The following is a 71,860-nucleotide window of genomic DNA, read 5'->3' on the forward strand; positions in this document are numbered from 1 at the left end:
AATCCATGGAGCTCTTGTGCTTGATCTGGCTCATCTGGGACTTGCACAGGGTTGAGTCCTAAATAGTCAGTTTAATTAAGGCAGCCATCTTGGTGGCTGGTGGTACCCCAAGCTAAAAGCAGGTTTCGGCTGGGGTAAATATTAGATTTTGTTAATACGCTTGGGGCGTCAGACTTTTGTAGCCCCAAAAACTCTTAACTCTTCTTAATTTATTGCTATTAAAATGTTAATTGTGGTTATTTGTTAATAAAATAGCTGCTATGGATAATTTAATCCAAAACCTGGCATTAGGTCTTTATTAGAGATGAGCGAGCATACTCGCTAAGGCAAACTACTCGAGCAAGTAGTGCCTTATGCGAGTACCTGCCCGCTCGTCTCAAAAGATTCAGGTGCCGGCGGGGGAGAGCGGGGAGGAACGGGGGGGAAGATCTCTCTCTCACTCTCTTCCCCCCGCTCCTCCCTGCTCACTCCCACAACTCACCACTCTCCCGCGCCGCACCCGAATCTTTTGAGATGAGCGGGCAGGTACTCGCATAAGGCACTACTCGCTCGATTAGTTTGCCTTAGCAAGTACGCTCGCTCATCTCTAGTCTTTTTTCATTTTTAAGGGTTTATTTGGGGGAGGTTTGTTTTAGTACTGGGGAACCTGACTTGTCAAATATATAAACTCTCCATTAATTACACTAAAGGGGTTGTGGCATGAGCAAAACCTCTGTTTTTCAGAGCATATCCCTGTCATAGTGGTCTCTCACCCGGAACTCCACTCTATGAACCAGAATGGGCAGATGCTCTGTAAGAGGAGCTCCCATTCTGGTGGCCATTGTGTTCCTCACTATTACAGGACAGCCATTCATCTGATCGGCCATGCTATAATACTACATTTCCTGTGCATACAATCACTGGAAACGGCCATATACTCACTGAAACAGGAGGGCAAACATGTGCACCAACCTCAGCATGCAGGCAGCCATACTGCCAAATGAGGGAGCCAATTACACCTGTGGAGGACACCGATGAGACAGCCACTCACACAGCCTCCTGTATATTTAGTGTGACTCCTGAACTCCCTCCCCCTTTTCTCCTCCTCTCCGCCCCTTGCCGGCTATTTGCAATAAGAAGGTTAGGGCGGGGCTAGTGTGCTAAGCTCCCGCCTTCTCTCCACCCCCTTGCTGCCGCCAGCAATGGGAAGGGGTAGCATGGGGCAGGAGCTTAGCAACTAGCTCCGTCCGGCCCCTCCCCCCATTGCAAACAGCAGGCAAGGGGCGGAGAGGAGGAGAGAAGGGGGCGGGAGTTTAGCAGTCACACTGCTAAACTCTCTCCCACCTCCCTTTTCCGGCTGCTGTCATAGGCTCCCATAGGAGTCTATGCAGCTGCCGCTGCATTCTAGCCAGAAAGATACTTCATTAAAGCACCCAGCACAATATTGGCCTCGCGCTTTTACGCTGCGAAAATACGCCTGTGTGATCTGATGCATTGGAATCCAATGCATCAGATGGTAGCATATATCGGCCGGCCGCGAAAACAGAAGCCGATATACACTTATGTGAATAAAGCCTCAAGAAGGAAGATACAGGACACTTCTCCAACGCACATCACAGACTTGAAGAGGTAAGTTTAAGGTCTTTATTTACAGGATCCAAGTTCATGCAATCAATATAGCCATCGTTCTTGGCCAACTCTCTTACGAAGGCCTTTCGTTCCCGATTACTTAGTTTGGTGGGTTGGCCAGCTCTAGGAAGAGTCCTGGTTGTTCCAAACTTATTCCAGTTAAGAATTATGGAGGCAGCTGGGCTCTTGGGAGCTTTCAGTGCAGTAAAATTTTTGTAGCTTTTTCCAGATCTATGCACCACACAATCCTATCTTTGGATGATCGTTTGGTGCAAAAGGGTCACACAGGGATTGAACCTGCAACCTTCAGAAGCGAGAGCTTAGTACTGCAGCTCTGCTGAATTAACACTCTGTGCCACACAAGGCTCCTAGGCACAGTCTAGGTGAGTGAAATTCATCCAGTTTCAATTTCCATCTCCCAACGCTTGCCAGGGGCCCTCTGTGCCAACCACACAGTTATACAGCCTCACTGTGCCCTTTGCAGCCTCGTTGTTCTGCACATACTTTTAGTAGCTGTCTGATTAAAGAGCACCATGGCTCCTGGCATAGTCAAAGTCCCAACTCCTCCCCTATATCATATACATATTGTACTAAGTGCAGGATACATGAAGGAGTCTGGACTCGGGCTATGCATAGATCTTCAGGGTGCTTTAATGAAGCAGCCGCTTAAAGACTTTGTCACGACTCCATACAACTTGAATGTTATACATATTTTTTTTAAGAATTGGTAAAAGTTTTTAAAACTTATTTTTACTTTTTTTTTAGCCCCCCCCCCCTTCCCCCCTAGGCATTTAGCTATGACAGCCCTGGGGCCTTTCAAAAGGCCCCCGGCTGCCATAACATCCGCGAGGAAACCGCAATCTCATCATGGGGGGGCTGTATGGGACCTCGGAACATCGGTCAATAGCTTCAATAAGCGGCGTGGCTTATCAGAGCTGTTGTGGGCGGGTTTTGGCTGTAAGAAACAGCCGTCAGCCGCGATGTATGGAGTGTGATCTCCCCGCGATCTCTCTTCATACATACCCTAAAGCTGCAGGACTTAACTGTACGTCCTGCAGCGTTAAGGGGTTAAATCAGGGTGGTCAGATTCCCCCGCCCGTGTGAATGATCAGTGACTACACAACTGCGCTCCATATTTGCATAGGCACAAGCGCTAAATGCACTCACTTACTGCGCAAAAAAATTGAGCAGGAGCGAGTGTATTGTGTAACATGCTCGTGTGTTTAACCTTTTCCAATCCACTGTCTGACGTCTAAAGACATTCTGATTGAAGGCTGTACAGCTCTGATGTCGGAAGACTTCCGGCAGGGTATTCTTACTGTAGATTACTGGCTGCTCTGTTGTCAGGGGCCTCTCCAGCATGTCCTACACCGCAGTACTGGCTCTAGCCAGCAGATGGCGCCATTGTATAATGGCAGAAAGAAAAAGCCCCCTTGGAAACACTGAATCCAAAATTGGATTGCAATGGGTTAAGCCCTAAATATGAAAATATGTTTTTTCAGGTGCTTTTTAGAGGGTGCATGTTTATGCCTCATTTACACAGAACGAGCTGTCGGGCAAACGATGCCAGGCAGCTCGTCCCAGTGCTGCTGGCATCAAGGCGGACTGGGCCATGCAGCCTTCCTCCCACTCCGCCTCCATTTATTGCAAGCAGACAGTCGTTCAAAAGTGAATGACTGCTGCTTACACTGAATGGTGTGTCATTCAGATTCCTGCATGCAGAAACTAAAATAACTGAGCAATTCTTGTTCGGTCATTGCATGCATTTACACGGGATGACTATCATTCAAATTTCCGCGGGAAAGTGGGAATTAGAACGAATCTGAGCGATATTCATCCAGTGTACAAGGGCCATAAGTGTAGGGTTTATGATATTTTAACCAATTTTATATAGTAAATAATAGTATATAAACACAAATGTATGGTACAAACATTGGCGCGGTGCTGGGTGTGGCCTCCTTCATATTTCAGGCCCAGATATATTGCACTCCACTTTATGATTTTTTTAAATTGTTTTCCCCAGTGTAATGTGAATAAAATTCATATGAAATTAAAAAGTTAGCGAGAATAAAATTTTATTTACGCAATAAAATACAAGATACGGTAATTCTCATAGATCTCTGGGCAGGAGGCCGGGTGCGCGATCAGCCGGTCACTCTGATTGTCTTTTTTCTTTACATAAAATTAGTTACACAAACAAACAGAAAAGCAAAAATCGAACTAACAGAAAAGATGGGTCCTCTCCTTCATGCTGATAGTCCGATCTCCTGATCGCCTCAGTATTCATTTGCTTTAAATCTAAAATATTTTCTTTGCAGTGACAAAATCCATACCAGATCCTTATTTTAATAACCAGATCCTTCATCATGTCCGATCATAACGGATCCTCCATCTTGACCAAACACACCGGATCCTCCATCTTGACCAAACACACCGGATCCTCCATCTTGACCAAACACACCAGACCCTCCATCTTGACCAAACACCCCAGATCCTCCATCTTGACCGAACACCCCGGATCCTCCATCTTGACCGAACACACCGGATCCTCCATCTTGACCGAACACACCGGATCCTCCATCTTGACCGAACACACCGGATCCTCCATCTTGACCGAACACACCGGATCCTCCATCTTGACCGAACACACCGGATCCTCCATCTTGACCGAACACACCGGATCCTCCATCTTGACCGAACACACCAGATCCTTCATCTTGACCAAACACGCCAGATCCCTCAGCTTGACCAAACACACCAGATCCTTCATTGTGTGCAGATCCTTCATCTTGACCAAACACACCAGATCCTTCATCTTGACCAATCACTCCAGATCCTTCATCTTGACCATGTACACCAGATCCCCATTCCTGCACTAAAAGAATAAGAAGTTAGCAGCCATCAGCATAATTGATAACCTCCATAAAAATTGACTACACAAAGGACTAAGCACAATTAAAATATAGAATAGAGCAAAGGGGGAAACGTACTAAAAGTGTCATAGAGTGCATGGATATACTAATTTGTGAAAATGGTACAATCTGCAGAGAATTTATCAGAATGGCAGACATGGGCTTGCAAATTTTCTGCAACTTGGTAGGCCTGTGAGGTATCATTGTAATTCTTATTCCACCTCTTAGGCAGTATAGATTACATTTTTCATATCTAAGCACACAGCATGAGGTCAGAATCTATAACAGAATTATATTTAATTTATGTTGTAAGTGAACCATCCGAACAAAAGCCCATCTCCTTGAGAAGACCACCCCTCATACAGACCAGATTTCTCATGACAGATATTCAGTTACAGCATAGATTATGCATACTGATGATCTTTGAAAAGACCACTTCCTAGAAGACCATTTTTCTACGTAAGTTTGGATGATCCTCTCAAAGATGTTTCACTGAATATATTTTCTTACACGATTTCAGAAATGCTAAATACTTTTGTATAAAAAAAGACAAAAGTTTTACAGAGGTGATACCTTTATTGGCCAACCAGAAGAAGTATTATATATGGGAGCTTTCGAGGTTGTTTAATGCTCCTTCATCAAAACTAATCCGACAATCCTGAAGAGGGAGCCTAAAAAAATAATGTGATTTGTAACTCGCCTATAGGAAAAAGTTTTGTGCAGAATCAGAAAAATAGGACCTGCTGCAGTTTTACTATCTTGGGGCATCACTGTTAGGTCTCCTTCACACATGTAAATAGACCCAAATAAATGCTGTATTCCCACATGTTTTGTGTATCTCACAATGCACAAAGCTCACATGAGAAAAACGCCCATGTAAATAAGCCCTAGGGCTCCTTCACAAGGGCGTATCTTACATCAGTAATTTGTAAGCCAAAACCAGAAGTGGAGAGAAACTATAATGGAAAGATTCACATTTCTTGCATAGGAAAACAAGCAAGTGCCGCGGGACTGCTGGAGAAGACGTGCGGCGGAGCGGACAGCGCCTGTTAGGTAATGTATTGTGCTTATTGTTTTATTTAATGCATCCAGGGCTTATTTTAGAGACAAACAATAGGACCTCCTACTGTAAAAGTTGCATCGCACGGCACGAAAACCGCGATTTTGTGCGATATGATGCAACAAGAAGGCTCCATTGGGAAACATGGGCTACAAAACATCGCTAATCGTGGCAAAATTCCGCTTGCCGCGATTTTCTTTTCTCGCAATGTTGCAGCCTACAAAACATTGCTAATGTGAAGGAACCCACAGGAAAGCATGGGCTTCACATACATGTGATTTGTAGCACTGTCACATCGCGAGAAAATCGCACAATTTTGTCGCCAGTGTGAAAGCGGCCCTAAGCCACAGGCATGGCTTCATAGGCCACCTGCAATGGCAGCCTTCAGAAGGCTGCCGGCTGCCATCGCAACTGAAGCTCCCCCCTTGTACGGTCTCATCACGGGAGGGTCGTTTGGGATCACTGAACTCTGATGGGGGCATTTAAATGTCGCTACCAGCACTGATGGTGCCTCAGTGACCCCCGTTCCTGTGGGGAGTCCCAGGAGTCAGACCCTCACTAATCAGATGGTTAGCGCACTCTCACCTATCAAATAGCCCTCTGATCTGTGAGAATCCAATCACCGAGACCCTCAATGATCACAGGAACAGGGGGGCTCTCCGGAATGAAGAAGGGGCTAAAAGTAGGTGCTGCTGATTAATACATGTCAATGAGGCTGCCAGGAGATAGTCGAGCTCTTGCACATGAAACAAGTGACAAGGCAATGCACACGCTCCATCAATACCCTATTTGGGACGCTCATTCTCATGATTTGCCTGTACGGACACAATGATACTAAATATGTTTTAGTTTTTTTTAAATGCTAATGTGAGAAAAAGCATAAAAATAGGGGTTTTTTTTTTCATTTTTATTCTTTTTACATTATTTTGATCTTTTTTTACACTATTTTTGTCCCTCTAGGGGACTTACACTGTAGTCCCATGGTTTGCTACGATAAGGCATTGCAGGACTCCTCTCCTGCAATGCCTTATCGCTTATTACAGCGATTACAGGCACAGGTAATACAGGACGCCGGTATCTGGTGTCCTGTTGCCATGGCAACGAGCCGGGCTCTCCGCGATAACATCGCGAGAGACGTCTGAAGTCACAAAGGGAGCATGCTCCCTCTATGAACCCTTTCCCTGCCGCGATCTACTTTGATCACAGCAGAGAAGAGGTTAACAGTGGGGGCGCATCTCCGATTGCTGACAATTAGTGACAGCCGGCTTCCACAGCCGGATAGCGCGAGATCTGTCATGATCTTGCGCTATCCCTATGACGTAAGGGTACGTTATTTTGCGGGAAGTACCACCCTGCCATGACGTACCCTTACGTCATGGGGAGGGAAGGGGTTAAATATATTTAATTTTTGTCAATTATTTTCTGTGCAAAATAACCTTTTTATTTTTCCGTCAACATAGCTTATTTAGTGTGGGACATCCTGTCGTTTCCATTTGAACCATTTCTGAATACATACAACTTTTTGATCACTTTTTAATACATTTTTTCTTGATGACAGGTTGTCTAAAAAAAGCGCATTAATGGCGTTCTTTACATTTTTTTTAAGATGACGTTCACCGTGCGGGGTAAATAATGTATTGCTTTATCACTTAGATTTTTTATTGTAAATATGGCGAAAGAGTTTTTTTTTGGAACTTTGATGACCTTTTTTATTTGTTTTACATTATCTTTTAGTCCCTGGGGGGGAGGGGTGGGAGCACAACATGCGATGCTTTGATCACCCTTACAGTATGATATAATGCTATAGCATTGCATCATACTGCTATCTAGCAGGTAGTCTATCTAGCCACCCAGGTATTACTATGACAGCCCTGGGACCTTTCAGAAGGCTATCTCATTGCGGGGAAACCATACGGATACCCAAACATCAGGGGATTAAAATGCCACTGTCAGAATTTTTTAAGGTATAAAGAAAAACAAGGTAACTGACTTTCAAATTTTTTTTTCTTGCAGTGGAAGAGCTGAAAAGGAAGTAGAGGAGTTGTAGGGATCAATTTAAAAAGGAGATCTCACGCCAACAAAAGAGTGGAGATGGCGCGTCTCGAAAAAAACCTTACTACTTAACACAGAGGCTGATGTTTCTACGACCTCTTCAGGATCTTCGTCCGTATGTATATGCTTTGTGGATGCGATTTCCTTGCCCATTCAGTTTATGTGTCTATGTGTTGCTCCCCATCACTTCCTCCAAGGGCTTCCCGCTGTCAACGCTTCCCGGCATCTGGTTCTCTGCATCCTGTAGTGGCCTCACCTGACCAGCAGCACTGCACCTGAGCTAGTCGCTGGTAACCAGAAGCCGGGGAGCGCTGACAGTGGTATGCTCCCACGTGGCTCCAGTAGAAATAGTGACCCCTTCAGCAACCCTAGTAGTAATATCCCCCCACCCCATACACTTATAGAGTCAGCGCTGCTCCTCATCTTCTTGGTGCTGATCATGGGTGCACACTGCCGTCACTGTGTGAGCCTGGAATGTTTCCTCCCTGTCCTTTCCTGCAGAACTAAGGAGGAGAGTACTCAGAGGAGGAGGATCAGTGCTGCCAGCAGCACCGCTATGTGGTTATCAGCCGGGAAGCTAAGACACTCCAGCCGTAATCACTACTGTGGTGAGCAGCTCTCAGTGGTTTGTGCCTGTACAGAGGGCTCTGCGTGCCGCCTCTGGCACCATAACCATAGGGTTGCCACCACTTTTCTAGAGTGTGCCCCTTTTAGTTCTGAGAATTAGCCCCGCCCCCGCCTCTCCCCATTGCAAATAGTGCAGAGGGGCGGAGAGGAGGCAGAGAGGGGGCAGGAGCTCAGTTCCTGCTCCTGGCTCTTCCATCCTCCCCCCCTGCACACGAAGACAACGTATATCGGCTCAGCGTAAAAACCGAGCCAATATACGTTCGTGGAAATGCACCCTGAAACTGATCCACGGAAAACTTGTCAGGTGATTTTCTGCTGCACTTCGGGGTCACGAGGATAATTTCCTTACAGGACAGCTCAATTGTTAAAGGGCCAGTGTCTTTAATAAAGTGGCCAGCGTATACACAGCTAATAAACTGTAGCCAAAACCTCAAATAGCAACTCCATAACTCAGGACTCGGCAGTTACACATTTTCTCCACAACTGTTAAATGTCCTAAACTGCAATTATATGGCAATATATAAACAAGCAATTTTCCACATCTCACCCCCAAAACTTCAGATTTCAGTGAAATACTTCCAGGAGTTCCATGAATACTGAGCGTGTCTGGCGTCATTCTAGTGAAGAACTTGCCACGTGACTCCACAAAGTAAGTTCATGATGCTCAGTCACACGGGATACGTTTACAGTGAAGACTACTGGACCAAAAATACAGGATTGTTTCACATACTTGAGAATTGGTCGATGTGCCGAGCTCTCACAGTCAATGTGTCCCAGATAATAATGGCCGGAGGGTCGTCCTTCGTGTCCATAAGAGGGCTAAATGTAACAAGACACCTACAACAAAACAAAGATGGGAAATGGTTGCTTGTAAACACTATAAAGAAACAATGACCGCTATATATACCTGCGCATAGAGGACACAATCATTTAAGGAGTATTCCAAACATGGACGTTTCTTGTATATATAAGGAAATAACAAATGTCTTATAGATGCCGGGGGGGCGACTTGTGGACAACAATGGACCCCCAACCATTTCACTTTCATGGGGGTTAGCCGGGCAAATATGCTTCGCTGTCTCCTTAACTCATTCTAAAGTGAATGCAGAGAACCAGGAACATGTGCAGCCACCTCGCCTGGTGGGTCGGAGGCCCCCTATTCTCTGGATATATCATACATGACTATGTCTAGAATACCCCTTTAAGCCAGCGATGCAATGTCATGTCATAAGAGCGCTGCAAAAACTCCCACTTTACCTAAAACCCTTATATTGTGGCTGCAATAAGTCTAAAGCAAAACTGTGGATAACAGGACAACATACATGAGCGTCACAGGGACTGCTGAGAGCTGCCCACTGATACTGAGGCAGCACAGGAGCCCACTACTGCCCCCTGGTGAACTAACAGGTGTATTACAATATCAGCAAATAAAAGCTCTATAGCTTTTATTTGCTATAGAGTACATTCTGTATCACTTCCTCACGGCCTTCAAGATCTGTTTGTGGTCATTAACTAGCGAGCTACAAATTAAACTAATCCAAAACATGCATATATACTTTTCACATGGAGGAAAGTCACTGAGTTGTTCTCCTCCTTGATGGCTGAACCTCTGGATCTGCTTGAATTATTCCCCACCCCAAAGAGCAATTCCCCTCTGATGGAAAGTGGCCAAGTAAGTACCTCTTGTAGACCAGCGCAGGTATGTTTCAGTCCATCACTAAAACAAAATGGCATTTCAACATCAAGCTCCATTTTTACCTTAAAGCCCCCCATGTAGGTGACTGAACGGGAGCTGTGCAAGTCAGAAAGGAAATGTTCCAATAATTTAAACAGCGGCCTGTGACCTAAAAACAAGCAACACTCTCGTCTCTTCTCCCTTCAGTAAAGCAGCACAACAGCTCCCGCAGCGCTTTGTACAAGGGAAGTGAAGGGACTCTTGCAGCACCTCTTAGACTAAGGGTGAATGTCCACGGATGGATTTGAACTGCGTTTCCTGTGGCGGAAATCCGCGCGTGAATTCTGGAGTGGCAAGGTTCTATTGAAACTAATAGCTTTCTGCCTGCCAAAGGGGATTTCCACCTCAGATTTCCACGAGTGGGTAAAAAATTGCGGCATGTTCTATTTTACCACGGATTTACGCTGTGAGAGGGCTTCATTAATATCAAGGACTGGAGACCGTGAAAATCCATGTGGACAAACGCGAGCGCTCGCTGGCACTTTTTTGTTTTGAATTGCGGTACTCCCGCGGGGTAAATCCGTGGGCGTATTCCACATCGCTCGTGGGCATGAGCCCTAACTTGCACTCACTTACTGCAAACATTAAAATAAAGCATGCTCAGATAACAAGCTCACAACACAAAATGATACATTTCCAGACCGAGACAGCTCATTTGCATTAAAGGGGTTGTCTCGCGAAATCAAGTGGGGGTATACACTTCTGTATGGCCATATTAATGCACTTTGTAATGTACATCGTGCATTAATTATGAGCCATACAGAAGTTATTCACTGAATGCCGCCAGCTGATTAAGGAGGCGGCACATGACTGGGAACAGGCACAGTAGGGGTTAAGCAGAGCGAGCAAAAGGGGGTGGAGTTTAGACAGGAAAAGAAGGGGGGAGCGGAAGGAGCTTCAGTCATGAGACAAGAGGAGAAGCGAGAAGAACGGAGAAGAGACACCCGCCCACCCGCCCGTAAGGGTAGGGAGGGAGAGGAGGTGGGACGATTAGGAAGGACAGTCGTCGGAAGTCGTCACAGCTGGTTTTTGGCCCGGATTTTGTCCATGCTGTTAGGAATTAGAGGAAGGTTTGCAAGCCGAAGGAACGGGGCTTACAAACTTCCTCAGTGGACTGTTTACGGACTTTAAAGATTTAGCACACGGACAGCATGGACAGTGATCGCTCGTTGAATAAGTTATCGTTGATATTCGTTAATAAATATAGCTGTGGCCTACCCCACAATTTCAGCAAGAAGTTGTAAGACATTGGTTATTTATTAGGTAAGTGAGCGGGTAAGTGATTGAGTGTTCCCAGTCCTTACCTGCTCCGTTGCTAGCGTCCTCGTCTCCTTGGTTCCGTCTAAATTCGCTGGCAGCTTGCTTTTTTAGACGCCCTTGCGCAGTCCGGTCTTCTCCTTTCAGCACGAGCCGCTTCAGTGTGCTCCCCGCTACAGCTCTTCTGCGCATGCGCAGACGAGCTGTCACTGCTCGGGAGCGCGCTGGAGCGGCCATTCTGTACCATCCTCTGTTAGAGGAAGGTGCAGAGCCGCCCAACTGTCCCGAGAAGCCGCCCAGCCGTCCCGCCGTCCTGCCGCCCAGGTAAGTGATGGGCCGGGGGGGCTGCCGCTGTGCCGGGGGGGGGCTGCCGCTGTGATGAGGGGCTGTCGCTGTGCCGGGGGGGGGGCTGCCGCTGTGATGAGGGGCTGTCGCTGTGCCGGGGGGGGGGCTGCCGCTGTGATGGGGGGGCTGTCGCTGTGCCGGGGGGGGCTGCCGCTGTGATGGGGGGGCTGCCGCTGTGCCGGGGGGGCTGTCGCTGTGCCGGGGGGGCTGCGCCGGGGGGGGGGCTGTGTCGGGGGGGCTGCCGCTGTGTTGGGGGGGGGGGCTGTCGCTGTGCCGGGGGGGGGCTGTCGCTGTGATGGGGGGGCTGTCGCTGTGCCGGGGGGGCTGTCGCTGTGCCGGGGGGGCTGCCGCTGTGATGGGGGGGCTGTCGCTGTGCCGGGGGGGGGGCTGCCGCTGTGATGGGGGGGGGGCTGCGCCGGTTACCTGCTGCCTGGCGGTGGGTGACTGTGTGCCGTGGTCGGCCGCGTTCAATACAGGGGTCCGGTCAGCGGCTGCGGGGCATCTGGTTGTCAGGGAGACACAGCTGGTAGCGTCTCGGGAGCGCGTACGTCAGGCTACAGCAAGCGATGGGAAAAGAGCTGGCCGCCCTCTTGGGAAACTTTTTATAAGTTGCTGAAACGCTTGAACTGTAAGTAGAAACCGGCTAGAAAAGTCATTTACAGGGGGGCTTAGTAATGTATGCTTAATTAGGGGGACTGGGCAAAAAAAAATTCACTGCTTCCTCGAGACAACCCCTTTAACCCATTCATTCCTGCAAACACCAATACACATTTTGCTAAAGCAGGTGAAGGTCTATGCGGGCATTAGGTTAGCTGTTCGTCCAGCAGGTGAAGGTGTACGAGCGCCATTAGGCTCACTGTTCGTCCAGCGGGGGAAGATGGATGGGCGCCATTAGGCTCACTGTTCGTCCAGCAGGTGAAGGTGTATGAGCGCCATTAGGCTCACTGTTCGTCCAGCAGGTGAAGGTGTATGGGCGCCATTAGGCTTGCTGTTCGTCCAGCGGGTGAAGGTGTATGGGCGCCATTAGGCTTGCTGTTCGTCCAGCAGGTGAAGGTGTACGGGCGCCATTAGGTTCGCTGTTCGTTCTGCAGGTGAAGGTGTATGGGTGGCATTAGGCTCACTGTTCGGCCAGCAGGTGAAGGTGTATGGGTGGCATTTGGCTCACTGTTCATCCAGCAGGTGAAGGTGTATGGGCAGCATTAGGCTCGCTGTTCATCCAGCAGGTGAAGGTGTATGGGGGCATGAGGCTCGCTGTTCGTGCAGCAGGTGAAGGTGTATGGGCGGCATTAGACTCGCTGTTTGTGCAGCAGGTGAAGGTGTATGGGGCGGCATTATGCTCGCTGTTCGTGCAGCAGGTGAAGGTGTATGGGCGGCATTAGACTCGCTGTTTGTGCAGCAGGTGGTGTATGGGCGGCATTAAGCTCACTGTTCGTCCAGCAGGTGAAGGTATATGGGGGCATGAGGCTCGCTGTTCGTCCAGCAGGTGAAGGTGTATGGGGCGGCATTATGCTCGCTGTTCTTGCAGCAGGTGAAGGTGTATGGGCGGCATTAGACTCGCTGTTCGTCCAGCAGGTGAAGGTGTATGGGGTGGCATTATGCTCGCTGTTCGTCCAGCAGGTGAAGGTGTATGGGGTGGCATTATGCTCGCTGTTCTTGCAGCAGGTGAAGGTGTATGGTCGGCATTAGACTCGCTGTTTGTGCAGCAGGTGGTGTATGGGCGGCATTAAGCTCACTGTTCGTCCAGCAGGTGAAGGTGTATGGGTGGCATTAGGCTTGCTGCTTTAGCAAGAGACTCAAAGCTCTCTGTAATACTAAACAACATTGTTTTCTCCGTCTACATGGAAACTACAGAAGACCATCTCATCTCTCCCGCTACAGGAGTGCAGGACAGAGTTTTCATTCACTCTCCTGTAAAGAACATCTACATTTAGTGGATTCTTCCAGACCACCACCATTTATACCATTTACTGATACACACCTTTAGGGCGCATTCAGACGATCGTATATCGGCTGGGGTTTCACGCCCAGCCGATATACGGCGTCCAGAGGCGTAATTTGAAGCTCCTGGGCCCCAATGCAAAACCTGGAACGGTGCCCCAACTATAATGCTTTATTCATAGTACCGAACTTCCTATATGGAGAAGAGAGGCCTTATGGGGCCCCCATATGGGCGACCGCATCCCCTGCATCCTCTATAGTTACGCCCCTGACGGCGTCCCTCTCTGCAGGGGGAGGAAACTGGAAGAGCCGGGAGCAGTGCACTAAGCTCCCGCCTCCTCTCCACCCCCTGTCCGCCCCTCGCCACTATTTGCATTGGCACGAGGCGGAGCTACGCCTGGAAACTTAGCTCCACCTAGTCCCACCTCCTCCAATTGCAAATAGTGGCGAGGGGCGGAGAGGGGGTTGAGAGGAGGCGGGAGCTCAGTGCACTGCTCCCGGCTCTTCCAGCTTCCTCCCCCTGCAGAGAGGGACGCCGTATATCGGCGAGGCGTGAAAACCCAGCCGATGTACAATCGTCTGAATGCACCCTTAGATGTCTCCTTGACTTCTGAATAAAACTTATTTTTAATTTTCCTAAACATGGAAAAGGTGTATTTTTGTTACTTTTATATTTAATAAAGTTTTCTTAACACATTTTTACATATTTTTTTTAGTCCCCATGAGGGACTTGAACTTTCAATTGTTTGATCGCTTCTTAAGTATCACGTTACACTGCTATCTGACAGGCAGTCGATTAGGCCTCCTTCACACGGGCAACAGCGATATCATTGTGAGAAAATTGCAGCTGTGTTTTGTGCGATATTGTTACGTTTTCTCATGACGATGTTGCGATTTTGTGGCGCTACAAAGTCATTTGACTTTGTAGCGCTCTTCTGCTTTGATCTTCGGGGGGGGGGGGGGGCTTGAAATATAAGCCTTACCCTGAAAATAAGCCCTGGCTGCATAAAAAAAATGAAACAATACATTACCTAACAGGCACTGTCCGCTCCACTTCTCTGGCAGTTCTGCGGCACTTGCTTGGCTGTGATTGGTTCATTGATCGCTACAGTGATTGGCTGAACTACAGCGCTCGAGAATCAATCAGAGCTTGTGCTTCTTGGAAGCAGGATTTTTGAACCCCATGAACAGAAAACACTGGCTGAGGAAAACAAGCAAGTGCCGCGGGACTGCTGGAGAAGACGTGCGGCGGAGCGGACAGCGCCTGTTAGGTAATGTATTGTGCTTATTGTTTTATTTAATGCATCCAGGGCTTATTTTAGAGACAAACAATAGGACCTCCTACTGTAAAAGTTGCATCGCACGGCATGAAAACCGCGATTTTGTGCGATATGATGCAACATGAAGGCTCCATTGGGAAACATGGGCTACAAAACATCGCTAATCATGGCAAAATTCAGCTTGCCGCGATTTTCTTTTCTCGCAATGTTGCAGCCTACAAAACATTGCTAATGTGAAGGAACCCACAGGAAAGCATGGGCTTCACATACATGTGATTTGTAGCACTGTCACATCGCGAGAAAATCGTACGATTTTGTCGCCAGTGTGAAAGCGGCCCTAAGCCACAGGCATGGCTTCATAGGCCACCTGCAATGGTAGCCTTCAGCGCTGAGCCAATCAGGGGGCAGGTCTGACTCACACCCCCTTCACACCCACTGCAGGCCGGCCGCAGGGAACTCCGACTGCCGGGAGCAGGTGAGTATGTTTATATTTTTTATTTTAACACTTTTCTGGATGAATTGCAGGGAAGGGCTTATATATTTAAGCCCTTCCCGACAATTCATCCCACACTCGCCCGCAGCGCATTGCTTTCAATGGAGCCGTTGTATTGCCGGCTCCATTGAATGCAATGCGCTGTACGGCTCCGGCCCGTTTCTAATGAAACGTGGCTAGGAGCAGATTTTCGGGCGATTTTCGGGCACCGGTCACGCGATTTGCGGATGCGCATCCGTCATGCGATCCGCAAATCGCGCGAAAAAACACCCGTCTGACTAAGGCCTTAGAGAGATACCGTCCGGTAATTGGACAACCGCTTTAAAAGCAACCAGCCGTCCCCTATAAGCACTATGAAGTTTTGATGCACATAGGATGGGTCCGGAAGAGTCCAGGATGTGTTCTGCTTACCTCCCCAGCTCCGTGTTCCTGAGCTGCCCCCCCTGGAAGTCAACATGTGGTCTCTGATTCTAAAGCCAGTGTGCGCACATACTGTTCTCTAAGGGTATGCGCCTGCGCTGACTGAAAAGTCCCACTCACATCCCCGGACTCCTCCGACCTGAACTATGGGCACCATGGGTGATACAATGGGTGATACAATCACGCAACATTTGTGCGTTTTGAGACGTACAAATCTGAACCACATTCTTCTGAATGGAGTCATACACATGAGCGATGCAATGCGGGAAACAAATCAGCTGCGTGATCTCGCATCGCAGCGTCCATTGTTTTCAATTGGGCCGGCGGAAGCAATGGGGGAGAAAAGCGAGTTTCTCCCACTCTGTGACAGCCGTGGCAGAGGATTGGGTACATTTCCCAGAAACCTGAAAAACGCAGGTTTACAGCTGCAATTTTCTCTGACTTATATTGCACTGGCCCGGGTAAATACAGTGTAAGGCCTTAGTCACTCGGGCGTTTTTTTGCGCGATTTGCTCATGCGTCCGGCGATTTTTTGAAACCATTGCTTTGCAATGGTATCGGACACATGAGCGCTTTTTATGCGCTCGTCTGATAAATTATAGAACAGAAATCGCAGATCGCACCTATCTGCGATCTGCGATTCTTGTTCTCTTCTCTATATGCGCTCAATGGGGCCAGCGGCAGCAGCACCGACCCCATTGAGAACATATAGAAGACAAATCATTCTTCTCTTCCACAGCTGTAACAGCTGTGGCAGAGAAGAACGATGTTTGCCCATTGAATTCAATGGAGCCGGCAATACAGCCGGCTCCATTGAAAGCAATGGGCTGCCGGACAGCGCTGGATGAATTGTCGGGAAGGGCTTAAATATATAAGCCCTTCCCTGCAATTCATCCAGAAAAGTGTTAAAATAAAAAATATATATATACTCACCTGCTCCCGGCAGCCGGACATCCGCGCGGCCGGCCTGCAGTGGGTGTGAAGGGGTGTGACTCAGACTTGCCCCTGATTGTCTCAGCCTGAGCCAATCAGAGGCAGGTCCCACTCACACCCATTCATGAATTCACGTGGGACGTTTGTCAGCATTATCTACTAATATACTCAAGTGCTAGTAGGACTGACGAACAGCGATCCACTATCAGACTGACAACGGGGAAGGATGTATAGCAAGCGAATGATATCCTGAGTTCTGAGTGTAGAACTCTTTCTTAGACCTACTTGCCTACCACATCGCTTTATCTCTGATACGACCTACTAGTACCCTCCTTTGTATATCAGGAAAAGGCAAACACTATAGGCAGCAAGTGGTAGTAAGTCTCTCTTTTGAGACTTGTACACCTCTACAAAATGTGGAGGTCTATGTGTAGGGCCCTATTTGTGTTTTATATGTGTTTTAAAAAAATTATCTCATAAAAAGATTCGTTTTTATAAATTTCTGTCTAAACTGTGAAGGACTTTTCATTCACCGTTCATTTTATGCAAGCATAGAAGTCACTGTTGGCTCGTTCACCAACTGTTCGGTTTAAATGCCGATCGTTCAGTCGCTTCCATCTGCTGTACAGTGAATGAATGACGGCTCGTTTAAACAAGCGCCCCCCATAGACCCCAATACTTACATGCGGATCCGGCGTCTTCCGTTCCGCATGACGCTTCGGCGCGCATGCGCAATAGAGCGCATGACGCGCCGGCCGCGTCATATGACACGCCCACAGCATCACATGATGCGGCTGGCCGTGGGCAGGGAAGCGGTTTCACGCTATCTTTCACTGTGCTATAGTGGAAAATAGCGTGACGGACGGCTTCCATTGACTGCAATGGAAGCCGTCCGCACGTACACCCGCGGCAAATAGAGCATGCCGCGGGTGAGGACGCGTGATTTCACGGTGCGGAATTCGGCAATGGAATTCTGCACCGTGAGCATTGAGCTATTAGGTTCAATAGAACCTAATAGCTGTGGGCAACATGGCGGATTTTCGCCGCGTTCTACGCTGCGGAAATCCGTCCGTGGGAAGGAGCCCTTAAAATGTGGACAACCTAATTTTAAATCAATGTCTTATTGAAATAGTTGTCCGATTACACTCGGTCATTGGTTCTCCATACCATAGTACAATTGTATTGTCAGATGTTCATCAGTTGGCTGTTGTTCTCTTATACCCTTCTGACTCAGAGACATTTTAATGTGATGTGTATATGGACATTCTTAGCAAAAGGTAGAATTGTAGGCACTACAACAACATCAATAGTCCAGGTGGAACAGGAGATACATGCAAACCCGGGGGGATTCTGCAGCAACAATAGTCCAATATGAAATAGCAAGAAATTAGAAGGAAATAGCTGCACTCTTTGGGGTCTCTGGAAATTGCAAGTTTTTAATCTAAGATTAAAGGGGTTGTCTCGCGGCAGCAAGTGGGGTTATACACTTCTATATGGCCATATTAATGCACTTTGTAATGTACATCATGCATTAAATATGAGCCATACAGAAGTTATTCCCTTACCTGCTCCGTTGCTGGCGTCCCCGTCGCCATGGATCCGTCTAATTCTGATGTCTTCTTGCTTTTTTAGACGCGCTTGCGCTGTGCGGTCTTCCTCCTGGTGAATGGGGCCGCTCGTGCCAGAGAGCTGGTCCTCGTAGCTCCGCCCCGTCACGTGTGCCGATTCCAGCCAATCAGGAGGCTGGAATCGGCAATGGACCGCACAGAGCCCACGGTGCACCATGGGAAAAGACCCGCGGTGCACCGTGGGTGATGATCCCGGCTGCGATCTTGGTGAAGGAAGAAGGAAGACGTCGCAGAGCGGGGATTCGGGTAAATAATTATTTTTTTTTTTAACACATCCTTTGGGGTTGTCCTGCGCCGAACGGGGGGCCTATGGAAAAAAAAAAAAAATGTTTCGGCGCGAGACAACCCCTTTAAGGATACAATATAGCAGGTGGGTGAAAGTGCACAGAACAGGCACCAACTATTATGCCTACTAACACACTCCACCTGGTCTGGCACTTGAGGATATTCTCATTTATTTAGTGTATTTCCTATTACTTCCAGAGCGCCAGCATATTCTGCAGCCCGGTGAATGTATGCAGACTAGAGGTAACTATACGGTCAGATAACACTAATGGTTTCCTTGGTTTGGCTTCTGGAATTGTACAATATTTTTGCACTTTGTGTTTCATTGTACTTTGGGAATAATGCAAGAAGACAATGATATTTTAAGGGCAATTTCCTCAAAATAAAGCAAAGTGATATAAGAATATGGGAGCTCACATGATTTTACAATGTATGGCTATCTGCACTAGTTCCATAGAAATGAATAAAGCAGCAGCGCACAGGCTTGATGACCCCCACCTTTCATATAGGTGATAAGGGGCCCCTGTTCTCGTGATTAGCGGGGATCCCACCGGTTGGGCCCACATCAATCACTTATTTCCTATCCTATTGATAGGGAATATCTTTAGAACTTGACATAATCCCTTTAAAGGAAATCTGTCATCTTGGACATGTGGTCCGAACTGCAGACATCATGTTATAGAGCAGGAGGAGCTGAGCGGATTGTATATAGTTTTATGGGGAAAGATTCAGAAGAACTTGTATTTTATTTATTTATACTTATGCATTTTCTAAGCTGAACAGTCCGATGGGCGGAGCTATCAGTGATTGACAGCTCCCCCCTGTACTGTCATACACAGCTCCCCCTGTATGTACTGTCATACACAGCGCCCCCTTTATGTACTGTCATACACTGCTCCCCCTGTATGCACTGTCATCCACAGCTCCCCCTGTATGTACTGTCATACACAGCTCCCCCTGTATGTACTGTCATACACAGCTCCCCCTGTATGTACTGTCATACACAGCACCCCCTGTATGTACTGTCATACACTGCTCCCCCTGTATGCACTGTCATCCACAGCTCCCCCTGTATGTACTGTCACACACAGCTCCCCCTGTATGTACTGTCATACACTGCTCCCCTGTATGTACTGTCATACACTGCTCCCCCTGTATGTAGTGTCATACACAGCTCCCCCTGTATGTAGTCATACACTGCTCCCCCTGTATATACTGTCATGCACAGCACCCCCTGTATGTACTGTCATACACAGCACCCCCTGTATGTACTGTCATACACAGCGCCCCCTGTATGTACCGTCATAAACAGCTCCCCCTGTATGTACAGTCATACACAGCTCCCACTGTATGTACTGTCATACACAGCACCCCCTGTATGTAGTCATACACTGCTCCCCCTGTATATACTGTCATGCACAGCACCCCCTGTATGTACTGTCATACACAGCACCCCCTGTATGTACTGTCATACACAGCGCCCCCTGTATGTACCGTCATAAACAGCTCCCCCTGTATGTACAGTCATACACAGCTCCCACTGTATGTACTGTCATACACAGCTATCCCTGTATGTACTGTCATAAACAGCACCCCCTGTATGTACAGTCATACACAGCACCCCCTGTATGTACTGTCATACGCAGCTCCCCCTGTATGTACAGTCATACACAGCTCCCCCTGTATATACTGTCATACACTGCTCCCCCTGTATGTACAGTCATACACAGCTCCCCCTGTATGTACTGTCATACACTGCTCCCCACTTATGTACTGTCATACGCAGCTCCCCCTGCATGTACTGTCATACGCAGCTCCCCCTGTATGTACAGTCATACACAGCTCCCCCTGTATATACTGTCATACACTGCTCCCCCTGTATGTACAGTCATACACTGCTCCCCCTGTATGTACAGTCATACACAGCTCCCCCTGTATGTACTGTCATACACTGCTCCCCCCGTATGTACTGTCATACACAACGGCCCCTGTATGTACTGTCATACACAGCTCCCCCTGTATGTACTGTCATACACAGCACCCCCTGTATGTACTGTCATACACTGCTCCCCCTGTATGTACTGTCATACACAGCTCCCCCTATATATACTGTCATACACAGCTCCCCTGTATGTACTCTCATACACTGCTCCCCCTTTATGTACTGTCATACACAGCTCCCCCTATATATACTGTCATACATAGCTCCCCCTGTATGTACTGTCATACACAGCTCCCCCTGTATGTACTGTCATACACAGCTCCCCCTGTATGTACTGTCATACACAGCACCCCCTGTATGTACTGTCATACATAGCTCCACCTATATATACTGTCATACACAGCTCCCCCTGTATGTACTCTCATACACTGCTCCCCCTGTATGTACTGTCATACACAGCTCCCCCTATATATACTGTCATACATAGCTCCCCCTATATGTAATGTCATACACAACTCCCCTTGTATGTAATGTCATACACAGCGCCCCCTGTATGTACTGTCATACACTGCTCCCCCTGTATGTACTGTCATACACAGCGCCCCCTGTATGTACTGTCATGCACTGCTCCCCCTGTATGTACTGTCATACACAGCTCCCCCTGTATGTACTGTCATACACAGCTCCCCCTATATATACTGTCATACACTGCTCCCCCTGTATGTGCAGTCATACATAGCTCCCCCTGTATGTACAGTCATACACTGCTCCCCCTGTATGTACTGTCATACACAGCTCCCCCTGTATGTACAGTCATGCACAGCTTCCCCTGTATGTACTGTCATACACAGCTCCCCCTGTATGTACTGTCATACACAGCGCCCCCTGTATGTACAGTCATGCACAGCTCCCCCTGTATGTACTGTCATACACAGCTCCCCCTGTATGTACTGTCATACACAGCGCCCCCTGTATGTACTGTCATACACAGCTCCCCCTGTATGTACTGTCATACACAGCTCCCCCTATATGTACAGTCATGCACAGCTCCCCCTGTATGTACTGTCATACACAGCTCCCCCTGTATGTACTGTCATACACTGCTCCCCCTGTATGTACAGTCATACACTGCTCCCCCTGTATGTACAGTCATACACTGCTCCCCCTGTATGTACAGTCATACACAGCTCCCCCTGTATGTACTGTCATACACTGCTCCCCCCGTATGTACTGTCATACACAGCGGCCCCTGTATGTACTGTCATACACAGCGGCCCCAGTATGTACTGTCATACACAGCTCCCCCTGTATGTACTGTCATACACAGCACCCCCTGTATGTACTGTCATACACTGCTCCCCCTGTATGTACTGTCATACACAGCTCCCCCTATATATACTGTCATACACAGCTCCCCTGTATGTACTCTCATACACAGCTCCCCCTGTATGTACTGTCATACACAGCTCCCCCTATATATACTGTCATACATAGCTCCCACTGTATGTACTGTCATACACTGCTCCCCCTGTATGTACTGTCATACACTGCTCCCCCCGTATGTACTGTCATACGCAGCTCCCCCTGTATGTACTGTCATACGCAGCTCCCCCTGTATGTACAGTCATACACAGCTCCCCCTGTATATACTGTCATACACTGCTCCCCCTGTATGTACAGTCATACATTGCTCCCCCTGTATGTACAGTCATACACAGCTCCCCCTGTATGTACTGTCATACACTGCTCCCCCCGTATGTACTGTCATACACAGCGGCCCCTGTATGTACTGTCATACACTGCGGCCCCAGTATGTACTGTCATACACAGCTCCCCCTGTATGTACTGTCATACACAGCACCCCCTGTATGTACTATCATACACTGCTCCCCCTGTATGTACTGTCATACACAGCTCCCCCTATATATACTGTCATACACAGCTCCCCTGTATGTACTCTCATACACAGCTCCCCCTGTATGTACTGTCATACACAGCTCCCCCTATATATACTGTCATACATAGCTCCCCCTGTATGTACTGTCATTCACAGCTCCCCCTGTATGTACTGTCATACACAGCACCCCCTGTATGTACTGTCATACATAGCTCCCCCTATATATACTGTCATACACAGCTCCCCCTGTATGTACTCTCATACACTGCTCCCCCTGTATGTACTGTCATACACAGCTCCCCCTATATATACTGTCATACATAGCTCCCACTATATGTAATGTCATACACAGCTCCCCTTGTATGTACTGTCATACACAGCGCCCCCTGTATGTACTGTCATACACTGCTCCCCCTGTATGTACTGTCATACACAGCGCCCCCTGTATGTACTGTCATGCACTGCTCCCCCTGTATGTACTGTCATACACAGCTCCCCCTGTATGTACTGTCATACACAGCTCCCCCTATATATACTGTCATACACTGCTCCCCCTGTATGTGCAGTCATACATAGCTCCCCCTGTATGTACAGTCATACACAGCTCCCCCTGTATGTACTGTCATACACAGCTCCCCCTGTATGTACAGTCATGCACAGCTCCCCCTGTATGTACTGTCATACACAGCTCCCCCTGTATGTACTGTCATACACAGCGCCCCCTGTATGTACTGTCATACACAGCTCCCCCTGTATGTACTGTCATACACAGCTCCCCCTGTATGTACAGTCATGCACAGCTCCCCCTGTATGTATTGTCATACACAGCTTCCCCTGTATGTACTGTCATACACAGCGCCCCCTGTATGTACTGTCATACACAGCTCCCCCTGTATGTACTGTCATACACAGCTCCCCCTATATGTACAGTCATGCACAGCTCCCCCTGTATGTACTGTCATACACAGCTCCCCCTGTATGTACTGTCATACACAGCTCCCCCTGTATGTACTGTCATACTCTGCTCCCCCTGTATGTACTGTCATACACAGCTCCCCCTGTATGTACTATCATACACTGCTCCCCCCGTATGTACTGTCATACGCAGCTCCCCCTGTATGTACTGTCATACGCAGCTCCCCCTGTATGTACAGTCATACACAGCTCCCCCTGTATGTACTCTCATACACTGCTCCCCCTGTATGTACTGTCATGCACAGCTCCCCCTGTATGTACTGTCATACATAGCTCCCCCTATATGTACAGTCATACACAGCGGCCCCTGTATGTACTGTCATACACTGCTCCCCCTGTATGTACTGTCATACACTGCTCCCCCTGTATGTACTGTCATACACAGCTCCCCCTGTATGTACTGTCATACACAGCACCCCCTGTATGTACTGTCATACACTGCTCCCCCTGTATGTACTGTCATACACTGCTCCCCCTGTATGTACAGTCATACACAGCTCCCCCTGTATGTACTGTCATACACAGCGCCCCCTGTATGTACTGTCATACACAGCTCCCCCTGTATGTACTGTCATACACTGCTCCCCCTGCATGTACTGTCATACACAGCTCCCCCTGTATGTACTGTCATACACAGCTCCCCCTGTATGTACAGTCATGCACTGCATCCTCATAAAACAATATATCTAGCTGCTCAGCTCCTGCAACTCTGCACGTATTTTGTGAGCATTTGCGTCCCTCCCATAGACTTCTGTGGGGACCTTCAGTTTGCAAAAATACGGCATATTGTGTGTGACCGATTAATGCGAAAACTACAGAGACAACCAGTGGAAATAAAGGCACGGACACAAAGATATAAGGGGAGAAAGAACATTTTATTTTTAGTTATAGGCAATGGTGAATTTTAGGTTGGGGAATTTTGAGGCTGAGTTGATCTAGAGAAATGCAAAAACCCCTCGAGGTACGAGCCAAAGGTCTGTTCACACATAGCGGAAAGATTCCTCACCCGGAAACCACTACTGAGCACCGCTGCCGCTGGTCAGGTGATGTAGAAGTGGGCGCATCACCTGACCAGCAGCAGCGGTGGCCACGGGCTCAGTAGCGGTGGCCGGGTGAAGGACGTGCGCTGCAGTATTTCACAGTATTTCTACTACCTGTCAACGTACCCAAGGGGATAAAAAATACCTTCCTGGTGCCAAATATGGCAATCAGAGCAAGTCCCAGGATCAAAGCCGAGATTAAATCTATCTTACTTTATAAAGCATATTGTTTTGTATAGATAGCAGCAAAGCTTACTGGCGAAGATGCTGAGGACTGGAGGGGAGGGGTCAGGAAGAAAGGAAGTGACCAGGGGTTAGGGGTGGAGTTAGCAGGGTTAGAGGAAGAAGAAGGAAGAGGAAGATCATTCTGGACCGGGAGAAGAAGAGTGAAGACGGACCCAGAACAGCTGAAGAATGGAGGAGCTAATGCGGATGATCAAGGACGTGGTGGCCAGCCAGGGCACAAGCTGGCTCGTGAAGATGGCTGAAGACCTTTCGGGGACGACAGCGGCGGAAGAAGGAGCGAGCACCAGCCAGCCGGTTTTGCCCAGCAGCGAGGAGCCACGTGGAAGACCAACCCGGAGAAGAAACCCGCCAGCGCGACTGAGCCCCAGCCCGGTGGCGAAGAGAGGCGGACGTAACAGCAGCCCAAGACCGGAGCGACTCGGAGGGAACAGCGCCGTGCGGTCTCAGCGCGGTAGGGAGGAGGCGGAACCAGCAGAACGCATGGGAGTCGGTGAGCCAGAGGTAGCGGAGAGGACAACACTTACCCGTGGAGGTACGGCAGCGTCCAGGTCGGGTAAGTCCAGCACGGGAGGAGGTATCCCCGCGGCTGACGGCAGTACAAGGAGCGAGGTCCCAAGGAGCGAGGTCCCGGAGCGCTCGCCACGTGCAGCAGCAGGCGCGTGTAGGGTTCCGCGCACAGGATATAGATCCGGCCGCGGAGATGCAGCGACCGTTAGGAGGGAGATGCCAGAGAGTGCATCTCCCTCATCGTGCGCCGCGAGTAGCGGGGGGGAGAGTGGGGGGGGAGGGAGGGGAACCGAAAAAGGCCAGTCAAACAGAGGGCAGAATATTCGCCACCAGCACTTAGGGGGGATAGGGGGGGGGGCAGCGACCAGAATAGAGGAGGTGGACGATTTTCGCGCTACAGCGCGGAAGGGGCGTTCATTTCATCGCTCAAAAGCAGCGACAGTCCGCACCACAGCGCGGTATGGGGCAGGCGCCGGGAGCGGAAAATCAGCGTATTTTCGCCCACCAGCGCGGAGCAGGCCGGCAGACAGCGAAGAAGAGGCGGCGAATTTTCGCGCCATAGCGCGGGGGGGCCGGGGGCCTCCAACTGTGTCTTCAGCTAGGCGCAGGGAGTTCAGGGTTTCATCCAGCAGCAGTGTAGAGAGGGACTCCCCGGAGCATTGCGCAGCGCGCAATAGCTTAAGCCGCCCCCATCATAGCAGCGGTAGAGTTATAGGGCAGGATAGGTGCAGGCAGTTAGAGGGGGCAAGGAGCAGGCGTACAGCTAGGGCGCGCGAGGAGCGCAGCTGCTCATCATCTTCAGCAGGACGAGAGGAGACGAGGAGGAGCAGATTCGTACGGGGTGATCAGGCAGAAGCGGTGACTTGGAGGGAAGGGCAGAGCAACCGAGAGGTGGAGATGCAGGTCATGAGGAATTTGTTTTCACGGTCACCAGCTTCTTCTGCAGATATCAGACAAGGAGAGCGCGGGAGCAGACCGGGTAACAGGATGTCAGCCTGCGGGGCTACAATGTCAAGGAGCCCGAGGAGCCGGCGTGTCCCCCAAGAAAGTGGCACGGCACGATACGCACGGGAGTACCAACAAACATCACTGCCCGCCCCTAACGTTCCCTTGGCTATGCCGGAGGTCAACGAGGCGGGTGAGTCGTTTCAGTTAAATAAAGTTTGGGATAATGTGTCCGGCACGAGCCGGAAGGATGAATTTATGGTGGCTCTCAGAGCCTTGGTGGATAAATATGATATGGATAAAGGGCTTCTAGTGTCCTATGATAAACCGGGGAGGGCGGCCTCGCCCGAGGTTGGTGGTCCAGCACAAGGACAAAGGTGCCTGCCCTCGGTGGCAGGGGTGAGCGAGGGTCTGAAATTAGCAGACTCGCTGTTTTGTGGAGTAGCCCCGTTGGATGCGGGGCTGGAGAACGAAGTGGTATCAAAAATTATAAATGGTAACTATGTGGATATATGGTCGCTGTTATCAGTCGAACACGTGTCAGTTGACAGGGAAAGGTTCACTGAACGTGGGAGCGAGAAAAAACCCAAAGTAGCCAAAACATTTGGGAATTGGCTACAGGCCTTTTTGATTTTGGCACATGTAGTGTGCAAGCAGCAGCCGCAGAAGGGCCCGGAATTGCTCGTGTACATCAACACGATCCACAGTGCATATAAGTTGCACGGGGGATCGGCTTGGTGGCGATACGACGAAGATTTTCGTCGCAGAATTTCGGGTTCACAGCAGATCAGTTGGGCGTCAAAGGCGACAGACGTTTGGATCCAGTTGATCCTGGCGCAGAAACCCGTAAAACATAGCTTTCAAGGATCGGCCGCAGGAGCCAGCGGACAGCAGGCTGCTGCGGCCCCAAAACCGTCCGGTTCTTGCTGGGCCTTCAACGAAGGCCACTGCCGTTTTTACGCATCGTGCAAATTTCGGCACGAATGTTCGGTCTGCGGAGGTTCGCACACGGCGTTGCGTTGTTTCCGACGCCAACGAGCGACGGGAGTTCCCGGCACAGGGGCGAACGCCGGTGAGCGTCCAGTACCTGGAGCCGTGGCTCGACCGGTACCCACGGAGACTGGAAGCAAACCTGCTTAGAGCGGGGTTTGCTGAAGGTTTCTTTATCCCGCATTCCCCAGTTTCGTCGGCGTCTTTTTGCCAGAATTTAAAGTCCGCTCGCGATAATAAGCAGTTGGTGATGGAGAAGTTGCTGAAGGAGGTAGAATTGGGTCGAATGGCGGGCCCATTTCGGGAACCGCCTTTCGTGAACTTGCGGGTTTCCCCTTTGGGACTGGTACCGAAGAAGGAAGCTGGCAAGTTCAGACTTATCCATCACCTATCCTATCCGTCGGGTGAATCAGTCAACGACGGAATATCAAAAGAGCAAGCGGCGGTGTCATATGCGTCTTTCGACTGCGCGGTTGCATTAGTTAGACAGGCAGGTAAAGGCGCTTGGTTGGCAAAGGCCGATATTGAATCGGCCTTCCGGCTCCTGCCGGTGCATCCGCAGTGTTTTCATCTGCTGGGATGCAGCATCGAGGACCAGTTTTTTGTGGACATGTGCCTGCCGATGGGTTGCTCTATCTCCTGTTATTATTTTGAGGTTTTTAGTTCATTCTTGGAATGGATGTTAAGAGTGGAGACGGGCATCTCATCGGTATCGCATTATTTGGATGATTTTCTTTTTGTTGGTCAGGCAAATTCGACGGCCTGCGAGTTTTTACTTTCGTCGTTTCGTAGTTTGATGAGAAAAGCCGGGGTCCCCTTGTCGGATGAAAAGACGGTTGGCCCCGCATCGAGGCTCGGTTTTTTAGGCATAGAAATCGACACGGAGGAAATGACTTTCCACTTGCCGGATGATAAAAAGTGGCGCGTTTGCGCCAAGTCGTGGAGTTGGTGGGCAGTTCTCGGAAGGTTACACTGCACCAACTTCAAGTATTGTTAGGGTTGTTGAATTTCGCGTGCAGGGTCATTCCGATGGGGCGAGCTTTTTCCCGGCGGTTGTCACTAGCAACGAAAGGGGTAAAGGAACCCCATCATTTTGTCAGGGTGACAAAAGGGATGAGATCAGACCTGCACATATGGAGAGTTTTTCTGAGTTCATTTAACGGTCAAGTAATATGTCTGGAGGAGGAGAAGCAGAATGAAGAGATCGGCTTGGTATCGGATGCAGCTGGTTCTTATGGATTCGGAGTAATATTGGGTGATCAATGGTGTTGTGCTGCATGGCCGGATACATGGATTGAAAGAAAATGGATAAAGAACACAGCGTTATTGGAGATTTTCCCTTTGGTGGTGGCAATGGAAATATGGGGCCAGAGGTTGGCCAACGGTAATATTTGCTTTTGGTCAGATAATCAATCGGTGGTGCAAATGGTCAACAAGCAATCGTCATCCTCAACGTTGGTGCTGGCAGCATTACGCCATTTGATCTTACGGTGTTTACAGCACAATGTTAAGTTTAAAGCGAGACATGTACCAGGATATTTGAATGCTACTGCTGATGCTCTTTCTCGTTTTCAGATGTCACATTTCAGGGAGCTGCACCCGACGGCGGAGGTCGAGGGGGTATGTTGCCCTGCTTTCTTGTGGGAAGTGATAGAGGAGAGCTGTTAGCTCTCGTTAAAACGTCAGTAACAAGTACCACATGGAACCGATATAACAAAGTATGGAAAGAATGGTTAGCAGCGGCGGGTGGAATTTTTCCAACAGAAGAAAGAGCAAGGGCGGTGACATTAGATGTCCTGTCCGCGATGCGTAAAAGCGGGTCTTCAGCGGATGCGGCGAAAAAACGACTATCGGCCATAGCATTTTTGTTGCGCTTACACGGGACAAGAGACGTGACGAAGGACTTCGTTTTTGGGCAAATAATAAAAGGGTGGAAGAAGGACAGGGTGACCAAGGACGGCAGGCGCCCTATCACGTTCGAGTTATTAAATGCTATTCTCAACGTGGTGGAGTCGGTCTGCACGGATGCTTCCGAAGCAGAGCTTTTTCGCGCGGCTTTTTCCATCGCCTTTTTTGCCGCATTACGCATCGGGGAGTTAGTATCGGCGTGCAAGTCAAAGCCCGGGGGGCTGTTTTTCTCAGACGTGGTAATTGACAAAGACTGTATTAAGATAGGTGTCAGAAGATCAAAGACAGACATATACGGGATGGGAGAATGGATTAGAGTGGGAAAATTGGGGACAAAGTGGTGCCCGGTGTTACTGGTAAAGGAGTTCGCCAAGAGACACTGTGGGACTGGTCCGTTTTTGTGCCATGCGTCGGGTTTTCCCCTAACTAAATACCAATTTACGGCGGTCATGCGGAATAGCATTAGAATGCTAGGCCTTAACCCCTCGGAATTCGGATCACATTCGTTTAGGATCGGAGCTGCGACGTCCGCTTTTGCGTGTGGCATGGGTATCGAGGGGGTTAAGAAGGTGGGTCGTTGGAAATCAGATGCTTATCGGTCATATGTTCGGCCAAATCTGAGAGTTCTATAATATTGTTTATGGTGTTGCGATTTCTGCTTTGGTTTTGTTCTTTTATTTTATCCACAGTGTCGGATTGGACAGTATGGGTGGTGGGCCACTCCTATGTATACTGGGCGGAAAAGAGAGCCAGAAATAGGCCCATTGGCGTGAATTTAGGCCTTAATGTGCAAGTGCGTTGGCTTGGTATTAGAGGATTACAATGGCCCAGGCTGCTCCAGGAGGTTTTAAAAATCAGCAGCTGGAAGAATGACAGAGTGATATTAGTTATTCACGCTGGTGGAAATGACCTTGGGAAGATAAAGGTGGCGGAGTTGATAGCATTGATGAAAGCGGACATTTTTCGTTTCAAGGAATTTTTTAAGAGGGTCATAATTGTTTGGTCAGACATCGTGGCCAGAAGAATTTGGAGAGAGGCAAGAGATAATGAAGCCATCGAGAGAGTAAGGAAGACTGTCAATTTTAGGATATCAAAGCATGTGCGAGCGTTAGGTGGGATAGCAATACGTCATTGGGAGCTGGAGAGAAGAGAGCGCGGGATGATGCGAGGTGACGGAGTGCATCTTAGCGACATAGGGCTAGATACCTTTTTATCTAGGTTGCAGGATGGGGTAGAGTCGGCTCTTTTGCTGGCATGTGGGGGGCGGAGTGCAGCATAGTAATATGCTGCATCCTTCGTGGCGGAATTTGAGGACTTCCATGCCAGCAAGAAATGGAAGGGCTTTTTCAGGCCGAGAGGGGCCTTCTTACGCCTCAGTTTTACGACGTTAGAATCGGACAATTTTATTTTTTGGCATGGAAGGAGAAAAATAGAGGATTCGTTAAAAGGTTTTATACAGTTTAATAAAGGCTGTGGCCTACCCACAATATGCCAGCATATAGTCGTATGGTGTCTTTGTTTAATGGGGAACGGGGGTTAATGGGTAAGTCCCTCCAGTCTAGATAGCAGCAAAGCTTACTGGCGAAGATGCTGAGGACTGGAGGGGAGGGGTCAGGAAGAAAGGAAGTGACCAGGGGTTAGGGGTGGAGTTAGCAGGGTTAGAGGAAGAAGAAGGAAGAGGAAGATCATTCTGGACCGGGAGAAGAAGAGTGAAGACGCCCGCCCACCCGCCCTCTGAGCTGAGGGGGGGGGATGAAGAGAATTATTAGAGGGGTGATGGGATTAATGTTACAGGAAGTTGTCACAGCCGGTAGGCGGAATTTGAGGACTTCCATGCCAGCAAGAAATGGAAGGGCTTTTTCAGGCCGAGAGGGGCCTTCTTACGCCTCAGTTTTACGACGTTAGAATCGGACAATTTTATTTTTTGGCATGGAAGGAGAAAAATAGAGGATTCGTTAAAAGGTTTTATACAGTTTAATAAAGGCTGTGGCCTACCCACAATATGCCAGCATATAGTCGTATGGTGTCTTTGTTTAATGGGGAACGGGGGTTAATGGGTAAGTCCCTCCAGTCTTCATAAATCTGGATATATAATCAGTTATTACTATTTACTGCATGTGTGAAATATAAAGTGTATCAAACTAAACCTGTTTATAGACTGTGTTGATCCAGAGGAAGGCGAAAACCCCCTTGAGGAAAGAGCCAATTATCCTGTTTTAAGGGGGGAAAATTCCTTCCTGACCCCAAATATGGCGACCAGAATAAATCTCAGGATCAAACGCCAGCAGCTCACCTCCCTGGTGTATGTGATGTCAGCTAGAAACCCTACAAAGCTAAAGGTTTCTATATATGTATTTATATTGTATTATTTATGTGGCTACTTCTCTATAAATAAAACCTAACCCTATTTAAGGCTGTGAGCTGATCCAGAGGAAGGCAAAAACCTCCTTGAGGTACGAGCCAATTGTCCTCAAGTTGGAAAAATTCCTTCCTGACCCCAAATATGGCGGTCGGAACAAGTCCCAGAATCAAAGCCGAAATCTACACCTATCAGTGTGTGTACTTGTGTCTATGTATGTGTTAGTGTCTACACTTGTGTCTATCTTAATGTATGAGGTGCATGCTACTTACCTGGCCTGTGCCGAGGTCTTACTGGTAACCAGGAGTTCAGGGATAATAGTCACTCGGGCTATTTTTCCTGAACTCGCCAGCTGCCAATCAAGCACAGGCCGCTCCTGGGGGCGAAGAGGGTCTTCAACAGAGGATGATGCCCGAAGTCAGCCAATTATTACAGCAGATGATGTCAGGGTTGAGGGAAGCGTGGTGGAAATATGCAGCAGAGTTGATGGAGAGGATGTTTTAGGCAAGCCGAAGTCTTCTACAGCAGCAGAGTCGTGGGTTGTGGAGATAGTCGGCACGGGTTGAGCCTGCAAGACATAAGAGAGAAAATGTTTTTAAAATAAACTTTTTAAGACATGTGAAGATTTGTTACAATATATGCATATAATGGTAGGTGTCCTGTGTGTATAAGTGTATATAGGTGTACAGATATGTATGTGTAGGTGTATATAGAGGGTACTTACCAGATGCTTGTGGCTTCCTTCACTATCGGATTCTTCTCGTCATCCTAAGAAGAAGCAGAGACAGTAATTACAGGAGCAACAATAATGAAGCCAAATAGGCAGAAGACTGCGGACCTGACATGGTGACATGAAGCAGGATTACTATATGACCTCCTGTCTGACACCAGAGGAACAATGATGGTGAACACAGAGGCCAGACTGAAGAACATCATCCCTAGTGGAGGAAAATCCTACCGGGTCCAGCTTGGTGAAGTGAAATCGAATCCGTCCACGGGGTGAAGGGGTGTCCCATCCTCCGGCCACTGCAGGTTTTTATTCTCCAAAAGTCTCCTGAATGGCTTGAATGGCGGCCGTGATCTTTTTAATTCCAGTTCCTCCCAATCTATGGTGGTAAAGAAAGGGTGACCTCGGATATTCTTGTAGACACCCAGCCTCTTCTCAGGATTCTTGCGCAGCAGTCTCTCCAGAAGATGTTTTAAGTTGGCATCAAGCCAAGATGGAAATTTTGGCTGCTCTGTGGTGATGGATTCGATGACCTTTTCCTTCTTGGTGCCATGGTAGAAAGGGGACTGTCCTGCCGCCATCCTGGATACAACAATCCCCAGGCTCCACCAGTCCACTGCTGTGTCATACTCCTTTTCAAGAAGCACTTCTGGGGCCATATATTTAACTGTGCCCGTCCTTCCACAAATCTTATTAGACGAGGTGACTCCGTCTTGGGCCAGCCCCAGGTCGATCAGGCGGATGTGTCCATCTCTGTCCACCATGATGTTGTCCAGCTTTATGTCTCTGCAATGAAAAGAGAAAAGACAAATGCAAATCAGTGCAGATACAGAAGACTTGGGGATGTAGGACAGCAAACCGGGCCTAATTCAGGACTCTGGGAAAGCTGGGACACTATTACAAGGAAGCAGAGAAGTGTGGGAAATTCTGCTCACCGGTGGACGATGTTGCGTTGGTGCAGAAACTGGAGGCCGCATACAATCTCCGCTGTGTAGAATCTGACAGAGAGAAGAGTGTAGTATCAATGACATGAAATCAGTCCCCTAACATCATGTCATCATCAATGTGTCTGTCACCACCTGAAGAGAGGAGGCGCTGTTTATGGCAGCCTGTATGTCCTCCATTCTTGTACATCTGACCAGTTATGTACCCCCCCATGTCCGTCCGTCTGTCTCCTGATTAGTCATTTACTCACCTCACACTGCTGATGTCCAGGCGGCCACACATCCTGATCATTGCCCTCAGGCTTCCTCCAGACAGATACTCCATGATGAAGTAGGCTTTGTTGGCAGACTGCTGTGCGGCATATAGATGGCATATGAAGGGGCAGTCTTGGGCCTTCAGGAGTATCCGTCGCTCTCTCAATATCATATCTGCTCCGCTTCCTCTGTCCACAATCTTGATGGCTGTGAAAATGTTTCTGTCAGGGAATGAGGCCAGGACCACCTTAAGAAAACAAGTAGGAAATGATCACTGACAGCGGCCAGGGGGGACAATCATATACATTTATTACATGGGAGATTTATCAGTAGGGGTTTTAGGCTATTCTGCTGCCTACGGCCGGGTCCATGCACAGCGAATCTGCATCACATCTACAGGAAACACACAAACCCTCATGTGAAAACTAGAATTTGTGTTAAAAATCTGCAATAAAATGTAACAAGCTGCAGATTTACAATCCGCACCGCAGGACAACGTGCGCAGGAGATTTGGGGTCTCTGGGGGGCGCCAGGTCTGATTACGCTGCAAGATTTCTCAGTTGGAATCCGAATCGGCCGAGGGCATGAGGCCTTACTTGGCAGCCGCATCAGCGGCACGTTCACTTCAATCCAACAGACAGTTGTAGAACCTTACAATACAGGTGCAAACATTTTAGCAATATTGACAATGTTCTATGGCAGCAGTGCTTCAGTGTGAGGAGTAAGTGTCATATCTATCTATCTATCTACCTATCTATCTATCATCTATCTATCTATCTAATATCTATCTATCTATCTATCTATCTATCTATCTATCTATCTATCTATCTATCTCATATCTATCCATCTATCTATCTATCTACAGTATCTATCTATCTCATATCTATCTAATATCTATCTATCTATCTATCTATCTATCTATCTATCTATCTATCTATCTATCTATCTATCTATCTATCTGCCTACCTGTCTGTCTGTCTGTCCACAATGGTCCCATATAATACTGCCATATTATGGTAACTAATGCCATCATACATGCATAATATCCAGCACTATCCATTGCTCAAATAAAATTTACCACACATTTTTCCAATCCTACCATTATTACACCCAAAGATATCATCATACTGTATATTGATGAAATAATACCTCAGCCATATAGTATTGCCATTCTATAACCCAGTACGGCTGATTTCAGATGACATTTTGGGAGATCCACTTTCGAAATACTTTTTTTTTCAAAGTCAAATGAGAACGGACAGGAAAGTGGGAAAAATAGATCTTACAAAAATGATATTAAACAGACCAACCCCCCACCAAAATGCTGCCCAGGTGAATACATGCTACTACATACCCTGTCTGAGTAATACTGCCATACCACCCCTAAAGACAACCTATAGACATCCATTCTTATATACAGGATTTTGATGCTACATGTGAATGTATCCTAAACCTCTTATGTGGATGAAATGGCTGATAACAGAAGACACTAGTTTGCATTCAGTTACATAGCAAATAGAAATACAATATAATTAGGGTTACTGCGCCTTTACCAGAAAATGGGAAGTTACAAAACTTACCTCTCCGAAGCCTCCTTTACCCAATGTCTGTAGGCGGGTGAAGCGACTGATGTGAAATCCGGAGTCTGATGGTCCGGGGTCCTGGCTGGTGCCCGGCGTTGGCTCCTCATGCTCTGTTATTATGTTATTCTCTCCGCTCCTCTTCCTCTTTATATTCGTGAGTCCGCTCACGCTCTCCTCTTCTCTCTTGCGCTTCTCATGTCCATTGGACGCCATTTTTTACAATCCAGTATCCGTCAATGCAATCGCTGCAGTTGACAGTTGGAAGTAAATGGCAGTTGGCCGAGTGGAGTTCAAAGGTCAGTGAAGCTGATGCTGGCATGCGCTTGCCAGTACCTGTTCTGCCATATACACAGTACTGTGGGCACCATGAGTGATGGTCTAATGCCCACAGACATTGAGAAATACATGACTGGTTCTTCTAGTGCCACATTATTAGTAGATGGGAAAGGAATGGCACTTCATGTCTGGGTTGGCAGCGGTGCCCCTAGTTCATCAGAAATTGTGTGGTAATTGAAATGAGCCCAGTGGAGGAATAAACCATAAATTGTACTAAGGTCCGGAATAATAAAGCCTTGTGAGGGGTCATTATCTGCTCCATTCAATAAGTGTCCATCCAGATACATGATGTGTATCTCCATAGGTTACAATGGGCAGCGCCCTCGCCAGTGCACAGCTGGGGGTACCAGGCAGAGATGCTTCTATGGAGGTCACTGAGGGATTCATCCACAATGATGGATTATTCGGAGGTGTAAAATGCTAGAAAAGGGTCATTATAAATAAGCGGTCCTGGTGTGAGTTATTGTTGGGGGCTGTAAATTGGCGCAGTAATGTATATACGCCATTATAAGGCCTGAGAAGCAGTAAGACTTTATTTATTACACTGAGCCCCATAAATACTTTATCAAACAAATTTAACAGTGTCCAATCTGAAGTCGGGGGATGAGCGGTTGTGTACAAGATATTGCCAGGTTTATAGTTGGGGTTTCTCAGGGCTGCATTAACCATATGGCAAACTGCAGCTGCAGCGCTCACTGGTATCCATTCTCCGGAGACAGAACTTATAGCTGCTGGACCCCAATCCAAAACCTGCCACAGGGCTCCCTAACTCTAACACTTCATTTATAGTACTGGTCGCCTCTTATTGAGGAGAGAGACCTTATGGCCCCTAAGGCTCTAGGGCCCGGGTGCAAACGCACTCTCTGTGCTTCTATAGTTATGCCCCTGGTCGAGTGGCATCCAGCAGGTCGGGGTGAGGTGACGAAGAGTACAGTGCATAACAATGGATGTCAACCACTCTCCATATGCCCTATTGACATTTTTGAATGTTTTTTGTATGCATTGTAACCAGAGCCGAAAAAGATAGGTCCTGCCCTATGTTTTGGCTATGATCAGCCGGCAGCTCCTATAGAGGCCTATGGGAGCTGCCAGCAAGGGGAAGGCGAGCACTGCTACACTCCCTCCCCCTCACTTTGCCAGCAGCTCCCATAGGCATCTATGGGATCTTCTATTGCCACGATCAGGGACCTTAGCAGCGCTAGCCTCTCCCAAATTAGGCCAGCTGACATGGAATGACCGCATTGTATTTCAGTGGTCGAATTCTGCAGCATAAATAGACATGCTGCGGATTTAGACTCCAGAGTGTTTTCCATAAACCCTGCCAATTCGTTTTCTCTGCACCCTGTGGAGTTTACACTTGTTTTACATAGAGAACTTGCCGTGGATTTCAGCTTTACACTATATAAAATCTGCAGCATTTCCACAACAGGAGGAGCGGCCGGCAGATATAACCCCCCTGCGTGCGCTCATTCTTGTGCCCCGTGTGGATGGGGCTGTGAAGACCCGGTTTCCCTCATATTGTAAATTGCTGCAGTTTTGTAATGTGGAATTCACGCTGCAAATGTGCTGCATGTGGGTTTGTCCTCATCCTGAGGGCTTTTACCCGCTAGCGTTTATTTTAACGCTGCGATATCGCTGCCTTTTTTTCAATGGGACTTTCTAATGTTAAAATCACATCGCACAAAAATCGCAAGTTTGTGCTTTTGCGATTTTTGTGAGATGCGATTTTAACATTAGAAAGTCCCATGGAAAAAAAATGCAGCGATATCGCAGCGTTAAAAAAGACGCTAGCGGGTAAAAGCCCTAATAGGGTGTTTTTCTAAAACCTGCGAGGGGAAGGGCAGAGGGTGTAATATATGGTGAGACGCGCGCCAAAGTCTGTTATTTTGTATGATACAAATGTTTTACAGGCCCTACATAACTTAATATGTGGTTACTGAATCTGCGCAGCCGCGGGCACCAGACAATGAATACCTACATTCAGTATTATAGCAGACAAGGGTAGTCTGGGCTCTAAGGACTTGTTAACGCTCGGCGTTTTTAGCGTGTTTCTGGGCTGCAGAAAAAAAATGTACACAAATTTTAAAAAACTTTTTTTTTATATTGTTTTTCTTTTGCTGCGGTTCAGAAATGCTTAAAAAAAGGTATGAATGCGATCTCTGGGCAGGCCATTCATTGTATCATTACTGTGTCTACTTTGCATCGGTCAGGTATTAGAATTTCTGTCCACGTGGCCTCATAAAAGCCTGACGGACTACATCTCCCAGCAAGCAACTGTGCTCACTGCTGCTAATAAGTATTGATCAGAGGTTGGTACTAATCTAGAAAATGCTGCAAGATGAGTGGCCCAAAATACAGGCAAGGGCCGTGAAGGTCTGAAATGTGCAGGAGATTCTGGAGGTGCTGCCGACCAGAGGACGCACCACCTAAGTGGGCGCGAGTGTATGGTGGGGTGCAAAAACAGAAAACTGGTGGCTCGGCGCAGCGCTCCAAAAATTATTGGAATAATCAGAACGACTAGATGGAAATTTCTCCTTTAATTGATAAAACAGACCAGAAGCATTGAGAATTAAAGGAGGAATTTCCATCTAGTCATTCTGATAATTCAGGTATCTGCTGCAGCGCTGCACCGAGCCACCAGTTTACTGTTTTTGCAGTCCTTCCTTTTAGACGTGAGCGCAGGGCAGAGAAGCTGCATCATGGTTATATGCCGATACTAAACATGGTCTGTTCTTAGTGATGGATATTCTGCAGGGAATATACAGCCCCAATTCCAAAATAGTTGGACGGTGTGTAAAATGTTAATGTGAGCAAATGTTAAGAAAAAAAGAATACAATGAAATCGGTTGAAATCTCATATTTTATTCGCAATAGAACAAAGAAGACATCAGGAGGGGGAAGGGAGACATTTCTCTCTTTTATAAAAAAAAAAATAACTCATTTAGAAATTGATGGCAGCAACACATCTCAAGAAAAGTTGGGACAGGGTAACAAAAGGCTGGAAAAGTAAGTGGAACTAATGAAAACCAGCTGGAGGGTCAGTTTTCTACTAAGTCACATGACTGTATAAAAAGAGAATATTAGAGAGGCAGAGTCTTTCAGGAGCAAAGATGGTCGGAGGTTCACCTGTGGAAAAATGCATCTTAAATTGTGAAACAATTTCATAAAAATGCTCAACATAAAATTGCGAAGAATTTGAATTTATCACCATCTACAATGAAAAATATCAAAAGATTCAGAGTATCTGAAGAAATTCATGTGTACACGGGACAAGGCCGATGGTCAATATTGGATGCTCCAGATCTAATGGCCCTCAGGCATCACTGCATTAAAGACAGGCATGATTCTGTAATGCAAACCACTGCACAGGCTTAGTAATACTTCCAGAAATCATTGTCTGTGAACACAGTTTGCCGTGCAATCTACAAATACTAGTTAAAGCTGTATGCTTCAAAGAAGAAGCCATATATCAATATAATCCAGAAATTCTGGCATCTTCCCTGGGCTAAAGCTCATTTATAACGGACCGAGGCAGAGTAGAAAACAATTGTGTGGTCCGATGGATCAAAATTTGAAAATCTTTTTGGAAACCACGGACGCCATGTCCTGCGGACTCAAGAGGGAACATTCAGCTTGTTATAAGCACACAGTTAAAAAGCCTGCTTCTCAGATGGTATGGGGTGGCATTAGTGCCTATGGCATCGGCAGCTTACACATCTTGAAAGGCACATTCAATGCTGACTAGTATATAGAGGTCTTAGAACAACATGCTCCCATGCAGTGTCTCTTTCAGGGAAGGACTTGCATATTTCAACAAGACAATGTTAAACCTCATACTGCATCAATCACAACAGCATGGCTTTGCAGGAATAGAGTCCGGGTGCTGAGCTGGCCACCGTCAGTCCAGAGTTTCTATAAGAGGAGTCCCACAGTGGAAAGGGGGGTTCCATCACTGCAGGAGATGGGGGGGGGGGGGGGGGTCTTACCTCAAGGGCCAGCTGCAGACACTTGAGGTCGGCTGCATGCTCCTCAGCTACCATACCCATGGGTCCCATAATACCGTCGATCGCTGGCCTGTAATAATTGAATTTATTAAACTAAAATAGTCACTTATTTCCTGTGTAGTTGGTTCAAGATACAATACCAAGAGAGTCTCTGGAGCGCTCGCTAAGCGGGAGTACAGTCTATAGAAGGAATACTGTTGCACAACTATTCACAGTTCTGTTCGTGGGATGGAAGATGAATCGCGTTAATGGTAGCCTCCATGGCAAGGTTCAAAGTTATGGCTACTTACTCCAGCAGGTAGGTGCAGTTGCTGCTCCGGAAATGGGGGGTTGTAATGATGGTCTCCCAGGACGCCCGAGCACAGACACAATCTGGGAACAGGTAGTAGGCCACATATTCTGGGGGGGGGGGGGGGCGTCACGTGTACGCCTGAGGCAAATAGAGCGTGCCGCGGGTGATTATGGGTGATTTCATGGGGCGGAATTCCGCACCGTGAGCATTGCACTATTAGGTTCAATAGAACCTAATAGCTGCGGGGCAACGTTGCGGATTTTCGCTGCGCGGTACGCAGCGGAAATCCGCCCAATTGCATTAGGCATAAGGAGGGAGTCTGAGCAGGTGAGACCATGCCCACCCAACTCCCCAAAAACACTTTCCAACGACTCCAAGGACCCCCCACCCGCCAAGCTGCCATGACAAGAAAAACCTCTCCCTCACCTAACCAACTATCATTTGTCTTTTTTTAATAAAGATGGCGCTGATTGCGACCCCCTTTCGTTGAATAACCCACCCGCCTACTTCTCTCCCCTCCAATCACTATACTATCGCCCCCCTCCTTCCAGAAAAATCCCAAACATCCCTCAACTTCAACCCTTCCCTACCTGCTTCCCCGGTTATCTATCCCCCGTGTCATGATGGGCTTCCACTTAAAGGGGGCCCACGTTCCCCCCGCTACAGCCCTATCCTTTTTCTCCAGGGAAGATCTTTGGGATGAGTCCCATAGTCCATGCGTTACTTTCCACTTTCTGAAGACATTATCACCTACTTGCACGTTCAGTTTAGCATCCTGCCATTTTCTCCATCCTTGAAGAATAGTAAAGTACTCTTTCTTCCATCTATCCCAGAAACAGACAGATGTTTAACATGTTTCCATCGTTTACGATATACATTGCCGGAGGTAGGATCTTAGGCCGGTCTCATATGATTGGTTTTCTATTGTGGAATCCGTGGCCGGCGTACACACGGAGGATCCGCAGCAAACATCATGCATTGAAAGGTATATACTTTCCCTTTTCTCTTCACATGAATTTCCACGAGCAGAGGAAAAATCACACATGCTCTATTTTGATGGCAGCCTTCTCACAGACGGCCTCCTTTGAAGTCAATGGAGACCGTCTGACCCGCAGCTAATCTGCAATGTCAGATGGTACCCCTTGTCATCGCCTAGTAATGGTGTGGAAAATACAAATATATATTTTAAAATCTGCACTGCACATGACCGGCAGCGAGTGTCCGCGGTCATCTGCAGTGCAGGAAAATAAGGTACGCGGGGTCATCGGCCGGGGTCAGAGCCGGATTCCGTTGAAAACTCCAACATGTGGAATCCGACTCGTTTTTGTGAGAGCGGCCTTCAGGTGGACTAAGAACAGTTCCAAGCTTCTGAGTGAGAAGACTTGCTGGAGTGAGAATGGCCGGGATTCTGGATTGATGGATACAGGAACAAGAGACCTTGAGTTGACAATAGCAGACATCTCAGCTAAGAAGGTGGTTAAGGTCTCATAGGTAAACCTTGAGAAATGTGAAACCATGAGCATAGAATCCACTATCTTACAAGTGACGCCTATCATCCTTTCCTATGAACCATCCAAATGAGAAGCATGAGGAGGGTTAAAGACCAACGTAAAACCATTGTCGACTAAGTAGTCCTTGACTGCTTTTGAGTTTATCTGCAATTCTTGACAAGCACCTGTGAAGTTTGTTCCATGGTCAAACCTCAATAACTTTACTGGTTCCCTGATTGTGATAGTTCATCTTAAGGCGTTAATGAATCTAGAATGGAGATGAGCGAGCACCAAAATGCTCGGGTGCTCGTTACTCGGGACGAAATTATCGCGATGCTCGAGGGTTCGTTTCGAGTAACGAACCCCATTGAAGTCAATGGGCGACTCGAGCATTTTTGTATATCTCCGATGCTCGCTAAGGTTTCCATTTTTGAAAATCTGGGCAATTCAAGAAAGTGATGGGAACGACACAGCAACGGATAGGGCAGGCGAGGGGCTACATGTTGGGCTGCATCTCAAGTTCCCAGGTCCCACTATTAAGTCACAATAGTGGCAAGAGTGGGCCCCCCCCCTCCCAACAACTTTTACTTCTGAAAAGCCCTCATTAGCAATGCATACCTTAGCTAAGCACCACACTACCTCCAACAAAGCACAATCACTGCCTGCATGACACTCCGCTGCCACTTCTCCTGGGTTACATGCTGCCCAACCCCCCCCCCCCCGCACGACCCAGTGTCCACAGCGCACACCAAACTGTCCCTGCCCAGCCTTCAGCTGCCCTCATGCCACGCCACACTCATGTCTATTTATAAGTGCGTCTGCCATGAGGAGGAACCGCAGGCACACACTGCAGAGGGTTGGCACGGCTAGGCAGCGACCCTCTTCAAAAGGGGCGGGGCGATAGCCCACAATGCTGTACAGAAGCAATGAGAAATCCAATCCTTTGCCACCTCCATCAGGAGCTGCACACGTGGGCATAGCAATGGGGAACCTATATGCCACACACTATTCATTCTGTCAAGGTGTCTGCATGCCCCAGTCAGACCGCGGTTTTTTATAAATAGTCACAGCCAGGTACAACTCCGCAATGGGAATTCCGTGTGCACCCACAGCATGGGTGGCTTCTTGGAACCCACCGGCGGTACATAAATATATCCCATTGCATTGCCCATCACAGCTGAGGTAATGTCGTGCTTAATGCAGGTGGGCTTCGGCCCACACTGCATGCCCCAGTCAGACTGGGGTTCTTTAGAAGTGGAAACAGATGCAGTTACAACTCCGTGTGGACCCACGGCATGGGTGGCTCCCTGGAACCCACCGGCTGTACATAAATATATCCCATTGCATTGCCCAACACAGCTGACGTAACATCAGCTTTAATGCAGGTGGGCAAAAAATTAATTGGATTACACTGTAGGCGAGGGCCCCAAAAAATTGGTGTACCAACAGTACTAATGTACGTCAGAAAAATTGCCCCTGCCCAACCAAGAGGGCAGGTGAAACCCATTAATCGCTTTGGTTAATGTGGCTTAATTTGTAACTAGGCCTGGAGGCAGCCCAGTTAAAATAAAAATTGGTTGAGGTGAAAGTTTCAACGCTTTAATGAGCATTGAAACGTATAAAAATTGTTTACAAAAATTATATGACTGAGCCTTGTGGGCCTAAGAAAAATTGCCCGTTCGGCGTGATTACGTCAGGTTTCAGGAGGAGGAGCAGGAGGAGGAGGATGAATATTATACACAGATTGATGAAGCTAAAAGGTCCACGTTTTTGATGGTGAAAGAGAACGATGCTTCCATCCGCGGGTGCAGCCTACGTATTGTTTATGTATCGCTGCTGTCCACTGGTGGAGAAGAGAAGTCTGGGGAAATCCAGGCTTTGTTCATCTTGATGAGTGTAAGCCTGTCGGCACTGTCGGTTGACAGGCGGGTACGCTTATCTGTGATGATTCCCCCAGCCGCACTAAACACCCTCTCTGACAAGATGCTAGCCGCAGGACAAGCAAGCACCTCCAGGGCATACAGCGCGAGTTCAGACCACGTGTCCAGCTTCGACACCCAGTAGTTGTAGGGGGCAGAGGCGTCACGGAGGACGGTCGTGCGATCGGCTACGTACTCCCTCACCATCCTTTTACAGTGCTTCCGCCGACTCAGCCTTGACTGGGGAGCGGTGACACAGTCTTGCGGGGGAGCCAGAAAGCTGTCAAAGGCCTTAGAGAGTGTTCCCCTGCCTGTGCTGTACATGCTGCCTGATCTCTGCGCCTCCCCTGCTACCTGGCCCTCGGAACTGCGCCTTCGGCCACTAGCGCTGTCGGATGGGAATTTTACCCTCAGTTTGTCCGCCAGGGTCCTGTGGTATAGCATGACTCTCGAACCCCTTTCCTCTTCGGGTATGAGAGTGGAAAGGTTCTCCTTATACCGTGGGTCGAGCAGTGTGTACACCCAGTAATCCGTAATGGCCAGAATGCGTGTAACGGGAGGGTCACGAGAAAGGCATCCTAACATGAAGTCAGCCATGTGTGCCAGGGTACCTGTACGCAACACATGGCTGTCCTCACTAGGAAGATCACATTCAGGATCCTCCTCCTCCTCCGCCTCCTCCTCCGGCCATACACGCTGAAAGGATGACAGGCAAGCAGCATGTGTACCCTCAGCAGTGGGCCAAGCTGTCTCTTCCCCCTCCTCCTCATCCTCCTCATGCTCCTCCTCCTCCTCCTCAACGTGCTGAGATATAGACAGGAGAGTGCTCTGACTATCCAGCGACATACTGTCTTCCCCCGGCTCTGTTTCCGAGCGCAAAGCGTCTGCCTTTATGCTTTGCAGGGAACTTCTCAAGAGGCATAGCAGAGGAATGGTGACGCTAATGATTGCAGCATCGCCGCTCACCATCTGGGTAGACTCCTCAAAGTTTCCAAGGACCTGGCAGATGTCTGCCAGCCAGGCCCACTCTTCTGTAAAGAATTGAGAAGGCTGACTCCCACTGCGCCGCCCATGTTGGAGTTGGTATTCCACTATAGCTCTACGCTGCTCATAGAGCCTGGCCAACATGTGGAGCGTAGAGTTCCACCGTGTGGGCACGTCGCACAGCAGTCGGTGCACTGGCAGATGAAACTGATGTTGCAGGGTGCGCAGGGTGGCAGCGTCTGTGTGGGACTTGCGGAAATGTGCGCAGAGCCGGTGCACCTTTCCGAGCAGGTCTGACAAGCGTGGGTAGCTTTTCAGAAAGCGCTGAACCACCAAATTAAAGACGTGGGCCAGGCATGGCACGTGCGTGAGGCTGCCGAGCTGCAGAGCCGCCACCAGGTTACGGCCGTTGTCACACACGACCATGCCCGGTTGGAGGCTCAGCGGCGCAAGCCAGCGGTCGGTCTGCTCTGTCAGACCCTGCAGCAGTTCGTGGGCCGTGTGCCTCTTATCTCCTAAGCTGAGTAGTTTCAGCACGGCCTGCTGATGCTTGCCCACCGCTGTGCTGGCATGCCGCGCGACACCGACTGCTGGCAACTTGCTGCTGCTGACACATCTTGATTGCGATACAGAGGTTGCGTAGGAGGAGGAGGAGGAGGGTGGTTTAGTGGAGGAAGCATACACCGCCGCAGATACCACCACCGAGCTGGGGCCCGCAATTCTGGGGGTGGGTAGGACGTGAGCGGTCCCAGGCTCTGACTCTGTCCCAGCCTCCACTAAATTCACCCAATGTGCCGTCAGGGAGATATAGTGGCCCTGCCCGCCTGTGCTTGTCCACGTGTCTGTTGTTAAGTGGACTTTGGCAGTAACCGCGTTGGTGAGGGCGCGTACAATGTTGCGGGAGACGTGGTCGTGCAGGGCTGGGACGGCACATCGGGAAAAGTAGTGGCGACTGGGAACTGGCCGCCGCCATCATACTTTTGAAAGCCTCCGTTTCCACAACCCTATACGGCAGCATCTCCAGGCTGATCAATTTGGCTATGTGCACATTTAATGCTTGAGCGTGCGGGTGCGTAGCGGTGTACTTGCGCTTGCGCTCCAACACTTGCGCTAGCGACGGATGGACGGTGCGCTGACAGACATTGGTGGATGGGGCCGAGGACAGCGGAGGTGAGGGTGTGGGTGCTGGCCAGGAGACGGTAGTGCCTGTGTCCTGAGAGGGGTGTTGGATCTCAGTGGCAGGTTGGGGCACAGGGGGAGAGGCAGCGGTGCAAACCGGAGGCGGTGAACGGCCTTCGTCCCACCTTGTGGGGTGCTTGGCCATCATATGTCTGCGCATGCTGGTGGTGGTGAGGCTGGTGGTGGTGGGAAACAGTTTGGGAAACAGTTGATGGATTATTCGGTCTGGCCCTGCCTCTACCCCTGGACACCGCACTGCCTCTTGCAACCTGCCCTGCTGCTGCCCTTGCCTCCCCCTCTGAAGACCTGTCCTCAGTAGGCGTAGCAAACCAGGTGGGGTCAGTCACCTCATCGTCCTGCTGCTCTTCCTCCGAATCCTCTGTGCGCTCCTCCCTCGGACTTACTGCCCTTACTACTACTTCACTGATAGACAACTGTGTCTCATCGTCATCGGCCTCCTCACCCACTGAAAGGTCTTGAGACAGTTGCCGGAAGTCCCCAGCCTCATCCCCCGGACCCCGGGAACTTTCCAAAGGTTGGGCATCAGTCACGATAAACTCCTCTGGTGGGAGAGGAACCATTGCTGCCCAATCTGAGCAGGGGCCCGAGAACAGTTCCTGGGAGTCTGCCCGCTCCTCAGAATGTGTCATTGTAATGGAGTGAGGAGGCTGGGAGGAAGGAGGAGCAGCAGCCAGAGGATTCAGAGTTGCAGCAGTGGACGGCGCAGAACTCTGGGTGGACGATAGATTGCTGGATGCACTTTCTGCCATCCACGACAGGACCTGCTCACACTGCTCATTTTCTAATAATGGTCTACCGCGTGGACCCATTAATTGTGAGATGAATGTGGGGATGCCAGAAACGTGCCTCTCTCCTAATCCCGCAGCAGTTGGCTGCGATACACCTGGATCAGGAGCTCGGCCTGTGCCCACACCCTGACTTGAGCCTCCGCGTCCTCGCCCGCGTCCACATCCTCTTGGCCTACCCCTACCCCTCAGCATGCTGTATTACCAGTAATGCAGAAACAGAACGCTGTAATTAAATGTGCCGCTTATTGGCCTGTGGTTGGAGGCTGACTTCGCTTACGGAACGCCAGGAAGTAATTTTGCGCAAGCCTGCTGTAACACTTAGCTGGCTGCGTATGAATTAGGAGGACAACTACACCCAGCACAGACCCAGAACACTGAGGACAGTCACAGGCAGCCCAAATAGATTTTTTTCCCCAAATGTTTTTGGAAAGGCCCACTGCCTATATACACTGTATATGTCTTCTCTCTCTGCGTCACCACTACTGGCCCTGGAGTATGTCAAATAACTGCAGACTGTTGCACTGTGGACTGGAATACAGCGGTGATTTAAACAAAATCACCGTAGCAGGACGAACACCTGATGATAAGTTCAAACTATTCACTGTAGGGTTCGAGAAGAAAACTAAAATATAACTTTTAATAAATAATATATTAAAAAGGAACTTGAATCTCTAGTTTCCAAAGGGACACACAAAAAAAAAACATAAACCAGTTGCTTCTTCAGTAGGTAATCCCCACAAGGCCAGTATAATGAGGGATACCGTATCACCTGAAGAGCAGAAAAGAGGGCTCATATCAAGTAAAAGACCATTTTGCGGCTTGGACGATAGTCAGAGGCTACCCTGTAATGAATATAGTGTAACCACTGCCTTTTACTGAAAGGGTCAACCCCACTTATATATTCAAGATTTAGTCAGAGGTTTCCTTGGTCTACTGATGGAGATTTTGATCATGAGTGTGCTTGGGAAGAAAAAAGTTTCACCTAACTAGCACATTTTTTAGAGACCAAACGGAAATTACTCCTAAGAGGAATAACACCCTAGCAGGAGAAAGTGCCTGGGATGTAAATAAATCCCCGTATTGCGCACAATCTAACCAATCAAAAAAGAAAATTAGGGTGGATTCCTTTCAAAAAAGGATGGTATCGGCAGACCAATACTAGCAAAAAAACAGCCTGGGGCTGTAAATAGAGGATAAAGACGTAGCTTTTTTTTCAGTAAATTACGCAGTTCAACACGTTTCTGCCGCAATCAATGTGGCGTCATCAGGAACCTATTTCTTAGCACAGCGTCTAATAGAGTAGTAGAAATATCCTCACTTGCTAGATAGTAGCGCTAGCTAAACTATAGCAAAGGATAGCGATAGGAGAGATAGATGATGCTATCACTAAGAAGGATTCAATATTCCCCCAAAGATTCCCCTTTAAAATAAAAAAGATCAGAGTGGTAGCAGCACCAGCCCTTGTGGTAGGCTGGCGGCTAAATACAGAGCCAGGAAATAATTTTGCGCAAGCCTGCTGTAACACCTAGCTGGCTGCGTATGAATTAGGAGGACAACTACACCCAGCACAGACCCAGAACACTGAGGACAGTCACAGGCAGCCCAAATAGATTTTTTTCCCCAAATGTTTTTGCAAAGGCCCACTGCCTATATTCAATAAATATGTCTTCTGTCCCTGCCTCACAATATATGTCTTCTGTCCCTGCCTCACAATATATGTCTTCTGTCCCTGCCTAACCACCACTTCTGGCCCTGGAGTATGAATAATTACTGCAGGGCGCAATGCTCTGCACAGCCGATATACAAAAAAAAAAAATGTGCAACACTGCAAAAAGCAGCCTCCACAGTACTGCACACGGTTAGATGTGGCCCTAAGAAGGACCGTTGGGGTTCTTGAAGCCTAAAATACTCCTAACACTCTCCCTATAGCAGCTCCGGCACCAACAGCACTTTCTCTCCTCTATGTCAGAATGCATCTGTGGCGAGCCGCGGGAGGGGCCGATTTTTATACTCGGGTGACACCTCATCTCGCCAGCCACTCACTGCAGGGGGGTGGTATAGGGCTTGAACGTCGCAGGGGGAAGTTGTAATGCCTTCCCTGTCTTTCCATTGGCCAGAAAAGCGCGCTAACGTCTCAGAGATGAAAGTGAAAGTAACTCGAACATCGCGTGGTACTCGTCACGAGTAACGAGCATCTCGAACACGCTAATACTCGAACGAGTATCAAGCTCGGACGAGTACGTTCGCTCATCTCTAATCTCGAGGTATCCATAGATTATGAATCTAGAAGTATCCATAGATTATGAATCTAGAAGTATCCATAGATTATGAATCTAGAAGTATCCATAGCGTATAGCATATACACTCATGCATGTAAACAATACTGCCCGTTGTTTGCTGTTCATATAGCCACCTCTGGTTCTATGGGCAGTGACTTCCTAAAACATCCAAACTAACATAAGTAGAAGTTGGCTCAGCACGGTCCTGTATAGCTAGTAGATCAATATTTGCTGCTGTTGTGATTTTCCCTTTGATTTGAGACACTGAACACATTGGTGAGTTGGGTGGTTAATCTGTCTTTATGCTCCTGTACTGTCCCAGAACGTTATCCTGGTCCCCTCCATAATTGTCATACATGTATTGTCTCATGTGGATGCACTGTGCGAAACTGTCATGTCTATTTTCTGTATGTGTGTTGCACAGCTGCAGCATCTGAAGGGTTAACTGTGCTAAAATCATTTGCTGCTGAATGTATCTATTCTGCTCTGTCATGTGGTACAAGTCAGGTTATAAATGTGAGTGTCTGGGAGCAGGAAAGGAGTTCTGGAGGACTGGGAACACTCAATCACTTACCCGCTCACTTACCTAATAAATAACCAATGTCTTACAACTTCTTGCTGAAATTGTGGGGTAGGCCACAGCTTTATTTATTAAACGGTCTCAACGATAACTTAATTTAACGATCGATCACTATCCATGCTGTCCGTGTTAATTCTTACAGTTCGTAAACCGTCCACTGAGGACGTTTGTAAGCCCCGTTCCTTCGGCTTGCAAACCTTCCTCTATTCCTTAACAGCATGGACAAATTCCGGGCCACACGGGATGTGCCGCGTTACTGCGGCTCATTCCGTCCCCACCCCACCAACCCGAGCTAGAGCTTTCTCGACCCCATCCTGCAAGCCGGATAGGAACGTATCCAACCCCACCTCGTTGAGGTGAAACACCGTCCCTCCTCAATGTCTCCTTCTCTTCCAACTCCCAATGGCGAACCGCCACCCCTCCAATAGACTGAACAAGCTGTGATATTTTCATGTTCACCAGCCTCCTGGCTCTATCCACCGCTTCCCGGTTTCTTGCTCCATTCCAGTGTCTCCGTGCCACTATGTCCGACCAAACGATGATGCATCCATTAAAACATTCCCGAAAACGCCACAAATCCTGTTTCATAATGACCAACAGGTCGCGAGTCTTTACTTTCCCGAGATCGTTCCCCCCGGCGTGAACAACCAAAACCACTCTCCGGGGGGTACTTCTGGCAATGTCCACCACCAACTTCCACATGTCGGGCCATATCAGCCCCCGGACTCCATGCCAGGTTACGGATGTTCCGGTCAGGCCTAGCTCCGATCCTAAAGGCCGAACGGCTGCCCTCCTTTCCGCCCAGTAAATGTAGGAGTGACCGATTATATGCACTTTCCACGGCTCCGCTGCTGCGAACAAATGAAAACCAAACGAGGGCAAAAACTTGAAAACACATGAGCCTACCGCTAAAACAGAAACCGGGATACCGGGTGCTAACTTAAATCTCCCACAGTTAGATCGGGTCGCACATATGACTTATATGTTTGTGACTTCCATCTCCCAAGCCGTTTTACACCATCTTCGTTCATCCCTCCCGCATCTGCCGACGTTGCCGCTCCAATTCTAAAAGAATGGGTCCCGAATTCCTTCGGGTCGAGGCCCATAGTCCTCAAAGACGATTTTCACCCCGCCGAAACTGGAAAACGAGTGAGGGGGAGGCCGGACGCGTGGACCAAAAATTGCTCCCCTGCCGGCCTTGATGCCATGTAACTGGCTGCCGTATCTACTGGGCACCATCCTGAGCCTAATCGAGTGATCGGCACCCACTCACCCCTGCCGTATACGTCGGTTTTTTTTTTGTTTTGTTTTTTTTTTTTTTAATCCTGACGCGTAAACCGTCATCCACCGCTACCACGTCGTCAACCATTAATCCTCCCGGCATAACAACTTGCTCTTCGGCACTAACTCGCCGATCCTGAGCGCCGCAAAAAACGCCAGTAAGAATGCCGTCCTGAACAGCAACGCCTCGTAGTCGTTGTAACATGTGACTTGTAAAGAGTCCAATAATTTACACAACAACTGATACGAAATTGGGCGACGGGAATCTGAACCGACCTTTTTTTTCTTCCACCCGCGCACTATCTGGCGAAAAACGAACTCTGTTGTAACGTCCTTAAAACCGTGCAACTTTAATAAAAATGCCACGCCCGCGAGGTGCTTTTTGCCAAATCTACCGACGCCCGTCTCACCCGCAGAGACGCCAACATATCCAGGGTCGCTGAACGGACCTTCTCGCCCCCAGCCACAGAACCGTCCACAAAAAACAACCATTTTTGCCACACCGCGTTATAATTTTCCAGGTTCCCCACCGCTACGGATGACTCGACAAGCTTCAGCAGCTCTGCTCTACCAGTTACCACAAGAAATGCGGGCAGCGTACCCCCAATGCATCCGCCTGTGGGTGCCGCTCTCTGAACCGCTCCATCTGCGAACGAGAGAGCGCGTCAGCTGCCACGTTTTTATAACCCGGTACATGTTTTGCCAGTAAATATATATTAAGCTGTAAACATCTCAGAACCACATGTCTCACAAGCGCCAACACCGGTGGGAAGATGATGACGGCCGGTTAATAAATTGCACCACTGAAGCATTATCGAACCCAAAAAACACACCTTGTGGTCTTGTAACTCCTTGCCACCACCAACGGGAAAAAACTCCAACAGAGTAATGTTTTGATTCCATCGTTTCTCCAACCAGGATACCGGCCAGGGTTCCCTGCACCAGTGATTCCGGAAAATTACACCAAAAACTTGTTGATCCCGCTGCGTCCGCGGACAGGCTAAGACCTGTATCCGACCACTCCTCTTTGAGGCACACCACCTGTCCATTAAAGGCTTCCAAGAAGATTTTCCATATGTGTAAAACCCCTCGTATCCCTGGTGTGACTCTAATGAAGTAATGTGGCTCCTTTATAGAGACAATCTTCTAGAAAAACGTGACCCATGAGCCTGCATGTGACGCAACGTAACTTTTTTACATTGCACGACATCGTTTACCGTCTGCTGAAGGCGGGCAATTTTTTCTATCGGTAATCTAAAAACCATTTCCTCGGAGTCTATCTCGATCCCTAGGAAAATCAGCCTAGTCACCGGGCCCATCGTTTTTTTCTCTGACAATGGGACCCCCGCCTCATGCATCAGCGACCGGAAAGTATGCAACAAAAAACCCCAGGTGCCCGATGATACCGTACCGATAAACAGGAAATCATCCAGGTAATGGGTCACCGATGTGATGCCCGTTTCAAACCTGAGCCTCCATTCCCGGAAGGAACTGAAAAGCTCGAAGTAATAGCATGAAATCGAACAGCCCATCGGCAGGCACATGTCGTAGAAGAACTGGTTATCTACCTTGCATCCCAACAAGTGGAAACCCTCAGGATGAATCGGCAGCCGCCTAAAAAACCGAACTCAATGTCGGCTTTAGCTAAATGTGCCCGCTTACCTGCTGCTCTAACCAGAGCGACCGCTTGGTCAAAGGACGCATAAACCACCGATGCTTGTTCTTTTGTAATGCCATCATCTACCGACCCCCCTTTTGGGAAGGATAGATGATGTATCAGTCGAAACTTGCCTGTCTCCTTCTTAGGGACTAACCCCAATGGGGAGACCCGCAAATTCACAAATGGTGGTTCGTCGAAAGGGGCCGGCCGCCACTTCTTTATTAACCTTTTCTTTCACTAGTTCTATATATTTTTTTTTTTTTTTTTTTAAACCGATTTTAAATTTGCGCACATAATGGAAGCTGCCTGAAAGGAAAACGGGATTAAAAAACCGTAGGTAAAACCCTGTCTAAGGATTCTTGCTTCCTCACCCTTGAAAAGTAGGTTTTGAGGGCGTTGCGCTAAGATGAGTTTTAACCATACGCCGAAACGCGCCGACGAAAGCCCTCGTCATAGCGCCACCACACGACCCACAGGCGAGTCCCGAGGAATCTGAAACCGTAAACCATCCTTGACCGACTCTTCGCTTCTCCCGCTCGCCACCGCTGACGAGTCCCGGGCGCGTGAGTTAAATTACCAACCACGGGAAAATTACCAACCACGGGCGAGCCTCGGCTCCCCGCCACTAAAAAATTGGATCAGAAATCGTAAACCATCTTTTACCGCCTCTTCGCTTTTCCCGCTCGCCACCGCTGACGAGTCCCGGGCGCGTGAGTTAAATTACCAACCACGGGAAAATTACCAACCACGGGCGAGCCTCGGCTCCCCGCCACCAAAAATTGGATCAGAAATCGTAAACCATCTTTTACCGACTCTTCGCTTTTCCCGCTCGCCACCGCTGACGAGTCCCGGGAGCGTGAGCCACATTACCAACCACGGGTGAGTCTCGTCTCCCCGGATGACCATAAGACACTTTTTTTTTTTTTTTTTGTTTATACGAGTCAACATCACCCCCGGCTGCTAAGCCACCATCCTCCTGCCCCGCAGGCGGGCCCGAGCCCCCTGGGGAACCACAGGACACCGATAACACATCACTTTTATCTATTTTACTCAACACCTATTTCAACACCAAAACCAAATCATTTTTCTCCGCTGCCTTAGCGGGATCCATAACATTCTTCCATGCATTTAAACAATGTAACTCACCGGCATGACCGTCCTCCGGCACCGCCAAGGGCAAGGTCCCTGCCATCCTTCCTCCGGGGCTCCTGCCTCTGCTATACGATGGCTGCCGCGTACTCACATGCGGAGCTTCTCTCATTGCAGAACCACTTGCTGTACAAAGGTGGCCCTGCTCCGGCCGTTCTTGTGGTGTATCCCGCTTCGCGTGGCGTATATTGTGCATACTTGCTGTATAAGGTGACGGAGGTGCTGCTTGGCGGTAGGTTTCCTGGTGATACCGCTGACCTGGATCCCTTGACCCGTCGCCCAGAGCCTCTCCGCTTGGTCTCCTCCTGTTTTCGCTTGCCTCTGCCCCTAATCTAGCAAGCTCGCTTTCGCGCCTTTTCTGGTATCTCCCTCCTGGCTCTCTCTTGCTGTCTACGTTTTGCACCCAGACCTTGTCTATTGCCGCTAGTGCGACTGGCGTACCCCTGCGATGAATCACCCCCCCCCCCGGAAGATGGGGCCACCACGAAACGTGGATTGACATAGCAGCGCCTATGCGTGCTAGTGCCTGCGATTGCTTGCTGCTGTAAAAAATGATGTCTGCGAGCCGCACGGCTGCTATGCTCGCGACCCTGGGTGCTGCCTGCGTACCCGGTGCCAGCGGGTGTGATATATGGTACGTGCTGGCTATGGCGCCGCCTATGTGCGGAGTGACCGACATAGGCCCCTATCGGGGGGCCCTCCGTAATGAGTGCCACCCCGGATGTCCCACTATCTCCTGATATCTCCCCACTTTCCCTGCATCCCTGTGCGCTCCCTGCCCTAGTGCCTACACTGCTAGCAGAGCTGGTGGCCGGGCTATAATCCCTATCCCTCCCCCCCTGTGTTTTCCCTCCCAGGCAATGGGTTTAAGGGCCTGGCCACCTGCTCCCCAGGGGCTTCTCCTCCCCCCCTTCTCCCCGGTACCTGACGCTGCCGCATCGCTGTGCCGCCATCTTGAGAGGGCCTGCTTTCCCGCCATGCCTCCACACGTGTCTCGTGCCTCCTCAATTGCTCCGTGCTGTGTCCTGCTGCAGCCGTGCGCCCGACTGCGCGCTGGCTCCTGGACGCGGAGCCTCCGCTTAATGCTGCCGCTGTGCCTCTTCTGCCTTGCGGACTGCCGATCGGCTGTTCCCGCTGCTCCTCCGCGGGCCCTCCAACTGCCGCGCGGTTTGAATCTCCCGCCATACACATCGTGGCGTGTCCCGCCGCCGCGACCGCTCCTGCGGCCGACCCTCTTAGCTGCGGGGCTTGGGCTAAGCCTCGCTGGGGGTTTTTTTCTTCTCTTCGGGCGGCCTCGCCCGGCATCCCCCGGTTGCTCCGCTCCTCCGCTTGCCGCCGGAAGCCCTGCAGCCGGCCCGACTGGCCTCCCCGACTCCGAGCCAGATCGGCAACTTGCCATTATTTCCTCCAGCCACTCAGCGCCGTCCCGATGAATCGCCTCCTGGATCTGCGCACGCAGGTCAGCCATCCACGGATCTTGGGGCTTCTGGATCCCACGGACTTGAAGGTGCTCCTTTCTTCCCACTTGCAGGTACTCTTTTCCGCGCCTCCCTTCTTCTTGCTGCTCCTTCTCTCTGTTGCACTCTCGCTGCTTCAAAAATCCTCTTTTTCTCCTTGAAAAATTTTATGCTGCTGTCTCTGCTCTGTCCTTCTCTCTTCACCGCTTGACTCCTAACTGAAGCTCCTTCCCCTTATGTCTAAACTCCACCCCTTATGCTCGCTCTGCTTAACCCCTACCGTGCCTGTTCCCAGTCATGTGCCGCCTCCTTAGTTAGCTCGCGGCATTCAGTTCCTGCTAATATTCTTTTACACACTGATCGTGCTTCCCGGCGTTGGAGGCGCTATTGGGTGCATCACCTACTCACCGAGAGGGGGACGAAGGGGCATTTCGCAAGCCTGTACCAAGATTTAAAAAAGTAAGTGAAGTGTATCCTGTGATGTGAATAGGTTTGAGATTGTGCAAAGAATTTATATTTAGTTTAGCCCGCTCTCCCTTTCTCTCTCTCTGCAGCCATCCGGAGAAGTTCGTGGCCTTCTGCAGGCTGCCTATGGAGGCCTTTGACCGCCTTCTGGAGCTGGTGTGCCAGGATCTTACGTACCAGGATACACAGATGAGGAAGGCGATCACTGCAGAAGAAAGGCTGCTCATCACCCTTCGGCAAGTAACCTTTCTTATCCTGTCCCAGTTGTTTTATCCGTAATGTAATTTGCAACTGTATTTTTTTTTTTTTTAATTTTTGCGCAATACATATTTTTTTTCTCATGTGATGCTGTGATTGCTCCGGCAGTAGGACGTAATGCAATCGCATAACGTCACACTGCTTTTGGACAGCTTGGCTATCGAGCACCCCTTTCATTAGCAACACCGCCATAATTACACGTGCACGGCATCCCCGAACTCACCGGTCGGGTGGGTGTTTGGTTGCCCGTGCGTGACCCCTGAACACCATTCGTGGTATGTAAATGCCGCTGTCAGAATTGCCAGTGGCATTTCAATGGTTAACCCTTTCCAATGTTTTTTTTTTTTTCTCACCCATTCTCCCCAGCTTCAAATAAATTGGTGCTGGGGAGAATGGGTGAAAAGAATATATTTTCCCTGCACCCTCCTGAACTGACAGAGTTCAGGACGGTGCAGGGAGGGAACTGCTTACCTGTCCTGCGTCTTCCGCATTCTCCTTCTGCCTCCTGGCTCGGCGATGATGTGACCGCTGGGGCCAGGTGGCACCTGGCCGTCAGATGATGGCCGGGAGACAGAAGGAGAATGCGCAAGAAGCAAGTCAGGTAAGCATGTCCTCCCATAGTGCAGGCTCCCGGCTCGGCGTTCATGTGACCGCCGTGGGTAGGGTAACCGCGGCGGACACATGATCGCCGGCCTGCCGGAATCTCTATGCATTACATAGCGCTAATTGAGCGGCATTTAATGTGTAAAGGAGAAGGCAGAAATGGTTGAAAACCCTTTCTGCATTCTCTACGGGGGTCCTCGATGAGGATCAGTGCAGGAATGCATCTGCACCCGATGTGTCTGATGATCGGGTGCAGATGCACTGCTGCACTGCACTGTCGGGCCTGTCACCACATCGCAGCTGTGAAGGCAAATTATGATGTCGGGGCAGGCCTGACAATGGATTGGAAAGGGTTAATAGCCGTCATTGGCCCAGCGGCCGTGTGTCTTAGTTCAAACCACCTTACGCCCTTGCTGCGTAGAGTGAGACAGCGCTGCTAGCTGCCAAGATATACGTTCTGCAACAGCTGGACATAGGTTTACTTTTGTGACGTCACAAAGGGCTTCATCCAGCGGAAGACAAACTCCATTTTTTAATTCGCAGGCGACGTTGCTGAAAATGTACAGTTGTACGTTTTCGGGTTCTCATCTAGTAGCTTTCGGAGAGGCCGGTGGAACAGTTCGTTGTCTTCGGTATTCTCTCTTCTGGCACATAACACAGACATCATCATCTTGTGGGTGGTTGACTTCCGAAACAAATTGGCAGAAGTGAGATTGTTGAACTTACCATAGCAGCAAACTTGGGCAACCATTGTTGCGCACCGGCAGTCAATGGACCCTAGTTATGTACCTGAGTGGGGCAGGAACATGTTTGCACTTTCACATTCTCTCTCCCCTATGTTGTGGATGGGGAGAATGGAATTGTGAACCATGTGTGGCGTGTAAAGTGAAAATTTAACCTCCCCCATGGCTACCTCTGCAATGCTCATGTTATTTCCTTCACATGAATTATACTGTGTTCTCTTATAAACTTCGTGTTGAGAACAATATCTGAATACTGTATATACAGAAGTGTTGACATAATGCAAGTCTTCATTGTGTACTAACTTTTGTTTCTCTTCTCTGCTTCTTTTCAGCTTCTTGGCCACAGGAGAGAGCTATGCATCCCTGCATCTCCAATTTCGTGTTGGTAAATCTACCATCACCGAAATTGTGAGGTGCACATGCAGCGCTATCTGGCAGAATTTGCAGCCCATCGTGATGCCTTCACCTACCGAGGACACTTGGCAACGTGTTGCAGCAGGCTTTCAAGATGTTGCCGAATTTCCTAACTGCATAGGCGCGGTCGACGGCAAACATGTGCGTGTGCTTCAGCCAGCCCACTCAGGCTCCAAATTTTACAATTACAAAATTTTTTTTTCTATTGTCCTGATGGCCGTGGCTGATGCACATAGCAAATTTGTTTGCATCGACGTCGGCGCCTATGGCAGCACTGGAGATTCTCGGGTGTTGCGAACTTCACAGATTGGGATGCAAATTCTTCGAGATGGCGTTACGCTCCCAGCCCCACAACCTTTCCCGGGAACCACACATCCAGTCCCCTTTGTGATGGTATCGGATGAGGCTTTCCCGTTGTTGCCAAACCTGTTGCGCCCATACCCTCGAAGAGAACTGAATGCCCGGAAAAGGATTTTTAATTATCGGCTGAGCCGGGCACGTCGCGTGGTTGAGTGTGCCTTCGGGATCATGGTACGTCAGTGGAGAGTTCTAGGGACTACCCTTATGGTAGACCCTACCACAGTTGATGACCTTGTCAAGGCATGTTGTGTTCGTCTCAACTACCTCCGGGACTATCGCCCGGAGGTAGATGTCGAAGAACTCGATCCTGCCTTTGACACGGTCATCAACTGGGGGGCAGGTCGCACGCCTGCTACTGCAGTTCAGGTTCGAGAACTCTTCACTGACTATTTCCTTAGTCATGAAGGCACCGTGCCATGGCAGTTCTCCTGTGTCGGTGGTGTGCAGCCCTAAAACTGCAGTGTGACCCTCCCCCGGCGCCCAGCCCCAGAAGGACGCAGAAGACACGAATGGCATAAAGTGCATTTATTCAAGACCCAGCAAAGTCAGTCCATGAAGTTTCTGATTGGTCACTCAAGTTTACAAAATTGTTATAAAAAAGGTTGCACAATAAAATGTTAATATATTTAACGAAAAACATTACTCTTCATTTTTTGTCGCACAAATTACGTGAACTTTATGTTAAGTGGAGACACTTGTTAGGCTATGTTGGTTTTTAATAAGTAGCGTAATGAACATGGCAGGTGTATAGGTTTTGAAACGTAACTTTTTTGAAGCATTTAAGCAGTTAACGATTACAACAACATGAGTAGCACAATACATTTCACCCAAGCAATGGAACCACATTCGCAAGCTTCACGCCACAGCACTACCTAGCGTTACATTAGCCACGCACCAGGAGCACATGGAAGCGACGTATGTGACCGTTTTTTATCCACTAAAATCCTGACATTATTTTACATCGATGTTGGATAGCGGAATTCAGGGTTTGGTGTTTTATTTCTCGCCACATAGTTGTAGTCATTTGGCACGTGGGGACATACTTTTTTTTTAAATGGTGTAACGTTTTTCTCTGCCGCCGGGCAATCCAATACCAATTTGGCTTTCGCCACACTTGACGGATATACCGCAAGCGGAAATGTTGATGGGAACAGGCCGACAGACAGACTGCCCCTGTTCTCATCAGCATTTCTTGGAGTTTGTTTCATGTTCGAACTCCGGTAACATGCATTACACTGGAGCAAACATGAAAATACACATGAAAATAAAAAAAGGAAAACAACAAACAAAGACAATGACACCGAGAAGTGAAATACCCCAACCTTGGAGGACAGCGAGGCAGCGGACAAAATCACTCTAGACGCACATACACAATCCTTCACGTACAGTTGCACAACCTGCGAACAATTTCACGGTCATGCCACTGACGGGAAGGAATGTGTGTGCCTTGCCTATTTAACAGCAGAGCAGATAGTAGCCGGCAGTGAGCGATGGAAGAAATTGCACCCCAATCTTTCACATGAGCATCCGTTAGGATTTCTGGGACAGCAGGCAACTGCATGCAGCGTTACAAAAGGCAGCATCACAACGGATCCAGCACTTTACAATGCTTGCGTATAAGACATTGCAGTTATCACCATGCAACAGCTGTGATCACTGCAATGTCGTATAATTGATAAAAGAGCCGTCTCCTGTTCTGGATTGAGATCCGGTTGGCGGCGTGTACAGTACCGAGGTTGTGTGTTGCGAGGTCTGATGCAGAGGGCTGCTCATCATTGAGAGAAACGATGGCTGGGAAGGGGAAGGGGACCCGCCAGAGACCGTGTCGCCATAGCCAGTGTCTTGAGAAACATGGTGCATGGGGTATCCCGTTGTCCTAGGAACCCTGCCTGGTTGGTCAGGGAAAGATTGGGGTGGAGGCAACATGCGGTTCGATTGTGGTGCTGCAAAGGCTGCATTTCTCATTGCCGAAGTAATGGTACAGCTATCAGCAATGGGCCTTTGAGAAGCAAAAAGCTCTAACGCATAGTAAAGAACGGGCGCAATAGCCCACTGACGCTCCGAGCTCAGTTCACGAATGCGTGACGCAATGGTGGCACCCATTGTATCCCACTGATCCTCCGTGTCAACCCGCCGCAATAACGTCAGTGCCTCTTGTGCGGCATCTGGCTTGTTCTTCCGATGCGGACGAGCAGCAAAGCTGCGGCTCGTCCGCTCGGAACTCACCTCCCGGCTACTGCATGCTCTGCTGCTAGGGCCAGCACTACTGCTACGCGACACATTTTGTTCCCCCACTTCCGGTGTTACTGAAGTGCGGGACAAATTGGGCGTACTCCGCTGGCTGTCTTCCAAGGTTGGGGTACCTTCTCTGATATCATCATCCCGTGACTCCTGTTCCGGCCCTTCTGTGTCGGCTGTAGCGGTTTCGACCGTGGGAGGGGCGGCCGTGATGTTCCCGCTGGATCTGTGGACGAAACCAGAGTACCGTTTAGAGACATAGAACATAAAAATGCAACAACAGTGAAGCTGAGCTGTAAGCTCACCGAAAATATAGCACTTACGGACGCAATGCTCGACTTGTTCTGAGGAAATGCAGTATTTCCTGGTTTGGACACTTTTTCTTAGACGGGGACATGCCGCTTTTTTCACACTCTTTTTCGTGTTTCTTGTAGCGGTCCCAAACTGACCGCCAGCGATTCTTGATGTCTTTAACTGCAATATAATGAAACATGGTTTTTAAAAGCAGAATGCAAAAGTATGTAATCCACCGAACGCTGCAATAAACAGTGTGGTTAGATGCAGTACAGTTCAAAGTACATCGAAGAAAGAAATGCCCAAGCGTTACAACTAGAGATGAGCGAGCATACTCGTCCGAGTTTGATACTCGTTCGAGTATTAGGGTGTTCGAGATGCTCGTTACTCATGACGAGTACCACGCGATGTTCGGGTTACTTTCATTTTCTTCCCTGAGAAATTTGCGCGCTTTTCTGGCCAAGAGAAAGACAGGGAAGGCATTACAACTTCCCCCTGCGACGTTCAAGCCCTATACCACCCCCCTGCAGTGAGTGGCTGGGGAGATCAGGTGTCACCTGAGTATTAAAATCTGCCCTTCTCTATATGCGCTCAATGGGGCCGGCGGCAGCAGCGCCGACCCCATTGAGAACATATAGAAGACAAATCATTCTTCTCTGCCACAGCTGTAACAGCTGTGGCAGAGAAGAACGATGTTTGCCCATTGAATTCAATGGAGCCGGCAATACAGCAGGTTCCACTGAAAGCAATGGGCTGCCGGCGATCGCGGGATGAATTGTCGGGAAGGGCTTAAATATATAAGCCCTTCCCAGCAATTCATCCAGAAATGTGTTACAATAAAAATATATACCGGCGTATAAGGCGACGGGGCGTATAAGACGACCCCCCAACTGTCACCTTATACGCCGGGAATACAGTGGAGCAAAGAATAAAAATCATTACTCACTTCTCCTGGCATTCTGCGCCGCTGCTGCAGGCTGTCGCTCCCTCCTGGTTCCCGGCAGAGCATTGCTTTCTGGACGCCACCACTGACGGGGTTGGGAGTTTCCCGCCTGTTGGCCAATATTTTCCCCTGGGCGTCAGTGAAAATATTACCGGTGGTGCTGATAGTGCTGCTGCTGGTGCTGCCAATGGGTGCACTGGTGCCGCTGGGGAGGGTCTAGTGCCGCTCGGTGTGGTGCTGCCGGCGGACCTCCTGCTCCCTGCTTCCTCTCTCCATGCAGTCCAGGCTGAAATGGCGCCAAGCGGCTAAAATGGCCGCAGAACCACCTCCTGTGAACAAACTTTATTGCCCCTCCTTTCTCATGCGGACAATCAGCTGCGGAACCGCTTTGAAAAACCGCGACAAAATAAGCAATAGCGGTTTACATTGCGGTTTTTGCTGCGTCCATGGGGCCCTATGGAAAAAAAGCGCTGCGGAAAGGTCGAAAGAATGGACATGCTGCATCTTTCAAAACCGCGACGCAGTTGCTTATCCGCACTGCGGCTCTGCGGCAAATTTTACACCCTGTGAGAACGACATTTTCGCCAAACACATTGGCACTGCATTGCACTGCAACCGCGACGGAATGGCCGCAATGCGGATATGCAACGGCAAACCGCGGCAAATAAGCATCAAATACGCCCTGTGTGAACCCAGGCTAAAGAATCCCCTGCCACAGCTGTCACAGACAGCTGTGACAGAGGATCACGATATTCTCCCATTGCTTTCAATGGGACCGGCACTTCTGCAGTCCCATTGAAAGCAATAGGCTGCTGGCAAGCCCTGCAGAGATTTTCAAGGAAGTGCTTTAAATATAAGCCCTTCCCTGAAAATAAAAAATATATACATACTCACCTCTCCGCAGCTGCCGGGGCTCAGGCACGTCCAGCTGTGTCTTCTCCCTGCACTGCTCTGAAGCTCTTTCAGCAAGCGGGGATTTAAAATCCCCCCCTGCTGAAAGGGCTGTATCTGAGTGGCTGAGTGCTCAGCCAATCACAATCAGCTTTCAATGGGACTGCAGAAGTGCCGGTCACATTGAAAGCAATGGGAGAACATCGTGATCCTCTGCCACACCTACGATGAACGAATGTCCTATGTTTTGAAGGTCCTATGTTTTGCACGCCCGTAAAACACAGATATGTGAACACACCACAGGGAACCAATGTTTCTAATAGAAGCGTGTTTTTGTGCACACAACTGTACGTGTGAAGCCACCCTGACAGTTATGACTTTGTGGCCATGTTCTCATTATGTCCAAGAAACAAACATAAAAGCTCTCTGTGAGCTCCTCCTTTGGGTTTGTGCACACAGCTGCAATATGGTTCTCTGTAGCCTTCAAGTGATACGTTCCATTAACTACGTGTGGGAAAGATAGGACAGGACCTATCTTCCCGCTGTTTTTTTCAAGCTCACACGCACTAGAACAGAGTTTGAAAAGTCAGAGAAGGTTAAAAAAAACCCTGTTTATGCGCAACTACGCTCCGTAGCAACGAACATAGTTGCGCATAATTCCTTCTGTTTTTGCTCTGATATGGAGACATAATAAGACACTCTGTACTTCTGCATGACTCTAATTTCATATGTAGGATTTTTCTGTCAGGTTCCATATGAATCAGGTGAGAAAACAATGTGCCCATTCCATTGGATGCCGTGGTAGCATGGCCCTATTGAAGCATTGCATCTAGATTCCATTTGATATGCATGCAAAATAATTTACTATAAGGCCTCTTTCACATGAGCAACAGCGATTTGCCACAAAAAAAATCTCGCATTGGTTCATTGAGCGGTGGTTGGGCTGTGATGCTTGAGAACCAATCAGAGCCATCGTTTTCTGGAGGCAGGGTTTATGAACCTCTTAACCAAGAAGTGATGTGCTGAGGACTGCAAGCCAGTGTGCCAGAGCGAAGGAGACCAGTGGAGGACCTGGACCACGTCTGTTAGGTAATGTTTTTTTTTAAGGAATGCAGGTAGGGATTATTTTCGAGGTAGGGCTTATATTTCAAGCCCCTGAAAATATCTAAAAATTAGGGTAGAGCTTTCTAATGTTAAAGTCGCATTGCATCACACAAAAGCTGCGATTTCATGCGTTGCGATGCAACACAAACAAAAGCTCGATAGGAAAACATGGGCTACAAAAAAATTGCAAATCGCATCCGTATATAGCATGCCACGATTTTTGTTTCCTCGCAACATCGCATCAGAGAAAACATCGCAAATGTGAAGAAACCCATTGGAAAGCATGGGCTTCACATACATGTGATTTGTAGCACTGTCACATTGTGAGAAAATCGTGCGATTTTGTCGTCCATGTGAAAGTGGCCTAAAGTGAATGGGCATAAGCTACAACATTAGACACAACCGATGGCAAAAATGGTCCTTTTTGCGAATAAAAAAAGATGAGCCTGCTTTCTAATCTTGTATGTCCTCTTTCCATTCCTCAATGGCCATAGTGACTTTCCAATCCAATTTGTATCCTGGTTTTCCTAGGGGGGTTACTCTTTTTCTGCCGTTGTACAATAGCGCTATCTGCTGGCTAAAGCCAGTACTGCTTGAGGTGACACGTTGGATAGGCTCCGACAGCAGAGAGGCTGGCAATATACAGTAAGAGAACCCTGACGGATGTCTTCCAACATCGGAGCTGTACAGCCTTAAATTATAATGTCTTCAGAGGTCAAACAGTGGATTGGAAAGGGTTAAAGGGGTTGTGCTAAGAGTAAAACCCCTGTTTATACACCTTATACTTGTTTCGCTCCGGACCTTACTCAATAACTTAGAAAAGGGAGATGCTCAGTAAAAGCAAAACTGTTCTGCCAAAGCTTATGTTTTCTGGTATTACAAGATGGCCATTCACATAAATGGCCGTGCTATGTTACATCTCCTGTCCAGGACCGCTGTAGGGGAAATGCTTCAGCGGCTACAACTTTCCCAGAAAAGTCAGGTGTTTTCCACGGGTGATGAGAGCAGCACCCAAGGCAATCAAGGGGTTGTGCATATTGGCAGATGACAGAGGTGGGGAGTGCAGTGGATCGTGTAAGGTGATAAGGGGTAGGGAGGCAGCAAGACTACCTTTTGGAAGCCTAGGAAGTATCTGCCATTCCAGCCAGGGTTTAGAAGAACAATGAATGCAGCCCTCCCGACTGCCCTTTCTGTTCATCAGTGCTTTCTAAGTAGCAGGTGAGGGTTGGGAGTGAGAATTGTCATGGTAACTGCGCGGAGGAGGTCACGGTTTGTGATTTGTAAGGTGGATCAAGGGCCTGTTGAAGTTATGGTCGTCCCTTGTTACTAAGTCATCTATCAGTGGTTGGGATTCCACCTGGGCAGTCCTGGGGAACTGGCTCTAATGAGTCAGGCAGTACCTCTGGCAGACTGGTCATCCCCCGATTTGTCATTATACAAATGGGGGGCTCTTTACCACATACTGTGAGTTGATTACAATCCATAACTTCTTTGGTTACTGTCAGTTCATCTCGTCTGCATAATAACTTTATGGGTATTGTTTTATATGGAAATATTTGGTAATTTTGCTACTTGTTTAATAAAGTAACTGCTATAACCGTTTCACTTATCATCCTAACTCAGCATCACGAGTCTTTATTTTTTGGGGGTGGGTGGAAAAAGAAGAAGGGGTATGGAATATGAGGGTAAGTGACTGTAAAACACTTCCAATACATATTGTTGCTGCCTTCTGATTAGCTGGTATATTTTATACACACATACATATACACACATGCACACTGTTAAGTGTACAGAATCTATTTGATTGCGTCGTAGTAGCATGTCTAGTGGTCAACAAGGGAAAAAGAGGTCCACTGCACACAAGTAGCCTCTGAGAGCTTTTTTATAGCCCAAGGGTTCAACCACTTTTAGGGCCTCATCTGGTCACCCAACAACTCTAATCATTTGCATATCTGCCTGAGATGTAACTGCATGCCGAGTTTTGCAACAAAATGGCAACTTTTTCTACAGGCGGGATTTTTCTTTGACAAAGAGTGTAATTTATTGTCTGTAAATCTTAACACTTGTCTAGAGCATATTGTGGCAACTTGGGGGTATTGAGCTCTTGGCATCACCATCTGGGTGGTCGCACCTCAGTAACCCACATCCAGGCCAGATGTTTGGTAAAAGTCCATAAATCCATCTTTATTACAGTAACAACAGACAGCAAAATTAACATAATGTTCGCACTATTATAATACATCACAGTACAGACGTACATATTAACACATCCCTGTCCGTCTGGCTAATAAATAACATGCCGCTTTTGCCCTCTCTAACATAGGCGTAGTGCCTTAGGCTTCATGACCACGAGCAGATCGGATTCCACATGCGGAAGCCTGCAGTGGAATCCAATCCTGCCGCGATTGAGGACACGGCGGATCTTCTGCTCATCCGTCCGGGTCATCTATTTCCTTCACTGCGGATGTGTGCATCATTGGGTGTCTGGGCGTCATTCTACAGGGCTGTAAAAACACGTTGGCTCTGTAGAATGAAGCCCCGGGGTCTGCGAGTGTGACAGCTCCCAGCTATCAGCTACCAGAGGTACCCGAGAGCCTGGGGCTGTCATTGGGTGCTGCAGTGTGACAGCTCACAGCTATCAGCTACCAGAGGTACCCGAGAGCCTGGGGCTGTCATTGGGTGCCGCAGTGTGACAGCTCACAGCTATCAGCTACCAGAGGTACCCGAGAGCCTGGGGTTATCATCCGGTGCCACAGTGTGACAGCTCCCGGCTATCAGCTACCAGAGGTACCCGAGAGCCTGGAGCTGTCATTGGGTGCCGCAGTGTGACAGCTCACGGCTATCAGCTACCAGAGATACCCGAGAGCCGGGAGCTGTCATCGGGTGCCGCAATGTGCGGTCCCCAGATCAAATAAAATTTTTAAAATGTTAACGAACCCAACGTGTTCAATTTTATCTCGGATATCAGCGACATAGAGTCCATTATGGCCTATGGTCATGGATATACCAGCAATGCATACCCAATTATATTGTGCATGGGCTGCAGGTACCTGCATCATCGCTAAGCTACGGCGCGGAAATATAAACAAACCAAAAAGGAATACTGCGCATAACTGCCTGTGTGAGTACGCAGTTAGGCACAGTATATCCGAAGGGCCATGGCCAGGCTCACAACTGGGATCCACTGTGGGCCTCCGCAAGCAGATTCCACATACGGCCGTGTGAGCCTGGCATTATTCAGACCGCTACCTGTAATATGTAATTTACACTCGCCTTCCTGCAGTTCCAGGAGCAGCTTGTCGAGCGCCTTCTGTTTAAGACCGTGGCACCTCAGCTAGCTCACGAAGCCTCACAGAGCGCCACTTTTTGCACCCCATCCCTGCCACTGAGATTGCAGAAAGCATGGGTGGAGGAGGGATACGCAGTTTTATTGCGCCATGTGCCCATCCCAACAAAGCCTCCGTAATTACCCCTGTTTTCAGACATACCACACAGTTTTATATTATCACTTTTATCTAAGATTGAGGGAACGCCAAAAAGAGGGGGAGATTCTTTTTAGGGAGTCAATTTATTTATTGCACAAGTGAGCAATGGATCCTGGAATTTATTCCGTTGTGCCCTGAAATCCAATGGGTGTTCCCTCCATTATAGGCCTAGCCATGTGTCCTGTAAGCAGATTGGGGCTACAATGGGGTATTGCCGAACACAAAAGAACTAGTGCTATAAAATGTGGGGTGCGTCTTCCCAGATTTCCTTGATTCAAACAAAGAAAACTATCATGAAAGTGAGATTTGTGACAAAAATGAAATTGTATTTTTTTTTCACCTGCATTATAATGATTTGGGGTCAGAATGCTCAGTACACACCTAGATAAAAGGGCTAAGGGGTCTAGATTTCAAAATGGGTCATTAGTGGGGGCCATTCTATTGTTTTACAAACTTGGTGGCCCAACAAGTGGGCAATGGGGCCTGGAATTTATTCAGTTGTGCCCTGAAAGCCAAAGGCTGTTTCCTCCATTATAGGCCCAGCCATGCGTCCAGTAAGCAGATTGGGGCAACAATGGGTATGTTTCTAAACACAGGACAAACAGAGAGATCCATTTTGGGGTGAAAGTCTTCATTCATATGTGTGCTATACAAAAAAAAATCTATCTTTAAAATGACACAATTGCCAAAAAAATAAAAATCGTGATTTTTTTCCTTCTGCTTTGCTTAGATTCATTCAAAAACTGTGAGCTCAAAATACTTAGCACACCCCTAGATAAATTCGTTAGGGGGTCTAGCTTTCAAAATGGGGTCATTTGTGGGGGTTCTCTATCATTTTGACCACTCATGGGCTCTACAAGTGAACAATGGGGCCTAAAACACCTTCAAGCAAAATGTCTGTTCTGAAAGCCACCGGCTGCACCTTTTGTTTTGGGCCCCGTTGTGCATATAGACATAAGATTAGGGACACAATGGGCATGTTTCTGAACACAGAACAAACTAGGTTATACATTTTGGGGTGCAAGTCTTCATTCATATGTGTGCTGTACAAAAAAAACCTGTTTTTAAAATAACACAATTGTCAAAAAAATGAAAATTGTAATTTTTTCCTTCTGCTTTGCTTAGAGTCATTCAAAAATTGTGGGGTCGGGGGGCGTGGCCTGGATGGAGAGCTGGCTGGTCGCACCTTAACTTAGCTCCCGTCCAAACCTGTATAGCGACTACAAAACCGGACTTATATTCAGCCTAAAACACTTAAAAATCTCTCCTGAGAACGTCCAGCAACAGGGATCATGCCTAGAAGAACAAAAAAGCTTTCTCCAAAGAAGCTGACAGACTTCTACGCCACGAGAGACCGGGAAGAAGATCCCAAAGATGGCGACTCCGGACTCCCGCGCTCGGCATCAAGCGGGAAATGCTCTTCCCCCAAGCTGGCTCCAACAGAGAAGAACACCGGAGGTGAAATCCTGCCCGCAATCCCAGCTGTCAAAAGGAAGCCTTCCCCTGCTGTGCTGAGCGCGGACCCTCCGGGAAATAACAAAGAAGACTCCCTGCCTGACCGCTCAAGCCGCGAACCGCGGCGCTTACATCCCGATGTGCCCCATCTCTTACCGGAGCGTCCTCCTGCCGCCGACAGTGGGACCCGTCTGAAAGAAGGTCTCGGAGCGCCCGCCGCTACTCCAGAGATGGCTGCGGAGCCGCCGACGGCTCACCGGGACATCGCAGGTGCTGCAAGCGAGAGGGACGCTCGCTGCGGCTCTCCCCTTCTCCTAGCCGCGCCGACACATTCATCTCCTTCACGGCTTCCTGGCCCTGCCGCTGGCATCCAAGTCCAGACCCAGAACTCACAGGTGGGTGAACGGGGCCTCCCGGGGCTAGCTCCAAATAAGAGCACTCCACACCGGGCAGCGACAGCCATTAACTTAAAGGGGCAGTCCCCCCCACCCCTCACAGCTTATTCTCCCAGCGGAGCTGCACACTGCAGAGAACTGCGGCCTGTTCTGCTGGGGGACTACCAAGAACCCACAACAGCCAACCAAAAAAATAGGGAGGTAGGGGCCCTGCACAATACAAGCCACGACCTAAAATACAATGCAGGGAATGCCACCAACCTGCGGTCACCCCGGGGGAATAGTGGGGACGGGGCAGTTAGCCCCCCTGATGCAAGCCCCCCCTCACCCAACTCCCCTACGGAAAGTCCCACGGCTTGCAACCCTACTAAAACAAACCAAAGCCTCCCGGGCTGGACCCATGCAGGATCCTCCGATTCCTCTCAGGCGGCCGCAGGGCCTACAAACAACAAAAGAGCACTACAAAAGCCCCCACCAATCCCAGAAATGTTGCACAACACCAAATCAAATGACGCCAGTCCACTAAAGCAACGCACACGCTATTCTAATGACTCAGAGTCAGTTTCTGAAATGTTACTAGAAGACATATCGGCTCACAACTATGCAGCTTCAGAAAGATTCATGAAAGAAGCAATGCTGGCTTTGCAGTCCTCTATAAAAAGAGATATTGCTATAAGCCTTGCAGGCATAAATGCGACAGTTGAAGAGCTGGGAGCTCGCGTGGACCATACAGAGCGTAAAATGGGAGACTTTGCCTCGGCCCATAACACACTGGTGGATTCACATAACACTCTGGAAGATGAGGTGGAATCCCTGCGCAACAAATTAGCAGATATTGAAGATAGAAATCGCCGGAATAATATCAAATTCAGAGGTATTCCAGAATCGACTCCTCCCTCCGAGCTCATTTCCTTTCTTCAAAGCCTAATCCGAGCGGTCATTCCCCAGTGCTCCCCAGTTGACCTCACTATCGACAGGGCCCATAGACTTCCTAGAGCCCAATCTATCCCGTCCTCTTTCCCCAGAGATACAATCGCTCGGATACATTTTTTTCATATCAAAGAACAATTCATGAAAGCTTCAAGACAACTAACTAAGCTCCCAGCTCCTTTCCAGGACATTTCACTCTATGCAGACCTCTCCCAAATCACAATATTAGCAAGAAAGAAACTCAACCCCATAACCTCAGTCCTAAGGGCTCATGTCCACGGGCAAAATGAGATTTAAAATCCGCAGCGGATCTCCCGCGCGCGGATCCGCACCCCATAGGGATGCATTGACCACCCGCGGGTAGATAAATACCCGCGGATGGTCAATAAAAAGGAATTTTAAAAATCTGGAGCATGAAAAAAAACGTGCCATGCTCCATTTTAGTGCGGATCACGCTCCGGATGGCCCCCATAGACCTCTATGGGTGTAGGAGATCCGCTGCGGATTGTAAATACTAATTTATCGGGTGCATGAGATCCGCTGCAGATTTAACCCCTTCCCGCTCCAGGACGTACCGGTACGTCCTCGGAGCATGGTACTTACCGCAACAGGACATACCGGTACGTCCTGGGGATAGTGCGAGATCACATAAGATCCCGCGCTATCCTGCAGCGGGAGCCGGCTGTCAGTCACGGCCGGCGTCCCGCTGCAACAGCGGGGGGGGCATGCCCCCCCCCCCCCCCCCCCCGCTGTTAACCCCTTCCCTGCCGCGATCTAAGTAGATCGCGACAGGGAAAGAGTTGACAGAGAGATCGCGCTCCCTCGGTGTCTCCGGCCGGCTCTCGCGATGTCATCGCGAGAGCCCGGCCTGTCGCCATGGCAACAGGACGCCAGACACTGGCGTCCTGTATTGCCTGTGCCTATAATCGCTGTATAGGCGATAAGGCATGGGAGAGCAGTAGCTCTGCCATGCCTTATGACAGCAATCAAAGGCATAGTGCTGCAAGTCCCTCAGAGGGACTCGAATAGTGTAAAAGAAAAGAAAAGAAAAATGTAAAAAAAATGTAAAAAAACACCTTTTTTTATGCTTTTTCTAATATTAGCATAAAAAAAGGGAAAAAAAATGAAAACCCCACATATTGGGTATTGACACGTCCGTAACGACGTGTACAAAAAGTTGAACACGCTTTTTATTTTGTACGACAAAAAGCGTAAAAAAACACGCTAAAAAACAGAGGCAAAATGCTAATTTTTAGCATTTTGCCTCCCAAAAAATGCTATAAAAGTGATCAAAAAAGCCGTACATTCCCCTAAATGGTACCAATAAAAACTACAGCTCATTTCGCAAAAAATAAGCCCACATAGAGCTCCGTATTTAGAAAAATAAAAAAGTTACAGGACTTTGAATGCAGCTTTTTTTTCACGCGCAGATGGAAAAATGCCATCCGCGTGCATACACGCGTGAAAAAAAACGCATCCGCGTGTCATCCGCATGCAATAAAATACAATAAAATACTATTTTAAGCTCATCCGCACTGCATCCGCGGCCCAAATCCGGAGCAGATTTGATTTTCCCCGTGGACATGAGGCCTAAGAAGCCACAACATAAGATACAAGTGGGGCTTTCCAACTAAGATCATTATTGTAAAAAACGGGAGAACCCATGTAATCCATACCCTGGTTGAAGGCATGGATCTTCTGAAAGAATGGAACATTCCTTGCTCACCACGGCCGAACCAAGGTCAATCTAAGAACAACAACTCTTCACCCAAGATTGTGCAGGAGTGGAGAGAAGCAACCTAGAAGCCTCAACTTGCTGAACACTGGACCCTGAACACAGGTTTTGTCACATTTATTGCAGATATTCCCCGAGTCTGCGCAGTTTCAACCTACTGCACGTTTATGCTTTTGTTTTTCTTTACAAATGTTTTAATGTTTCTTATCCCCTACAAGGTACTTAACTCTTGCTGTCCTGTGAATTGTATACCGCTGACAAAAATTAATATTTCCCGCTGTTTTGGAGATGCTAGGTTCTGGAATGCGGCTCCCTCGATGCAGACCCTTGACAATTTTAAATGGCGTTAAAAATCTTGTCCCTTAACGCAAGGGGTCTGAATAGTCCCTTTAAAAGATCCCTCTTGTGGAAGGAAATTAAAAGATCCAAAGCAGAGGTGGTTTGCATCCAGGAAACCCATTTTCAAAAATCTGACACTAATAGATTGAGCAACAAGGACTTTCCTCATATTTTCTATGCAAACGGACCAAAGAAAAAAGTAGGAGTCCTTGTTGCAATCAAAAAAACTGTTGCCTTTCAGCTTGTTTAAGAGGTCCTAGATGAGAGAGGTAGATTCGCCGCTTTGGTATGCAAGATTAATAATGTGACATTCACCATAGTGTGCGTGTACGCGCCCAACACTGCACAGGTGGCCTTCTTAAATTTTGTCCTTAAACAGATCTCACAAATAGTGAAAGGCAAACTTGTGTTGTGCAGGGATTTTAACATCATCCATAGCCCAGACTTGAACTCTACGTCTAAAAGCGACAGGACTCCCGCTTACCTCTCACAGTGGCTCCGCAAGGAGGACCTGTACGATGTGTGGCGATGCGAACATGCGTCCGAAAAAGATTTCACGTTCTTCTCACACAGACATAATACCTATTCCCGCATCGACATGTTTTTAACAACCGAATGGCTCTTGCCTCTGATTGAAAGGTGCGAGATAGGAGTTATTTCCTGGTCCGATCACGCCCCAATTACCATGACTCTTCGCTTGTCCCCCCCAACCAAAAATACTTTCATTTGGAGAAATAACATTCACGTAATGTCCTTAAAAGACAACATCTCAACAACTGAAAAGTTGCTTTCTGAATTCTTTGCTTTAAACGCTCTGCCCTCCACCAACCCAGCCATTCTATGGAATAAACACAAGGCATACATAAGAGGCCTTCTTATCCAACAAACGGCCCATTAC

General features: G+C 48.6%; 2 protein-coding genes and 1 long non-coding RNA gene across 5 annotated transcripts; 1 reads left to right on the forward strand and 2 right to left on the reverse strand.

Annotated features, from left to right (window-relative positions):
- Positions 1–3,953: 3,953 nt before the first annotated feature.
- Positions 3,954–12,488, reverse strand: LOC136581763 (uncharacterized). The gene is made up of 4 exons (XM_066582386.1): positions 12,454–12,488; positions 8,990–9,096; positions 4,259–4,483; positions 3,954–4,162 (listed from the first exon to the last, which is right to left on the reverse strand). Exons 1-4 carry the CDS (start codon positions 12,486–12,488, stop codon positions 3,954–3,956), a joined length of 576 nt encoding a protein of 191 aa, XP_066438483.1.
- A 12,217-nt stretch (positions 12,489–24,705) lies between these two features.
- On the forward strand, positions 24,706–31,073 carry LOC136582247 (uncharacterized). 3 transcript variants are annotated; one of them, XM_066583134.1, is made up of 4 exons: positions 24,706–25,205; positions 26,127–26,318; positions 28,691–28,735; positions 29,713–31,073. In XM_066583134.1, exons 1-4 carry the CDS (start codon positions 24,842–24,844, stop codon positions 30,300–30,302), a joined length of 1,191 nt encoding a protein of 396 aa, XP_066439231.1. In that variant the 5' UTR covers positions 24,706–24,841; the 3' UTR covers positions 30,303–31,073. The 3 variants fall into 3 exon arrangements, with proteins under 3 accessions (XP_066439231.1, XP_066439229.1, XP_066439230.1); XM_066583132.1 differs by having other exon boundaries at positions 28,691–31,073; XM_066583133.1 differs by lacking the exons at positions 28,691–28,735; positions 29,713–31,073 and having other exon boundaries at positions 26,127–27,919.
- Positions 31,074–31,896: 823 nt separating this feature from the next.
- Positions 31,897–32,455, reverse strand: LOC136582871 (uncharacterized). The gene is made up of 3 exons (XR_010787238.1): positions 32,341–32,455; positions 32,107–32,150; positions 31,897–31,950 (listed from the first exon to the last, which is right to left on the reverse strand). It is a non-coding gene; the product is annotated as an uncharacterized lncRNA (long non-coding RNA).
- Positions 32,456–71,860: the final 39,405 nt, after the last annotated feature.

Source organism: Eleutherodactylus coqui, chromosome 11 (genome assembly GCF_035609145.1).
Source record: "Eleutherodactylus coqui strain aEleCoq1 chromosome 11, aEleCoq1.hap1, whole genome shotgun sequence".
Lineage (NCBI taxonomy): Eukaryota > Metazoa > Chordata > Amphibia > Anura > Eleutherodactylidae > Eleutherodactylus > Eleutherodactylus coqui.

Excerpts from the sequence above, each read along its gene's own strand:
- LOC136581763 (XM_066582386.1), bottom strand. The coding sequence starts at position 12,488 with ATGGCGCCCATCCATCTTCCCCCGCTGGACGAACA. Across the intron at positions 9,097-12,453 it reads CTTCCCCCGCTGGACGAACA|GTGTCTTGTTACATTTAGCC; the intron begins GTGAGCCTAATG and ends GTTTTGTTGTAG. Across the intron at positions 4,163-4,258 it reads CGGTCAAGATGGAGGATCCG|ATGGAGGATCCGGTGTGTTC; the intron begins GTGTGTTCGGTC and ends TGTTCGGTCAAG.
- LOC136582247 (XM_066583132.1), top strand. The coding sequence starts at position 24,842 with ATGGAGGAGCTAATGCGGATGATCAAGGACGTGGTGGCCAGCCAGGGC. Across the intron at positions 25,206-26,126 it reads GACAACACTTACCCGTGGAG|ATATCAGACAAGGAGAGCGC; the intron begins GTACGGCAGCGT and ends CTTCTTCTGCAG. Across the intron at positions 26,319-28,690 it reads GCCGGAGGTCAACGAGGCGG|ATGTCACATTTCAGGGAGCT; the intron begins GTGAGTCGTTTC and ends TCTCGTTTTCAG.